General features: G+C 37.0%; 2 long non-coding RNA genes across 3 annotated transcripts; one reads left to right on the forward strand and one right to left on the reverse strand.

Annotated features, from left to right (window-relative positions):
- Nucleotides 1–31995: 31995 nt before the first annotated feature.
- On the reverse strand, nt 31996–40126 carry LOC140650364 (uncharacterized). Its single transcript, XR_012041956.1, has 3 exons — nt 40108–40126; nt 39356–39421; nt 31996–32104 (listed from the first exon to the last, which is right to left on the reverse strand). It is a non-coding gene; the product is annotated as an uncharacterized lncRNA (long non-coding RNA).
- Nucleotides 39767–55088, forward strand: LOC140650349 (uncharacterized). 2 transcript variants are annotated; one of them, XR_012041939.1, is made up of 6 exons: nt 39767–40213; nt 40833–41234; nt 43194–43283; nt 44614–44824; nt 46388–46543; nt 52639–55088. It is a non-coding gene; the product is annotated as an uncharacterized lncRNA (long non-coding RNA). The 2 variants fall into 2 exon arrangements; XR_012041938.1 differs by lacking the exons at nt 44614–44824; nt 52639–55088 and adding an exon at nt 46649–47576.
- Nucleotides 55089–60948: the final 5860 nt, after the last annotated feature.

Here is a 60948-nt window from a genome sequence, read left to right on the forward strand (position 1 = left end):
GTAAAGCTTTGGTGGCTGAAAGAGGGCAAGAATCAAAAGTGGATCCTAACAGGATATCTTTGATGTGAATCTTAACATAACTGCTTTTAGGGAAGTTGCATGAGAGAAAGCAGTCGGTTTATAGTGTGCAAGATAGCTGAACCAGATAACTAACGCATTAGGTTTTGTCCAATTTAAAAATTCCACAGCAGGAACCATCATACTTGTAGCAAGAGGTGAATCGGTACATGCTATCATCATGCTGTAGTTTTTTATGCTTTTCAAATTCTGTCATAGTGTTCAAAGTGCTGAGAAAGAATCTCATGCATAGACTTTGTGACATTATTCCTAAGTACTGAATGTACCTATAGAAATTCAGCCAGAACAGGTAGGCTGCCACTTCTGACATATTTAGCACCATAATATGAACATGAATAGATTATGCTGTAACAAGCCACTTAGGTCCTCATTTGGGACCATAATTAAACATAAGTTTAACTTCAAGCATAAACTTAAGTCCCATTCACAACTGCCTTCCTTTGAAGACACAAATAATCCAGTGAATTTATAAAGCATTGTGACTTTGGCTGAATGTGGGTAGGGATTCTAGTTGGGGACAGGACTTATTTATACCGTACCTAAGCCAGGAACACCATAAACATAAAAAAGACCCCAAATTGACATTAAAAATGTTAATGGCTCCCTTTCATTCCTCTTCTCGTTTTAAAATAACAGCTTAAAATGACATTCAAAGGCTCAACAACTGCAACTATGTGGGAGAGGACACATTCAAATTTATTTCTGCTTTAACCACAGTTTGTGTAACTCCTGTGAAAATAGATGTGGTGTCATGGATTAGTCTTCAGAGTCTTATTAGATGTCGCATTATACGTCTTTGTGTAGTGGAAGATAATGCAGAGCACAGTTTAATATGGTTGCATTTTAATGGTTTTCAGTCCAATTACTTCTCAGTCTGTGGGGAGCACATATAACTGACCTGTGCTCTGGAGCTGAATTTGGAGTGTATATCTCTGCAGCATCTATATTACTTGTCTAGACACATCTTTTAGGATTCGGAATTACAAATGACAGATTGTATACCAGGCCTGACATTTATTTTATAGAATATAGAGATATATTTATAGCATGATGATAACTCTATCTGATACGTGCCTCATCTAAGATCAGAATGAAGCCCAAAACATTCACATGTGGCAGGGTCAAAACCCTTTTATGATTACATTATAGACTAAACGTATATGTGTATACGTGCAAAAGCCTCAGATCTTGGCTTTCCAAACTTCCTTCTATAAATTAAACTCTGGTCCATCCTCGTAAGGAATTCTGAAGATTAAAAAATACTTGAAAAGTACACTTGAAAAGTGCACTACAAATACCTAAGTCACATGAATTATTTGATCAAGGCAATTGAATTATACTCAACAAATTATGCTAAGTTGTTTAGCAAAGCTCAATTCCATAGCTCTACAAACAAGGCAATTGCTTTGAGATTAACATGGAAGATTTGTGGATTAAAAACAAATGTTGATGACAAGTGAGGATTCACGTGGAAGAACTTGAGGATGCTCCTCCCTACAAGAAGAATAAGTTCTTAAATAGTCCTTTGCAATCACCATATGTATCAATTCTTTACTACCATTAAACATTTTTTTTTAAATTACAATACAGATCATGAAACTAGAATTTATTGGAGTTGTAGTCAGTTCTTGTCTCGGCCTCCGGCTTGTCAAGAGTCACTTTATCTTTGACTGTCTGTCGAGACCCTGAGTGTACTCAGGGGCCCTACCGTCCCTGCCCATCTCCAGGGCTCCCCCTGCCCTACCCACAGCCTAGGACCCCACTCCAGCCCCCGGGGCCATCGGTCCCTGCCCCAGTGAAGCTGTAGGACACCATCTCCACCTGCCCTGGCCATCCCAGCGTCAGCCTCTCCCCATTCCCAAGGAGGTGCCTGATGCCCAGGGCCGGGCCTACCCTGACTGCCTGCCCGGCCTGCCCTGCCCTGCCCTGCCCTGGCTGTACCAGACAGGCCCTGGCTGACGGGCCCTGCCCTGCCGCCCCGGGGAGCCCCTGCCACTCCTGGCCCCTGGCCCAGGGAACCACCGGCCCTCCCAGCACCATGATAACATTGATTCTTTATTTTCAAATAACTATAAGACTTTTTTTTTTCAGCTTAGTGGAAGAAGTGCAAAATCAAGAAGAAAGCTTCTGATACTCCTTCCTGCTGTGGTCAAGGTTTTGTGCCTGCGAAAAGGAGTGTCAGCCTGGATTACTTTGTTTGATATGAAACATCCTCCACATCTTTCCCCTGTTCAGTAATTTAACTCTTCAGATTCCTTTTTTTTCTACTGAAAATCATTAATTTCTAATGGACAGACTTTGTTCCAAAATGGAAATCAAAGACTGCTCACTAGAAAATGTGGGAAAAAAATTGCTTATAGCTTCCTAAATAGAAGATTTCATTTTAGAAATGCTCCCCTTTGAACTAATACCTATAATCTTAATTCAGCCATAATTTCATTTAATTCTAATGAAAACACTTTCTTCTTTGGGTTTCAGTGTTGAGTTCAATGACAAAACTTTATTAAATCTCTATTATGTTTAATGCTTCAAAATGCTCTACAAAATGCTATTGCTTTCTCCTGAATCCTCACGAGACCATGGAAAGGTATTTAGCAGATATTGCCTTCATTTTACAAAAGAAGACATAGGTGAATCTGTGCTTCTAAGATTTGTAAGTTTTTAGTTATTTCTAGCTACTTACAGCAACAATTTTTAATAGAACATGAAAAACGTGAGAAAACGGGTACAGTTTTCGAAGAAGGCAGATGAGAACCTAAAGACCCCTAAATCCCTTATATGTGTAAAGACACAATAAACTTTGTCTTTGTGTTTGTCTGTATTTCCTGAAGAAAATTTTACAAATTTTGAAATTATTGACTAGTTGTGACTGTTTTGCATTTAACTGTAATGAACTGCATATCACAGTTGCTGATATAAATATATGGGGGGGAGGGGGGAAAGCCTACCTTTCCTCCAGCTCAGTGATTATCAGGCATGAAGATAATAATTTTAAGCATCTTTAAGAGAAAATAAAATGTACTATCATCACTGCTTTTTTGTTTGTTTTTTTATTCTTTCTCTTTGAAAGTAACTACAACTCCACCTATTCAATATTAATATTAAAAATTGTGATAGACATTTCAAGATCCTGCAGGATTTTCATTTCACATCAGGCTATTTTTATACAATGATTTTCAGAATAATTTCCATATTGTCAAATTAACTAAACACAGTAGTTGCTGTATCCACCCTAAGATGAAATGCACACGTTTTGTACAGCAAATATGTACAAAAGTTTGGTACAGGAAGTAATATATCCATGCTGAATTGAAAGCTTAAGGGAAATTCTAAAGAGGTAGAATGCAACTAACATTGAAAATTGGCAAAGACATTACACAGTTTAACACAAGCTGTTCTTCTCTAATATCATAGTGACAGTTTCGAAGAAATGACATTTTGTGAGTAATAAAATTACAAATACATCATTAAAATTAGAGACAGATTGCTAAATGGATTAGACTGCAAGTATCTTGGTTTTTTCTTTCTTCTTCCACATGCATATTTCATCTTGCTGAAAAATTATATGCCAATGTTGTTCATATTTGCCAGATCTTAAAATGAGTTTTAAAATTCATTCGGTTCTATCATGCAACAGCTCTTTGAGGAGAGGAAATTGAGCACTGACTTCTTGAACAAACCACCTCAAACTCTGTTCTGCAAGCTCTTAGATGTATGAAGTGCCAGGCACATGTAAGACCTTGTACATGTATAAAGTAATTGCAGAACAAGAAAGGGCCTCTCTTTTTAGATGATCTTTCAAAAATAAAATCTTCTTTAAAGCTCAGGTTAGAACATCAAAGGCTGTTTTAAAGCTTGGTCTCAGAGTATGTAAATACCTAATACATTTGGGGGTTTAGGAAAGAAACGAGTCAAACCACACTCACACAGACAAATCGCATATAAGGTACAAGAAAAAATAACAAATAAAACAGACTCTTGTCATAAAAGAGGCTAAAAAGCTAAAACATATTTTTGAAAAAACTAATCACATAGCTATCTAGAAGGACTTCTAAAGTTATACATAGAGGTACACAGAAAGTTTTATAACAGGCTGTCAGAATTCTATAGTATAAAAATACAGTTTTCGTTTGGGTTTTGGGCTTATTAAGATTATTTATAGTAAGAAATAATATTCATTATAGAATAATTTAGGAGTAGTTTCCTTATTATCCTATTTAAATCCTCCAGGAGTCTACCAATTTCAGGGTATATTTCCATACATGATTGGATTACAGACTTGAGCGACTTGTCTAAGTATGCCTATAGTATTGCTATAGTATGCCTATAGCCTGTGCCATTACAATAAACAAGATGTTCTGTTAACAGAGGAAATAAGGAAGTTTGATTTTCTATGGATGTGTCTCCCTTAAATATCTTCCTATGTGGTAACACCAAATCTGCCTCACCAAACAACAGGGAGCAGTAACGTGAGTAGTCCAGGGCCCTGTGTGTGCTGAAACATAATTGTTTTGTAGACTCCTACCCTTCCTTTAAAGTGAATTTGATCAGAGTATTCAAAAGTTGTTAGAGAAGAATGGACCAGCAGATACCTGAACAGTGGGGGTTTGACCACGAGCCAGCGATGCACCAACGGCCTCCTGTGCTGCAGGGCCACAAACATGTTTAAGGTCTTAGAGCATCTGACATATGAGGAGAAGCTGGGGGAGCTGGGACTGTTCAGCCTGGGGAAGATAAGGGTCAGGGAGTATCTTATCGGTGAGTATAAATACCTCATGGGAGGGTGTAAAGAAGCAGACTCTTTTCAGTGGTATCCAGTGACAGGACAAGAGGCAATAGGAGCAAACTGAAATACAGGAAATTACATTTGAAGATAAGAACGCCCCCTCCACTTTTTACTGTGTCAGTGCTTGAACACTGGAACATGTTGCCCAGAGATGTTGTGAGTCTCCATTCTTGGAGATATTTAAAAGTCACTTGGACCGGGTCCTGGCCAGCCAGCTGTAGGTGACCATGCTTTGAGAGGGGGAGCTGGACAAGATGACCTCCAAAGGTCCCTTCCAACCTCAACCGTTCTGTGCTTCTGTGATCCTGTTTCCTTAGGAAACTCATCTAAAAACATATATATAAAATCTTCAAAATATCTGTGCAGATGATTCTTGTTCATTCATTCTCATGCAATAAGTAATTTTGCTTACTGGAGGCTACTCACATATCCTGCAAAAGCCACCATTTGTAGAATATACAGAGACAGCATTTGAATGGAAAAAACTTGTCAGAAACCTCTAGATTTGTCAGAAGTGCCGTACGTTTATCTGTCAGTGATTTGTTAACCAAAATCCTCTTTTATGATAACATTAAAATATCTTTTACTAGAGAAACTAATGGGCATCTTATCAGGCAACCTTCTTTACAGTGTTCCAGTGCAAACAAGCAGGGACTCATTTTAGAATTATTGAGCAAAAGAGAAAGGAACCAATTTTTTTTTTTTTTTTTTTGACTCATTCTCTGGTAAACCTTACTTTAGACTGTGGAATTTATATATTCTAATGATAATGGCAGCCTGTAAACTTAAGTCTCTTTGAAATTGTTTCTATCTTTGATGAGTTTGCAAGCTATTAAAAAGAAAGTGAAGATTCTATCAAATTGACCATCAGGAAATATGTACCTCTTACACAAACCAAGGTTATTTAGTTGCTAGGTAGATTCCACTTTTTGTTAATGGACTGTAGAAATAAATAATTGACAGACTTGGCCAAGGCACAGTGTTTGTAATCTTCTTCAGGATTGCATAGGTCTTGGATCTAGCTGTACAACACTGTCTTTATGCCAAGGCACAAGTGAGAGAAACTGCACTGAAAAGGTTATAGGTCCTGATCATGGAAAACACTGAATGCCTCTGGTGAAGGACTAAGGGCCCTTGGCTTCAGCTAAAGCAAAGAACTATGCAGGATGAGGACCTCACTCTGTAAAATAATCTTCTGATTAAGCATGCCCTATTTTCTTCTCTTCTGAAATGAGTGTGTGCACATTAACATCTGTAAATGTCAGACAAGTGATCTGCTGTATTGAGCGGTTTCAGTTTAAATCTGTCTAATGCATGCCTTGTCTTAGTAAAGATACAGATGCTTTCTGTGGTCCTATAAAAATGTGCATTTTAATGATGAATGGGAGAGTTTATAGTTCCAATTACTCTTGTCTCCTTTGAAGCAGGAAAACTGGCAACCCCTTATCTAGACTTTAGCAGGTTGAGATAAACCTTGATAGCAAAAAGTATCTGGATTGTCAGAGCTTTTAGCCACAGTAAACTACTCAAACTAAAAGCAGCTGTTAGTCAAAAAAGAACAATACCCATTCATTTGTAAGATGTTCTGTAGTGGCTGGGATACTATTTAATGAGTTTTTTCTTCAGATGAGACTATTATAAAAAATCTAAGTTACACACACAGACACTCACATGCACAAACATGTGCACACAGTGATATAAAATACAGTGTTTGAAGAAATCTTGTTTGGCTAACACACAGTAGTCATTTGGAAGAAATGATCCATGGAGATCACTGTGTTCAGAAAGATATAGTTTCGTTCCAACAATATAGCAGTGAGATTACACTCATTGTTATGAAAATGTTATTGTTGTCTCTACAGATCTATTATTCCCATGTGATGTCTGGAACAGTAAAATTATCCTCACTGAGAAGTACTATTCTGTCTGCTTCTTTTTTGTTCTTAAATATAGTGAAATTACGTGGACAGTGCAGACTTCTATCATGTCTCCTGAATCATTACCAATGTATTTCATAGTATTACATAAGACAATGATTCTGACTCCCTCTGGGTTTTGTACTATGTTTCTGCCAAGTTTCTATAAGGTTTTCTGGTGTAAATTTAAGTCTGTGTTTTAGTTAATACGGCAAACAGGGAAAGATACTAATTAAATTTGTAGTGTATCTTCAGTGTGCTCACTGTTCAGCAGTTTTAAAATTCTGCATGGACCTGTTTGGTCAAGAATTAAGCCTCCTGTATTTATTAAATATCTCCCCCAGGTCTCTGAAAATGTCTATATTATGCACACTGTCTCTCTAGTTTCCCAAACCAGTCTCCTGGAAATATGAATAAGCAAATCTACAAGACCAAAGCTTTAGCTGAGAAACAGTGGCAACAGTCCACCTGATTTCTGAGGGGTAAAAATTGACACCAGTTAAAATCCTCCCTTCTGACTCCAAGAGTCTCAGTTCTGCTTGATTTTCCTGTGGTTTCTGTGCAAAACCAAGTTCTGTACTCAAATCTCTATCAACTTGGCTTGGATTACAGCACATTTTCCCTTGAAAATCTGTTTGGATACTCATGAAACTCAGCCCCTATACTCAGACCCTTATACTTCCTACAGCCTACCCTGATACTTGACTTTGCAATGACAAGGTAATGTCAGTACTCTTTTCAGGGATTTCTGTATTAGTTCACTATTGGCTGCAAGACAGGGGTGAGGATCTAGTGGGAAAGATTAGGCTGGCAAAGGAGAGCTTTATGAAGGTTTGGGTTATTGTAAGGTAGTCTCCCTGCAATTTATCCATACGCATCTGCCAGAGGGTCACCATAACTATGCAGTAGTGAAGAAGCACAGTTTTCCTTCTGATTCATTTCTGTGAAAGCATCAATGCCCAGATGAAGTTTGAATCTCTGCATTAAACTCTGAAACTGAATCCTAAAGAAATAATTTCTTCTAACAGAGAGAGAGAGAGGAATTTGCAGCCCATGGAAAGCTGAGGCTTAGCCTTACCCTTTTCCTGAGACTTTAAGATAAAATCAGACTTGCCTAATTGGTTTCCAGACAAATTTTCCTATTTTCATACACATATTGTTATTCTTGCCATGGCTTATGCTGGGACCTGGCAGGTTGATCCACAGTTGTGAACTTCCCTTGCAGACAAGGACCTTGAGCCTCTCATGAACCAAAGACTTGAGTTCCTGCTTTCAGGATTTCCTGTTTATAATATATAATGCAGTGGTGTCTAGTCTATTCAGTTTAGGCACTGGCTCATTTCCAGTTTGAAGTGCCTGGCCCCAGAAAGGGGAACAAAGAATATTTGAGCTTCTTTAATGTAGCATCCCTTAGACAGTTTTGAAAAGAAATAAGCACTTCTGAGATCTGCAGATGGAGTTTCAGGCTACTGAAATCAAATGTCTGCTCTGTGGCCTCTATATGCAACTTAGGTACCACGAGAGAATAATCCAGTCTAAGGTACATGTCTATCCTTTTCCATTGAGAATACAGTGAAATAACAGGAAATGTTTGTCTCCTCCATTCACTTGGGATGCACCCTACTAATTTTCTGTGTGCAGAAGTGGAAATCTCCAAATCTGAAAAATGAATAAGACTTCATATCTGCAGGACTGTAGGCTCTGTCCGGATATAATCCAATAGCCCAACAGAGTGTTTCCTCCCCTGAGGCCATGGTCTGCTGACCTGAATCACTATACAGCCACTGACCCGGACCAGTCAATGAGCATATGAAAATTACCCAATCTACACGCAGGTATCTGTCCACTGTCAAAGCTGGCTGCAATTATGACAACGTAAAACTTACAGGGTTTCTCCAGAACATTTAGACAGATTTTTAGTGTGGTTGTCCATAAACTGGATTGCAGCAGGGCTTTAGCTGGTATTTAAAAGACTGCCGTCTCATCAGAAGCAGTACTTGTGATCAACCTGAGGTGAACTTTAAGGCTGTGAAGGGAGGGAGTTCACAAATACAAGATTAGGCTGTCCTAGAAAATAGATCTGCTGTTTTGGATGTGTTACGCTCTAGATATCTAAGTCCCAACTGATATGAGATTTATGGCATTAGGATTTCATCTGCTTTTGTTTGTCCTGTATTTCCAGCACTACATAGCATTATGGTGTTTATATGGGAGAGGGAACAGAACTGCTTCTTCTATCTTTCCTCATCAGAAACTTGCTGTTGGTTGATATGACAATTCTTGTTAAGTGTGAATGATGAATACAGGTACATTGAATCATACTATTGAGCAAAATAGAGCTTTTTGTATTTTATAGTTTCCATAACTCAACCAAATTATTTATTCCACCCTGTGCCACAGTTCTCCATTTGCCAATGAAGTAAGACATCTTTATATATCAAGATTGCCGAGAGAGTGAATCCAAATTTTAAAAATACGGGTAAAAAGTGTAAGTGGTAGAAAAAGAGGTAAAAGACAGACAAACTTGTTACTTTTAACATAAATATGGATTAAAATACTGTATTATAAGACTTTATTTTCAATGTTTGTATTACTATAATGCCAGATATTCTGATCCTGCCAGAGCCAATCAGATTTGATGAGAACATTAACTTAGTTTGGAGCCAGAAAATAGGTGTAAACATCAGACCTCATTAGATTTTCCTGAACTGTATTGAAATGGAGGTTTATTTCATGCCATGTATAATTAGACAGTTATTGTAATTATTCCAATTTATTTCACATCAAGACTTTTGCATTGCATCCTTTTAAGACAAGAACTGAAATCTCCTATGCCCCAAGGCAGATCAAAACAGAATTTGTCATGTCCTATCCATCTAGAGGATAGTCAACATTTGTATCTGTCCTCCAATAACAGCCAACTCCTAATGCTTCAAAGGATGACAGGATTTCAGCAGAACAGAGAATGCTTGTTGATGACATCTGTACATGAGAAAGGAAGAATCTGTGCTTTTTAAAGGGTCATTTAAAACAACAATAATTCATTAATTTCTAAACTACTTTGTAGACTGAGTCCATCTTGAAGTGTCTTTCAGATATGTCCTTATGAAAAATGATTCAGCAGAACTGACTACCTGGATTGAATGATTTGGGCATAAATTGTTTCATTAAGGTTGAAAGGTTTTTCTATCTGCCATCCTTGCATGCACAGCCTGCTTTCTAGAAGGATTTTTGACAGGTTTAAGCTGACTGGGTTTGTGTATTTAATGCAGTTGTACACAGCAGGGTACAGCATCTACCGACAGCATCAGAACTCTGAGGCCAGTGGATCAAAAAGAGTAATAAAAATATTGTTTTCCTAATAAAGTCAAGTAAGCTGAGGGAAGACATATATGTTGAGAAAGGAGATGTCATTTTTTCATTTATGCTGCTTTCTACCGCAAATTCTTGTGTTTGCTCTTTATTTGGCTCTCTTTAGGGAATTCTAGACCAAAATCTACTTCTTTCCAGGTTTCGGCTGTTGTGGTCTGTCTGTACCAACCTTGAAGGCAATTTGTACCTAAGCCTCCTAAGACCCTTTTCTCCTTCAGTCATTCAAAACACTTAACCCTGCAGTTATTGGAGAAACCTTTTATATTTTGAGGTCACCAGATGTTATGTTTCCTGTTGTCTTTGTCTGAGATATCTTGAAGGATTTTTTTCCAACAGCTCATATTGTTCTGACATTTGAAATCACATTCAACTTGAGTAGGTGGTTTCTTAAAAAAAATTGTCACAGTTCTGCACTACCTGGATTATTGTTTTATTATCATAGTCCAAATGCTAAAATGGGATATACATGATTACCTCCTCTCAATTAATAAGAGCATACCATATATTCTTCTTCAAGCCTGTACTATTTACTACTTTTTACTTCATTTAGTACCAAAACTGATTGTACAATAAATATGCTATATGTCTTGCTGATACATATTTTGGGGTAGAGGATCCTCAGTGATGTGCTGGTCTTCACATAATCAGTATATCAAGATTATCCATAAAATACTGTAGAATCATTTCAGACAAGGAGGAACACAGGATTTTTGAGAATATAAGGATTAGAGAAAAGGAACAAGTATAAGGTTAGTAATACCTGACCAGATTTATATTGTTACTTTCTATGGCCATTCACTATGATAATGTGATACTAATAGTTTGTCATTAGATAAACTGATCAGCGGTCTTGAGGTTTTAAATGCTACATAAAAGGAAGTATCCTTTCTGAGATTAATCTATGCAATGAGATGCTGAGATCACATTTTAGCTCTTAAAGTCTTAAACAAAGAGCTTTTAAGCTCATAAGCAAAGTCAGGGTGAGCTTCGTGGTCTATTGTTAATAAAACTGTTCTGTTGAAGTATCCTATCAAAATACTCTAACAAAATATTTGCTTTTGTTGGGAGATATGTCTTCTCAAGGAATATCCTTCTGAAATCATGGTAGAACTAGCATGATCAGAAAGGGCAGAAGATGAGATCCCAAAGCTATTTCTGCACTGCTCTGATTCTGAGAACACAGCTCCACTGAAATTTAGACACCATGAACTAACTTCAGTGGTTCAGGGAAAGGTTGTCTAGCACAGACGTAACAGAGTGGATGCAACTGCAGCTAAACATTGTTTCATGCTTTGTATTGTCATAGAAAAACGTGGAAAAGCAAGACTAGATCAAAAGTGAATGTACTACAAGTAGAAAGAGGAATACACATATGACGTAGTGTTACAAGGATTTTGGAATGTGGTACAGACTATACTGATCAGCTAGAGCATCCTCTCTCTTACCAGTAGAGTAGGACAGTTGTTAACACACTGATAGGCACTGTGGGGCCACGTGTGCTCTCCAGAATATTGTTTCCCCTGTTGTGCTGACTCTGGTCCACCAACACAACAAAGAAAAAACTCATTCCTGCCTTATCTCTGGGTCTTGCCATTTCCTTAACTTTCTCTTCTTGCAGTTTGATAATGAGGCACAACCTGCCTTCAGAGCACGTCTTGCTCACGCAAACTTTATGACCAATACATCTCACAACCTCCACCACCAATTATGATATCCAAGCAACACTTTATCAAAGAAAGCATGAGGCAGAGAGAAGAATTTTGAGTAATAGATAAGAAAATAAAAGAGCAGGGCACAACTAATCACAGATTTCGTAAGCATAAGATCTGCAGGAGTATGGAGCAGCAGGCTAAGTGGAAGCTTCACCTTCAAGGGAGAATACATCACTTCAAATGGTATTGTACTGTGGGAATGAGGGGAGCATATGAACAAATAGGTTTTGTTCTGATAATTCATAATGTTTTTAATCCATAACAAAACTTGAGGACAATAATGGCAGTAGTCTTTGATTACAGCCCTGTTGATTGTATCAAACAGTAAGCCAAAAGCATTGTCCTTTTCATTATATGCTTGCCTAGCCCTTTGCCTTTGATTAAGTACAGTTAGAAAGACAGCTGTACTGGGTTGAGTGGCTAAACATGTCTTCAGAAATTAGAAACAAAGTAATGCAAACCAGGACCGGTAAAATCATCACAGTAGTTTATCTTTTGTACAAACAAATTCTTACTGCTTTGTCCCAGTGTTCCTCCCTGAGTATCAGAGCATGATATGAACTTTATTCAATGAAGATACACAGTGACTCCATGAGAAAAACTAATGACCCACTGAGCCATTTGTCATTAACTCTGGATACCAAAGACACAAGGGCTCATTTGGAAGAAAAATTCTGATTCCAAGGTCTTTATTTTAAATCCATTCTTTTTTGTGGAATGTCTCATAATGTGGACTTAAAAAAAATAAGGGCAAAGAAACCTTTGTATATTTTCATCCCTTCTCCTTTTTTGACACTGTAAGTCTTCTCACAGAGCTGCTACAAAGTGAGATAGCATTGCATTCAATGGCAACTGAGGTAAAGAGAACATCTGCCCAAAAAACTTACTTTCTATCCACAAATCTGTCCAATTTTTTTAAACAGTACTAATGTAACATTGTCATTTCCATTACAGTAGCTTGCTTATGTCATGCAAATTCTGATTAGACTTACATTACATTTTAGACATGTATTCATACTTGTTTCCAGAGCCTTCAGAGTAAAATAGCCTCACCTGCTTCTTGGCTTTTTTATTGCATTTTGTGAAAATTAGACCAGCTCAACTAAAAGTTGGAAGAAGAGAGAAAGTCTGTGTTCTCTCTCTCTTTCTTTTTGCCCTCTCTGCAAAGAGCTTACTACTTAGCGCATTTACTACTTCTTAGTCCTAGTAGTGTGAAGGAAGTGAGTTCAAGCCATATCATGTGACAGTGGAATAAAAGCTGAATGCTCCATCATCTGCATGATCAAATACGAAAAGTTTGTGTAGAAGAAGGGCAGCACTTCATCCTCCTTTACCTCCATGAAGATTTGCATATAATCTGAAATTGGTGGTCAGCAGATGTCAGAGGTTGGAAAACTCCAGTTTTGTGAGTCCAAAAGGAGTAAAGTATGAGATAACCACTAAGCTAATTTACAATATTTTACTCAAAATGAGCACATGCCTTAGAGTGGAATTCTAAGTACTACACAAGGAAAATTCAGAAGCTGAAAGACTTTTAAGAGCTTATGTAGGGATCTTGGAAAGGTACTAGTTTAGACTAGACCCCTATATTTAAGCTAGTTAAAGCTAAGTGAGATGAACTCAAACCGCTAACAATTTTAAGTGGGAGTTGAACTTACAAGCTAGTCTGTTTTGTGAGTCAGGCCAAAGTGCCTGTTATGACTAAGGAAGTTATTTGAGACTTTCTAGGGGCTAGATCACTGGAGACTTACTCAAATGGCTGAGTCCTCACATTCTCATCTAGCTGATGTCAAAGGCACTTCTGAGAAAGGTCAAAAAATTGACTGACTCTTTTCAGCTTATCAGTTCCACACCACTTTCATATTATCATAGTAGTATAAGAGAAGGATTCTTCATTAGTTAAATGGGCTGTCTTGGATTAAAGGTTAGTTGTGGAAGGGAGGTCCATCATCAGATAATTTGTTTGTCTGCCTGGCAGGCTATTATTTTGCTGTGGAAAAACCTTAAGCCCACAGTATAATGGCATTACTGTCTGGTATTCGTAATTCTAGCCGCACAGTCCTCTTTCTTCAAAATTCATCTGCTCATTATTTGCTGAAGCCAACTTTATTTCTTCTGCAAGATGCAACAATAAGTAAACAACATATGTTGTTGATTCAAAGAATTAACAAAAGAGTGATTTTTTTCATGCTCAGAAATCCTGTCTGTTGAGTGTGTGTAATATACGTTCTGCTTTTGCTAATTTCTCCTGCTTCTAAGTGTTTGCATTCAGAAGCTGAAAAGGACTTAGATGTTAATTATACATGTGCTTTGAGTCATGAATTTGTCCTTCTAAATATATCTTATATACACTCACACAAATTCCTTTTTTTCTTAATCTATCAGTCATTGTACAAACAGTACAAGTACAAACATTTGTCTTGATCTTTAGGAAACTGTTGTATATGGCTGGGTAAGTCAAAGTTCCTAAATTCTGCACTGGAGCATGATTTCATCCCTGGATTAGTGACACTATGTTTAGTATATATGACTTATATGTGCTCTAACAGCAGCCAGCAGCTTGAGCCTGCTCTTGCTGTCATTGGTTTTAGTGGTGCAGAGTCGTTACTCAAATGTCATCACATTTACCTTGCAAGGATTCCAGGCATACTATAAATGCGACAGTGGAAACAAACTTTTGCGTTATGCCCAAACCCATACTGAAGATCCTACCATTAAAATCAATAAAGAACATTTAGCTAAAAGACATCAGTGGAAAAAAACATTTGATTTTTTTTTGATGGCCCTTTTCAGTCAGCAAAAGTAAAGGTATAACTTTATTGTAAGCTCAGTCCTTTCTATTAATCTTAAGCACCCACCCACTTTGCAGGAAAGCCTCTGACTCACACTTTTACTGATATTCGCCAACTCTTACTTTGTCTACATCGTTCTTTGACTTAGAAGAACATTTATGCCAGTGTAGTGCTGGTGTATGTGTTCCTCTAAATCTCAACTCACAGGAGTATTTATGAACAGACTTATGATTAAATATCAGCAAATGTCATTTGTATGTTAAATAGTCATCCAGACAGGAGATGGAGCCATGTAAGACTTAGCTGGCCAATGAAAAAGTGTGAGTAATGTGTAATGAGTCACATAAATATTCAGACTGCGAAGTTGGCAAAAAATCAGAGTCTAAGAATCACCTAATCAAAAGTAGAAAAGAACTAAAAATTGAAGAATCATAAAAAATCTCATTTAGTAAAATTAACCTATACCCTGGCTTTTCCCAAGCACTTCGCTAAAATCTCTCAGTTATCTGAATGTCAAACTTCTGTTCTCAATGCCCACTGTTGTGCTTATTACCGGTAAAATATTCTCATGCCTTTACAGAGCCATGAGAATTGTTTGTTGTCTTCTTCTAGCACTAGAAATCCTTCTATGGCAAAACATATCTTTCCAGATACATTTTAGAACATTGGGCATGTAAGACATACTGCATACATTCAAACTTGTGTAATACAACATACGATTCATGATATTTAGTTCTCTGTGTCTATGTGAATGAGGTAGAAGGAGGAGAAGGTGTTATATTTATTCTTCAAAGTACTGATGGGGACACATAACTATATTCAGTACCCCTAAACTATGACAATGGATTGTGCAAATGATTAGAATAGAAAAAATTATACTGACTCTTTATTTAGGTCCTAAATTCCTTATCAGGCACTGATATTCATTCTATATAGGACCTGTAAAATAAAAACAAAGATATATATCAGTAATTATAGAAAGGTTTCATGGAGTTGTAGTAAAACTTCCAGGAAAAAAAAAAAAACAAAACCCACAAGCAAAGACATTGAGATAAATACCACAGCAAATTTATTTTGCAGTTTTTCTATTATTTTTAACTGATATTCACTTGTAGGAACATTTTAAAATGTAAATTTACAGTTTAGAATTGTTTTAGGGTAAATATAAACATGTAATCCTCAAAGCATATTTTTAGTCTATAAATTAATAACAAATGCTTGATTCTAATGGTCCTAGCCGACAGAAAATCAGATACTGGGGATATTATCTCATACGTCCAATTTAATCAGCTATTCCACACTTTCACAATATGTTTACACATGATGTACACACAAAATATTATTCATTTAAATTACACAATCATCAGGTAGAAAGTAAGTTATTTTTTGTTATATATATTCTCTGTGGACACTGTGCATTTAAACTATGCATACCTACTTGCATAGAATTCTGTCAATTGTTTGTACTATAATGTAGTCTGCATTTCATTGTCTCCATCTACTCAATTATTTCTAATCTTTTTTGACATCTTGTCCATGAAGACCTGTCTGAAAACAGGCATCTGCTTCTGATTAGAATCAGTTGTGATTTACACATATCAACTTCTAATCTTGCTTTAGTCACTGGACCTTCGTGTGGTCACTAGTCCCTACTGGCTGAATGATTTCTAATTTGATTATCCTGCATTAGTCACCATCTACCAGATGTAGACATGAAAAATTTCCCAGTAGGTTTATAAAGTCATTTATGACAGGAAGCAATTTTTCAGTGCATTCATCACTTCTGTCTCCATCACGCCATTTCTTTCAACAAAGAGTTTTTGAAATATAATACCAAAAAAGGTGAAATCATACAGCTCCATCTATAATTGTAATGATGATGCCTCAAAGTTTTTGATATAGCCTAAGCTCAGCTGGGTTGTTAACTGAAAACTTAGTCTTTTCTTTTCTAAATCATTGATACTAACTTCTGTATACTTCTGGGTTTACTTGTAATTATCAGTGATCATTATATTTGTGAATACATTAAATTTCAGTGGTTATTCACAAAGTCATCAATTATTTATTCTTAGTTGTATGTGATTAGTTGCCAGTCATGCTGTGCTAACCACATTATATTAGCACTATATGAGTTGCCTCCTGTAAGGGAACACCTTTATTAGAGCAGCTGATATAGTTTGAATAAACAGGGTTTCCAGCACAGAAGCCTTTCTTCAGGTCTGAAATGGCGCAATCCACAAAGCCAGAAAGAGGTTGCTCCAAGGTTTACTAAACATGTTAACAATAAGATTTTGGAAGAGAAAAGATGGTTAGTAACTGTGAAACAAAGATGAGGGAGGAGGTATTTGCAGAACTAAGTTAGCTATATAATATGGGAGAGAAAAAAGAGAGGTGGGTGATTACTGTCTGTGGGACACGAAAGACAAACAAATATTATGTGTCATGATATTTATGTGAAATATCCATTTTCCAAATAGTTATGAGAAGTAAAATCAAACATAATATAAAATTTGGTAAATATAGGAAATCATGGGATGCAAAGAAAGCTGAAATATGTGGAAGAAAAAATGTCTTTATGTTCAGTCTTCAGCAGGTTTTAGTCAGCATATCATTTAAAGACTTTTGGAGCATTATGGCCCTTAGACTACAGGGAATTTTTTAATTTTTATTTTTTAATATGGGCCAGAATCACAGATTATAAGAATATAAAATCATGTGGTTTCTCTTTTGGAGTCATCTTAAATGCTTTGTTGAGGGAGTGATAATGTTCAAGGGGAAAGTCACTCTGGGCAGAGGAGCCATCACATGGTCTACCTACTCATGGTTCAATAAGATCTACAATTTATTTTGGAGCTGATCTCTACATGGAAATAAATAAAGCATCATCTTAATTAGTGGTTCGTTATTGCTCATGACTTTAGTATCTTGATTTCCAATTTTATATTTGAATCTACTCTGGCTTGATGGAATTCTATAATTATGTCTCGTGCTTAAAGCAAACTCAGCTGAATATTTTCTTTTTTCATCCTCACAAGTGAAAAATCCATGTAAAAATGCTGTGGATACCACCACTGCCTCCAATGCCAAACAAGTGTGAGAATCTTAGTAGTTTCCCAGCAAGATGAAACCAGGGTCCATAGCACCAAATGACTTACCCTGAGTGAAACCTCTCCTGCAGAAATTAATCTGTGCCTACCTAGCAAGAGGCAGAGGGACTGTTAACATCCCACAACCTTGAGGTATCCCCTATTGGAATGTATACTGAAGACCATGAGAAAGGATGTAGGTAATTTAGTATGAATAATCAAGAAGAAACTATTTTTAATCAATAGCTGAACTGAAACCTTGAGAATTCAGCCTATCCCTGAAGCATTAGCTATACAAATACTTGTACCTTATATGACTTCTATACTTTACCTGACCTATGTAGCTGATTTTCCTACTTTGTACCGAATGGCTACATAAATGGGTTGCATAAAACATCTTAAAGCAAGGAACCAAATGAATTCCTAAAGCACATGTGGTTTGCACAAATTCTGCTTAAAAAGTTAAATTTTTTATTCATCAAATCTTGATCCAAAAAGGATCAGTGAGTGCATGTGCATGCTTTTAAAATGCAGTAAACATGTTTTAAAAATTAAGTAAACATTTACCTTTTAAGTTTAAACACAAAATATCTAGACAGAAGTGTTAGCAATAAATGTATGTGGCAAAAATATAAACTAGTAAAACCGTTACCAAATGGATCTTTTAAAGAAATTTAAAGTCAACATCATAATAGAAATGGACACTTTTATTATCATCCAACTATTCACAGGTATAGCCTTGCAATTAGGACAGTGAGTATTGAAGCAGCACTGTATAACCATTAAATATACAATAGTCATTTTGCCTTGTCTGACTTTGTTTAAACTCAGTTTCACCAGAAATTATTTTAGTTATTTAGTTTTATAGTGAAATACAACTATGTATGGGATGATTTTTTTTCTTTTTGTCTTTTTTCTAAAGAAGACCACAAATAGAATTGCTATTACTTCTGTTACTATATAGTGTTTGTTTTAACTGGAATGGGAGTTTTACATATGGATTAGGATCCCTCCAACAATCCATTCCTATTTCTTTGCAATAAAGTGTGTGGATAATGATTGTCCCATTCATAGAAGAACTCCCTAAAAGCTGTTCAACTACCCCAGCTGAGAAAAGAATATTTGTTGACCTACTAAGGCCTATACGATTTACTCATGACTGGGTCTTGGATTGAATGCAATGAATATTTTAGAAAAATATTAATCTTGACTTTTCATCCAAGAAGGACAAGATGTACCTTACAGCCAGGACATTTCAAATATCAGCCTTGAAACCCTGTCAGCCATTCAAGACTTCTTTTTCTCACATCAGGAAAGTTAGTTCACCTGTTTTTTCTGGAATACTTTATTCCCCAGTGTGTATCTAAGGAATTACACCAAAGCAGGCTGACCTGAAAGCAATCATTGTGTAGATTTTCTTGAATGTCTGAGTCAAGAGAAAATTAGGTTTTATGAAATTGAGAATGGAGTATGATTAAGGGGGAGTGAAAGAAAGATAGGGGAGGTAGAAGCAGTAATAGCATTCTTTCTGTGAGTTTTCTTCCTGGTAGACATGAAACTTTGCCCAAAGAAAATTTGTTAATATATACACTTTTGAAAAATCTTTTCCTTTTGTTGAAACAATGCAGTACTAAGGAAAAAAAAATCCATCAAAAAATTCCTAAGGACTTCAACATTGCTTGTTGTGGGGATGGAGTCAGTCTGAGGGGACTAAACTGAATGCTAAGCACGTAGCATACCTCCTTGGTCTGCCTAACTAAAGGATGGAGAAAGCTAATAACTTGTAACACCAGAGTATTCTATTATTTTTTCTTCCCTATTTCCAGTATTTCCTTTACTCCCCAAACCTATTTTTTATTATTTTTAATTGGATAAATAGAGGTCTCTGAGAAATCTGTTTAGCTATGGCAAAGGAAATTAATTATATTTTGCTGGACCTTGTGGCAAGCTTCAGTTCTTTACGTTTTTTATATCCAGTGACAGGGAATACCCCAAGCAGTATGAGGTCCAGCATTCAGTTGGTATGTTTGGCCTTGAATTCCACAGCTTATTTTGATATAAGGTAATTAAGCATTGCCTAAGGCAAGGAGATGTGTACATCTTTTTCTTTCAGGGGTACATTGGTAAAAGCATGAGATGGTCTGCTCTTGGAAAGCTTTTCTGTTTATTCTCATAGTCAGCGCTAGCTCATATTTCTGTTTGTTTCTCTATGGGCCACTTTGAGTAAAGTAGATATGTATTTACTCCGTGATCTACAGCTAAGGCATATTTCCTTAGTTGAGAGCTGGCTGAATCTGAGCTGAAATCTGACATGTGGTTTATTTTAATGGGAAATTTCTTTTGTTTCATCATGGTATTTCTCATCTCAAAGTAACTGCAAGTTGTACTCATGTATATCATCTCCCTTGTGTGGGATTTCCCATGTGATGGGAAAAAAATAGCAGAGTGTTATGAAATTTTAGTACTGAAAGGGAACACCTTTTCTCAATCTCCAACTGTTTGAAACACAAAGTAAAGCATCCCAGCAACAAGGCAGGCAAGCTATTATCAAAGCATACCTTTTTTTTACTTTGACATAGTAGAGGCAGAATGTCTCTCACAGAAGCTCCCTAGCAAAAAAAAAGAAAAAGGTATGCCAGCATTTTCAAACATAGGTCATTTTAATCTGTTTTGAAGCACCTAAAGAATCTTGCCCAGTTTGGGCTTAAATTTTTATCTAGAAAACCTCAGTAAAGACTTATTGTACAGAACCTAAGAAAATCAGGACACTTTTCTGTAAATAAATGTTTTTTCACCAAAGTTTGAAATTATAGCAATGCATGAAGTAATTCAAGATATTACCTGACTTATGGGTGACAGATTTTGGGAGCTGGCTTCTGGGGCCTAAGAGAGACTCTTGTAGGCCCTGGAACCTAGACATATGTAAATTGGTCAATTGGTGTGAATACTCAAAGTCTGTAAGAGTGACTTAATGACTTAGTGAGTTTTTTCAGATGCAGCTAGACTTGCCTATGAAATGAGTATGAAAGCACATTCTACAAAAGCTGATGCCTCTCTTACATTCTTTGGCAGCAATACCATGACATAAGTATAGGTCTCTTAGTGAAAAAAATTAACATTTTCTAAAACACTGATCAGTCATTCGCCAGCCCCCTGATGAATTGGAGTTGGAATTAGAAGAGTCCTCCTGAAAATGCTACCAATGAGCTAGAAGATATAATGCATAGGAAATCTCTATTTGGCTGCTCCCTTTTATCCATATATGGAGAAAAGCATATGCGATGTGCCTGGACCAAACAGGAAAAGATGGGGCTGATGACATACCTAATATATTGAAACCAACAGAGGAAACATGGTAATCTATTCTCTAGCAGGGCCATGGTTTTATATTACTTGGTAACATTGTAGCTTAATTAAACCACATTATTGCATTTTGTCTCTTTTTCCAGAATGGTCAAGTAAAGTGTGTTTGGTATCCTTTGAAAGCATTTAGTTTCCGTATTTAAAGCAATGCTGCTGATCCGGATATTGTGCTTATCTCCCCTGTTCTTTAAATGAACACAATATCTTTAGGTTAATGTCTTCTATCTTATTCTTATGTGTTTAGTACTATTTGCTGGTTTCGATTTCTGAGCTGGTCGTATTGAATTGTTTTTGTGGAATGAGTTGTATACAGACACTATATAATATCTGGAATAGAATACAGTGCATATGATGAAAAAAGTGTTGAACACTACAGTTTCTGCTTAGCTTGTTGGGTCTTCTCCACAAAATATGAAAAAAATCTTCATTGTACTTTCCATTAAATTCCTTGTAAAAGCTGACTATTTTTCCCTTCAATAGCATTCCTCTGCAGTCCAATGACAAGGAAAGGGCTTAACGGATGAATAATTTTCAGTGTTTTATTCATATTATTCAAAGACAGGAGGGTGGAAAAGGTGGGCTAAAAATAAAATTAAAGGCTGAAATTTTCACGAGTGGAAATGTGTTACACATTCAAAAAATACTACATCTTGACGTGGTTGGCCAGTTCAAGTTTTAACAATCATCAGAAATTGCTTCAACTTCTTTTATAACTTAGTGTTCATAGTTTCCTTCTCTGTTTCTAGATATCTTCTCGCCTTTCTTCTCACCCATTTCTTTTCTTCTTTTTCTTTTTGTTTTCCTTTTTTATTTTAATAAAGCCAAAGGAATCCAAAACTACTCTACCATCCAGATCTGTCCTACCCAACTGTTACCATGGAACTAAGATGCCTAATTTAAAAACTTAGGTGGTCAGGGGAAAGGGACACGTACTTCCAGAGGGAGAAGTGTCATCCTGGTTGGACCGATGTGACCTAAAATGAATGTCTGTTTCTCTTCATGGGTATAATCCAGGGGTTGAAGGTCAATGAGGATGTGCATGTGCAACATAGAGGCCCAAATAAATTAAGTCTGATGAAGGTAGTCACTAAAGGTTGAAGACAGGGGTAATGTACCTCAGGAATTGTGCTCAGGGTAATGGGAACTCTCTGGAAACTGTGACAAAAGTTAAGAATATAAAAACATCTGGTTTTAGTCAGATTTAAAACTCATCTGTGCCAACATCATATTGCCGGTAGTGGTCAGCAAATGCTTTGTAACTGCACAGCCATGCAGCTTCCAGCCATCTCTGGTTGGGGCTTTCTCAAATTGAAGATTGCATCACATCATCAGTTTTATTAGTTTTTGATGGATCTTCCAATCCTTAATCTGTTTAGCATGTTTTTGAATCCATTTACACTTCTGGCAATGGAAGTAATCTGTGGCAGTGAGTTCCACAATATAATGAGGTGTTGTGTGAAAAAGTACTCCTTTTACTTCCTTCAAACCTACCGCCTGATAATTCTACTTGGTGCTTTCTCATCCTCGTGTTATAAAATACAGTGAATGATTATTCCCCAGTCACCTTCTCCAGCCCATTAATGATTTTACAATGTATCAAATCGCTCTCTGTTCATTCTTTTTCTGAGAAGAGTTCTAGTCTATTTAAAATCTTCTCGTACGGAAAGCATTCCTTACTTCTCATCATCCTTGTCACGCTCTCTATACCTTTACAAGTTTACTATATTTATTTGGTGAGGTGTACTTTACATAGGATGGAAGGCCTGTGATTGCCATGGATTTCTACAGTGGTACAAGGTTTCTTATTCTGTCTTTACTGGCATCCTATTTTCCTCTGATTGCTGATTATCATTGAACTGGTGATTCTAGAGAAATAACAATGATCCAAAGAACCCTTTCCTCATTAAGAGCAGTTTATTTAAAGTCCATCATGACATATGAGTAACTAGACTTTCTTTTAACTATTTTATATTTATCAACACTTGACCTTTTATCTAATCATCCAGTATCATATGATGTCTTAAACTCTCTAAAGTCAGTTTCTGGCATGACTACCTTGAAAAGATGCACATCAACAAAGTTTTTGTGTTCCTCTTCATCTCAGGCCATTTATGTTTAGCCACATGCATTGAAGTGCAGATCTTCATGGCTTACCACTAGTAACTTTTCACATTATTTTTTCTCATTATTTGTTTCCCAAATTTTAACTGACCCTTGATATGTGAGGGGATCTTTCCTGTTAGACTAAGAACTTTGATGAGGAACTTTTTGGAAGTTCTTTGAAAATCCAGGTATAGTATATTATGTAGCTCACCCATAATCCTTGTTTTGCTCAAACAGTCTGTAGCGAAGCACGATTTCTCCCAGCAAAACTCATGTTGAATATTCCCTATTACATCATATTTATTCATGTGGTTTGCTATGCAGTTCAGTTGCTTGGTCCAGGCAACTGAAGAGGCTTACTAATGTGTAGTTTCCTGGATTTGTCCTGACAGATTCTTTGAAAACACACCATTTCATTCAGCACCTTCAGTCTTTCAGTATCCAAGCTGATTTGAGCAATTCGGACAATCTCAAATATAGTCTGATTTTGAACTTTCAAGGGAAAACTATTTTGCTTTCTTCATGTTATCAATGGTAAAAAACTTATCAGAACTCTAAAACTTTTCTAGGCACACTTCAGTTTGAGTTATTTCCTTGGATTTTTCTGCCATAAGGAAAGGCTCAGTGTCAGAGCTTACCTATGTTCCTCTATAGTGAACACCAATGCAAATAATTCACTTAGTATTTCTGCTATGACTGCATCTTGTTGGAGAAATTCTTTTATACCTTTTATATCATCTATCAACCCTGAAGACAAACTGGCACGCTTCCTGCTTTTGATATGCTTAAAGAAGTTTTATTCGTAGTTTTTATCCCTCATGCAATTATTCAACAAAGTGATTTTTGGCCTATATTATTCTAGACTTGCCAGAGTTTATGCTTAATTCCACTTCTCTTGCTTGAAAGCATTTTCCACTTGTTGAAGAATGCCCTTCTGTTTCTAATACCCTGTGTTATTCTTCTGTGATGACTTTCTGGGGATCTTTTAAGGTCTCTTTGGGTAGGTGGTACTTGTTTACTCTGAGTCTTTGTTATAGTGTTTTAAAACAATTTCCTTGCCACCTGTAAGCAGTTTGCAGCGTGTGCGGGAGGCAGACATCTGTTAATAACATATGTGAGGAAAAGAGAGATTTTGTATTACAGATGCTCATATGTTTCACCATATTTGAGATTAGGATTCACAGCTTGGAAAACTCCTTAAACTATCCCTTTCAAAACAAATCAAGACAAATATTAATGGCTGGACTCAGTGATCTTAAGGGTCTTTTCTAACCTAAATGATTCTATGATTCTATTATTAAAAGAGTCATTAACAAAGCAATAGCTGAAGCATTGTTTCAGGTCATCTGAAATGTTAGTTCAGTGTTTCTGCTACTACTGAAAGGGTCAACATCTTGTCTTCTATTTTTCAGGGAAATCTTCAACAATTTATTGAATGCAAAGAAAGGAATATGATTTCCCACTCTGAGCATCAGCAAGGGATTGCAAATTTTACTTCCTTCTCCAGGGCTGTTTATGCTTGTTATACAAGGAAGAATCATGTAAAACACAGAAATAATAACGGGAATAGAGACTCTTAGGTGAACAGTGTGCTCATAGACTGGGAGAAGTAAGTTTCTTTGCTCCAACTCCAGACAGAGGCTATTTTAAAAGCTCTACCAGGAGGAGCAGGCAACATCTTAACAGTTAGGTAGTTGGGGCCCTCTTTTTGAAAACGGAAAATGTCTAGTCAAGTTCACTTTTAAGGATCTTTGTATCCAAGTTTCTTGCCTCTGAGTGTATGATCTGGCACTGAGATAGACATGAAGAAAAGAACATAACTCCTTCTTCTCTGACAGCTGTCCTTCTGAATAAATGCCCATGGCATTTGTGTTTGCAGGAGAAGTCAGCACTTCTAAGTAGAATTACGTGTTTTCTGAGCCCAAGAAATGACATTTTCAGGATACAAGCTTTTATAACAGTTATGAGAAATGTTTGACATAATGTCTTTTATATCAATTTGCACTTAAAGTTGTAAATCAAAAACATGTAATGAATATTTGACATGTAGGATGGGGGACAGTTCTTCAGTTTGTAGGAATATTTCCAGTGCAGTGAAGAACATAACCTGGTTCTGAGTAGCTCATCTTACTTTTATTAAATAAAATTAAATGTACTTTTACCATGAAGAAGACTGCTACAACCCGCTTTTCCTGTCCTGTGACTTCAGACTAACATTTATCAACATATTAATCATTTTCCCTAAATGTCTTCTTCAGGATGAACCTAAATGAGGTCAAATCCTGCTTTATGCAAAAGCTGCTTTTGACTCAGAGGCATTCTTTGAACTAGAAAAGTGAACAGTATTTAGACACGTGGTAGACAGGAAATATATTTCTTCTTTGTCAAGAAATGACATAAGTTTTTCTATATACTAATAATCCTTTGCATTTTATTAGGGGAAAAACATTAAACATAAGAAACATAGTTGGGGGGGGGGCAATTGCTTTGTAATTAAAACAGGATGATTTCACCTACTTAACTGTCATGAGCCAAAAAATAAGCATGTTTCAATTTCTATTTTGTATGGCACATCATGATTTCAGTATGGATTGGCTTAAAAAGTCTGAAGCAGTAAAGTCCTAAAATTAGTATGGATAGATGGAATGGAAAGATATTAACTTTAATGATCTCTTGTTCCCTACGTGGTCCTATGCCTTCAGGAAGAACAATGAGTTCTACAAATTTCAGCTGCTTTTTAAGATCCTTTCCACTCTACTATTTTGCAACCAGGAATCTAGATCTTCCTGTAAAAAATATTAAACAGAGAATTAACATAAAAGGTTTAATTCTCAAAAATGTTTAGAGTTGCTGAAGTCCAATGCTCAATGAGTCAAAAATTTTCTTTTCTTTGGTTCACTTGAATTTCAGGTAAGAGTTAGGGGTTGATTCAACTTAGCACTGCACTGTCTAAAATTTAGGTACCATAAACATGGGGGTGGCATTCACAATGTGAAGTTAGATTTCTGCTCTGTATCCTGTATACTCTGTTGGAGATAGGGTCTGAAACTGGCTCAACAGCACTAAGACAGTTAATAAGAAATGCCAAAGACAGCAGTTTCTTTGAGAATCTTGCACCAAAGTCTTTTGGTGTACATCTCAAGGCTGCAGTTAAGAATGCCTGTGAAACTACAGTTTAGTGCTTGAAACCCTCTTCTGGGCTTAGGTGCAAATTTTTTTTGTTTTCTTAAACGTAGTTCTTAGTGGAGTGATTTTCTCCATTTCACATAATACTCTCTGGGTAAGACCATTCCCACCAGTCTTTCTATGCCCAATCAGTAAAAGACAGTACTGTAATGAAAGCCTAGAGGAGATCCCACATGCTGGTAACCTCCCCTTCATACACTGGAGCTGGGTTTGAAAATAAAGATATTGGAATCAGACAAAGCAAGAGGAAGCTTTGCTCTGTAATTAATGGTTAGGGAGAGGAATGACTGGAGTCTTGTTGGTGCAAACTGTTTTAGAGGGAGCTGCCGGATCTCTTCCCAGGATTTCTTAGAAACATGCTAACCACCTAGCTCTGGAGAGGGACCTAGGATGTGAATCTCAAGCAGAGGGACATAAAAGTCCTGTGGCTATGGGATCTTTGCTCAGTACACAAGCTGTCAGAATTATTGTTCAGAGGCATCTGGATCCATCCATTGGCTATTTTTATTAAGTCTGCGTCAGCCTGCTAAATGTGCAATGCAGACTGATTGGATCTTCTCTGAAGCTCCTGATCTTATTCTCCTGTCTCACTTAGGATTGTTGCTGGAGCAGAACCCCTGATCCAGAGCACCTCTGAACAAGTCTTTCTTTAATGGAAGGGTGAAAAAGAAGAGTGAAGAAAGAACATATTTTGCACAAGTTGCCAGGGAGTCTGCCATCCAACACTTCTACATCTGGAGAGGTCTCTCTAGATCTCTTTGGAAAAAATGAAGAACTGATGCACAGGGCTCAGTTGTCTTCACTGTCTAGTGTCATTTCCAGTACTATGGGGATCCTGCTTGATCCATAGCTTCTGTTCCAGGGGACATCTGTCCCATAGGTCCTGTAGCATTGCATTTTCTATAGTGTTATAAGGCGCTAGCAATGAATCCCACTGCATAGGCATCCTTGTTAATTGTTGATTTCCTTCCAACAATCCCACATAACATATCTAGAAGTACACCTTGTTCCACGTTTGAAAGATGTAGATGTTACTTCACTAAAAAATTGTCTTTGTATTCAGAACCCTGAGTTTTTGTTTCCCTGATTCTAAAAGACAGATAAATTTTAACCCCTTTGGTTTGTGCTGCCTCAAGGCCAAAATCATTTTAGAAAATCGCCAATGCCACAATTCTATGAATGGCAATTCAGGCTATGAACCATCAAAACACATTTGCTGCTGTTATGATGCGTGGAAGCTGTTCACAAACTAATCTGGATTCACACTTTGAGAGGCACCCACTGATCTTTTTCTATTTGAGCTCCGGTCACCTGCACATTCAGGCAGGACAGCTGACTTTCCATTGTTGTGCATTGCTATCTGCATCAGAGAAGGAGATTGCTGAAGGAACAGTTTATAGGGTAAATGCCTTTCTTATGCCAAACAGTTAATGCATTAAGCTGTTGACTTATGCTTTGAAGGCTGTATGTTTATTTTTCAATATACCTTTTAAGTCATTGTGCTCTTTTGTTTGCTTGTACCTTTAATCTTCTGTTCTTTGAGCCTGTTACATAATTGTGGATTTAATTTACCAATTGTGTTGTCTGGCCTTAAAGTTTTACCACACAAGAAAAGGAACACTGTGAAGAGTCAGAGTACTGAAATAAAGCAATTTTCCCTGAAATCCCCTGTACATAGAGTATGATTAATTTCACAGCTGTGAATCAGACCTGGCCTTGCTTAGTATACACAGTCTATAAACAATGCACGTCCATATTTATACTTAATGAAACAAAGAAAGTAGCACAGAGTTTACTTGGCTAAGAACAAGTATTGCATCAGTCTAATATCTGAAAGTCCCCAGAGACAGGATGAGTCTCCCAGCTTTGCAAGATGATAATTTGATGCTTTAATAGTTTTTCTATATTCGTGTTATAATACCAGGCAGATGTTTAATTCACATGTAGTTCATAGTACTGAAAGCATGTGTCTTTGTAACATTAACTATCACCAGGATGCAATAGATACATTAGCTTTTAGTCAGGAAGCTTTGGTTTCAAACAGTGTGCTATTTCACAAAATAATGTATAGAATAAGAACACAAGTTTTTTAAAGTTATCTCAATCCATTCTCTTTATTTTACTGAGAGAGGTGGTGAGAATGGGAGTACACTTGTGGCATACATTTTTATAAAGATTCAGAAATGGAAAAAAAAGGACTTCAGGAAATTTATGTTTCAGAAGAAAGTTTTCACAAAGAGTTCTGAATAAAAATAAATCTTAGCAGTCTAAAATGATGGAAAAGATCTATGAGCTGTAGTATGTAAACTGTGAAATCTTGACACCTGTTCCCACCTTAGTTACTTAAAACTATATTTAAATTGCTAACAGGTCCTAATAGAGAGAATAATGGTCATTAGTTCATGAGTGAATTAGAATCAGACTTCAAAAATTGCTTTAATGCCAATTTGAGGTTCTAGGTAAAAATTACAGACACAAATTTAATTATAGCAACTACAGCTCTATTGCTTTTTAACTTTGGTTATTGCCGCATGCTGGATATTTTGATTTTCCATCCCCAAATGTTGCAGGTGCCACATGCTCTGCTGCTGTGCTTTCACAGAGCTGCCTCGATGCCTACACAGAGAAACTTGACACCTATCCTAAGTTTAAATCCTACTGGGGTTTGGAAAATAAGATCCAACTCATAGCCTGAGGCATCTAAATGTAAGTGTCTACATCTGAGATAAGCATCTCGACTCCCATTACAGTCACTGGCATTTATTAACCTAACACAAGCTTCTAGTGTAATTTGGGATGGCTGCCCTAGGGTATCCCAAATGCACAGATGGATGAGACACATCAGACATGGGACCCATGGAAACACTGTGCCCTTCTGGACCATTGACTGGAGTTAAGGTAGGACACCTGAAAGCATCTTAAATGGCACTAAACACCCCAATATAAGGACAACTGAACTGAGTCCTTACAGAGTGTAGTCAGTGACACCTAGGAGTTATTCAGCTGAGTATCCTAAAGCGAGTATCTTCAAAGTAAACACTTATTTGGGGCAAGAGTCAGTTGACTAAGCATGGACATCTAATGTTGTAACTTGGTCAGTTGCACGGAGCTGGCAGATAGGATGCAGCACTTCTGGGACATCCATATCCTTCTGGCAGCTGGAGGCAAGGTGGGCTACCCCAGAGTATATCCAATGGCACTGCTTCCCTATGCCTAGCATGGGTCTCATCTCAGATAGCTCTCCAGATTTCGTTGACTAGATCTTTATTTACCTCATTCACATGTTAACATTTAAATCTAGGTGTCTCTGTGAGATGGATTTCAGCCTCTGGTTTCCTCTGCTTGTCTGCTCCAGTGACTGTCCTGTATCACATGTCTTAATAACATGTCTCTTGTACATTAAAACAACACCCTTTTCATCGACTGTTTTTTTTTAGGGAACAGATATTTTAAAGTATTGAGTGAAACATATATCATATAATGTTTCTCTGCCATCAACCCTAAAATTAATCAAAAGGACATTAGTAAGCTGACAGAAATAGAAGTGGCTAGTCCATATTAATCCAGTGGGCCGGTGACAGAGCCAGGAAGAGCACCTGAGTCTCCAGAATCCCCAGCAAGTCCTGATGGATGCACTAAGTCACCTTGTAAGGGCTTCAGTCATTTTATGTGTCTTCAATTCCTGTGTTACCTAAGGTAATTCTGGAAATCGCATTCAGTGTGTTCAGCATGAAATTTCATCTTTCTGTTTTCAAAAATTATCTAATTTCTTCCTTTTTCCCCATTCCAAGTTAATTTATGTACTACCTTTATAGATTAGTATCTGGTTAACATAGAAATTTGTGGATTTAATGAATCCCATAACTATTACTTGCTTGGATTATCACAGAAAAAAAAAAAAAGAGATTAAACTGAAAATTACTGTTTGTCTCCTTGGGATACTTAAGCTATCAGTTTAGAATATCTTCAGTTGTTCATGATAAGTTTGAACTTTTGTTCAGAGGAAAAAAAAATGATTCACTGACTGAGTCAGAGCTCCCTTTCCTTTCTCCCTCTTCCTCTCTCCCTCCCCATTACTCTCCTCCTCTCATGCACCCCTGGCCCTCTTAAATTATTTATTTTCTTTTGAAAGTTGAAAATAAATGATTGATAGCAGCAAGCTACTTGGCTGTTGTGCCTTGGTCCTCTTTTCTTGGTAACTGAATCAATCCTGTTTTCAGCTGTTGTGAGGAAGTCTGAGACATGCATGTGTTGATGAGTGCTGTCTGGACCAGTCACTCTGCATCTGTGAATTATACTCCTGGAAAAGCACAGCCAGCCTGAGGCTAGGTTGTTTCTATCTGGCAAAGAAAGGGCAACTCCAGTTCTGGCATACCCTAGCCATGGAGTACCTGGCTTTGCAAACTAATGTGATTTTAATACAAGTGGGTTTTTTTATGACAATGTTGTATGTAAAAACACGTGGGAATCTGCTGGCCTCATTTGAGGGTGTGCCTTATAGCTTTTCTACAAGGCCTGAAGGGAAAATTCCTACCTCTAGGCAAGTATTTAAAGCTTTATGCACATTGGATTGCACCTTGCTCTTTGAATGGCTTCAGTGTTTTTATAGTTATCTAACATTCACAAAGGAGAGAGAATTTGATCCTAAGCAAATGTGTGTGTGTGCAAGACCGAGAGAGAGAGGCTGGAATCATATTTCTGAAACTGGAGCCTTAAATGATCATGTTTTTAGCATTCCTATCTACAGTGGAAATCCTTTCCCCACAGTCAATCCAAAGCCTATGCAAGTCAATGGGTTTTGGATCTCTGTCATCTGCAGCTATGGCAGACAAACAAAACAAACTGCTATCAACTGTAATATGACCTAAGTATTTGCAGCCCCTTAGCAAAAAAAGTCTGGCTTTGGGTCATTTCAAGGAGCTTACTGAAGTGTTTGTTTCGACTGTGTTCTGTTTCTAAGCAGTTTCATATAAAGGAAGCAGGAGAACATATAAGTTCACATTCAGTTGTTCTGAGCGTCTCATGCAGGAGCAGGTTTGAACACAGTTTTGAAACTTTTTTTTTCCCTGCTCTTCTGATATTAATAGGTTAGTTTAGCTGCACTTTGAGGGCAGAAAATCACTAGATGTCCAAAAAAAAAAGTAAATCATGCTTAAAAACATCCAAAGGAAATATTACATGTTGAGCTGGCACGAGCTGTTGTTGCTTCCTCGAAACACCAGTTAGGAGCTGGCTTGATGTGTTTTATTTTGTCCAAGTGCTTAAGGTCTGTGGCAACAAGGCCCTGAATATATCATTAATCTTGTTTATGAAAATGTAGATATTCTGAGAATGAAATAATAAAACTTAAGACTTGGAGAAAACAGCTCAACAGCTTCAGTTTGTTCTCTTTCCTCTGCAAATTCCTGGTGTACCTCTTCACTTTTAACTGAGAGGGGCTAGGTAGTCATTTGTTTTTGGAAGTTCTTGGTAGCTGAATGAGAGGAAAAAATAGAGGATACGAACATCACTACTTTGTCCCTGGTTGTCATAAAGCGCCTAATAAGTTTGCTAGGATATATAAACTAAGTGAGTTTTTATTAATTTTCTGATTGTAGTATCAGAGAGAACAGCTCTGTATAAATTACATGGGAAATTTTCTTTCTCATGAGTTGCACTGCCATTGGATCCTTTTGGTGAAAATTGCAATCAGGGCTGATGTCTTATGTACCTAGAGAAACAATACAAAAAGTGGAACATTAAAAAATGAATTAACAATAAGGGGACTTATATGAGTCACTAAAAAGAATAGGACTGAAACCTTTGGCAAATCTAGCTGTGGTGGTTTAAGATAGATAGTTTTTACCTTACCACTTTGCTGGACAATCTGAAAAAGGGTGACAGAAGAAATGTGTGTTTGAACCTCTGAAGCTAGAAGTGGTGGAGTTGCACCAATTAATCTGTACTGAGGCATAAACACATTTGCTTCTATTACCCCAGTCCCATTGCATAACTTCTGGCAGAAAAACAAAGCAGGAAGATGAGGGGTTTATGCCTTAAACTGATGCAGCTGTTTGGTCTGGTGCATGGAAGTCAGTGCCTAAATAAGATGTTCAGCTAGGAGACTCAATTAATGCTAGAGGGAAGAGCTTCTAACAGTGAAGATCAGTTCAGTTGTCATGTTACAAAGATGCCGCTATCTTCCTCTGCCTTTAGAAGTGTTCTCACTTGCTCCAGTCTTTTTGTTTATCTTGGTTTCTAAGGTTACAGCTGCTTTTGTATTTGTCACTCACTCAGTGAATCTCAGGAAGATCAAGCCTGTTGCCACAGAACTAAGCCAAACTTATGATCCTATTGCTGTTGGCAGGAAAAAATCTTACCAAATTGTTGGCAACTTGCAAGAATTCAGCACTGACTCAAGTGAGTTCTGGATTTTCTTTCTACTCAATCATTTAAGTACATTTCTGATTAGCATCTTCACTGGAAAGAGTCAGATTTGGAATCCGCATTCATTCCATGGATGTAGCTTCCAAAATATTTTATTTTTACAAAAGACATTCCACAAGCATGATCAAGTAGAGCATGCTCCTATTCCACTACAATGTACTTCAATAAAGGAAACTTTTTATAAGTTTATGCAGAACTGACAGTAGAAGTAGATAGAAGTCCTTTTAATGAGCCAAGGTTCTACAAGCCCTGACTCACTTCATTAATGTTTACTTTCTTAAAACATGGGGTTCCAAGATAGGTTTAAAATTACAGTTTATAATTAAAAACCTATCCAGAACAATCAAAGCTAGACTATGCCATTGATGCCATTGATGCTTAATCCAAAACAAAGATGTGAATTTTTCACTGAGAGAAAAGGGAAAGCTTACCTCCCATTCATGCCCCAAAAGTCTTCCTTTGCTTAATACAGTGAACTTCTGCCTTATTCTGTTTAATTGCATTCCACAGAAATTGCATTTATAGATATTAACATTCAAAGTATCTGGCATGCATGTGAAAACCTTTAAAATATTATATTAAAGGAAAATCATGTTTCAGATCTCAAGGAAAGCATGCAAATTATCTAAGTGTGCTTATTTATGCTTTTTTCAGGTGCTAGTGTCATTACAAATAGCAGCATATTCGGTTCCAAAATTGATGTAAAAAGGTATGAACTGACAACCTGAAAGAATGTTTTCTCTATGGGGAAAGAAAGCTTTTCACAATAAATATTTTCTGTTTTCCTGAAAAATCTACATGTAACTGATCCTAAATTTGTTGAAGGAACATCTGAATGGTGATTCTTTTTCCCCCAAACCCTTTTCTCTGTAACTGGTGAAATATGAATGACAAGAGCTTTCTCAGAGAAAAAAGCCCTGTCTGCCTTATGTCAGAGACATACATCATGGCCTTTCAAGAAATGATCCAGGGACTCTCCTAGGACAAGACCCTGGGAATGTTCCTAGGCAAGCATCCCGCCTGGCATGCTTTAAGTCAGTCACGGGACAATATCATACCAACAATTACGAGCAAGTACAGCTGGGCTTGCCCTGGAGTACAGATGTTGGCCAGGAGAGTGCTACTGAAGAGAAATCAGATATAGAAGTGAAAATTTGGTCATTAGTTTTGACTCAGGGGCTATTCTGCAGTGTGTCTAACTCTAATGAAGTGGTAATACACAATGAAAGTCTTAAAATACCCTGATCATTTTCTGCTAACACATCTCAAACATAACCCAGGGAGACATTCCCTATACAAGAGACACTTCAGACTTTATGACCAGTCAGATTTTGACTTGTCTTTGAGAATGTTCAGAAAAGGTTGTCAATTAGCTAGTGCTCATTGTAATGAAGTATATCTTCATCTACTGACAGCAGAATTGGAACAAATCATTTAGAAATCGAGATGAATTAATTATTTTTCTGGTTTACTGATTTAATTCAAAGTAACTTCAGATTGTTCATTTTAGTGTATAGACTGCGTCTATCGTTATAATATTTCATGTGTACATGGAAAACCACATCAGTAACTCCCCACTGTTATTATTATCATAAAAACAGTTCAGGACATAAGCTGATCAATGAACATCAGTTAAAGCTAAACTGAATGGAAATGAGGCCTTCTGTCCATTCTCATTAAACATTTAGATAAGGATAAATCTGGATTGACTTAAAATAAAAACTTTTTTTTTATTTTAAGGAAAATATATTGAGATTTATTAGTATTAATCAAAACTCAGTAACTACTAAGGTAATAATTAAAGTTGTCATGTGGAAAACAGATAGAAAAACCTTAGAATTAGGACTTGGGTGATTTTCCAAATCAGTCCTGATTAACTTTCATAGCATTTCCGATGCAAAAGATTAAAATTAGTACTAGAATTTTGAAAAGTACATTTCTCTTGGACTGAACTTCTGAAACATTTTTCAAAACAAAGCTTTAGAGGAATATGAAACAAGAGACAGATACAACTGTGTCTGCACTGCTCATATTTTACTGTAATACCTATGAACAATATTTGAAAAACAAACCAAAACAAAACAGGTTTTATTTTTTATTTACAGCCAAAATATGTATTCATGAGTATTATCCAGTTTTTCACTCAATCATAAGAGTTTTCACTACAGATGAAGATATTGGAAATGGTGACAGATAAATGGTGTAGGGAGTAATTTATCTCTTCAACTTGTATCAGAGATACAGGCTGGGGGATGAAGAGATTGAGAGCAGCCCTGCCAAGAGGGACTTAGCGGTACTGATGGATGAAAAGCTGGACATGAGCTGACAATGTGTGCTTGCAGACCAGAAAGCCAACCATATCCTGGGCTGCATCACAAGAAGTGTGGCCAGCAGGTCAGGGAGGTGATTCTGTCCCTCTACTCCACTCTGGTGAGACCCCACCTGCAGTACTGTGTCCAGTAGACGAGGGCCACAAAAATGATCAGAGGGATGGAACACCTCTCCTGTGAGGAAAGGCTGAGAGAGTTGGGGTTATTCAGCCTGGAGAAGAGAAAGCTCTGGGGAGACATTATTGTGGTCTTTCAGTACTTAAAGGGGGCTTATAAGAAAGATGGGGACAAACCTTTTAGCAGGGTCTGTTGCACTAGGACAAGGGGTAATGGTTTTAAATTAAAAGAGGGTAGATTTAGACTAGATAGAAGGAAGAAATTTTTTACAATGAGGGTAGTGAGACTCTGGCACAGGTTGCCCAAAGAGGTGGCAGATGCCCCATCCCTGGAAACATTCAAGGTCAGGCTGGACGGGGCTCTGAGCAACCTGTTCTAGTTGAAGATGTCCCTGCTCATTGCAGGGGGGTTGGACTAGATGGCCTTTAAAGGTCCCTTCCAACCCAAACTATTCTATGATTCTATGATTCTAGGATTAATTCTATGATTCTATGTATTATGGCTTAAAGATAATTGCTGTAGTCAATTATTAGTTACCCACTGTTTTTGAAGCATTATGGAAACCGAGAGGAGATAGGAGTTTTCAGTAAGGATGGAAAAATAGAAGCACAAACATGATAGAATGACAGAATAGTTGAACTTGGAAGACACCTCTGAAGTTCATCTTGTCCAATCTCCCTGCTCAAGCAGGGCCACCTAAAGGTGGTTGCCTAGGGCCAAATCCAGGCGGCTTTTGAGTATCTCCAAGGAGGGAAACTACACAACCTCCTTGGGCAACCTGTGCCAGTGCTCAGTCACCCTCCCAGTAAAAAAGTGATTGCTGGTGTTCAGACGACACTGCCTGTGTTTCAGTTTGTGCCCATTGTGCCCAATTACATTAGTCAAAAAAGCATGCATACACAGGCATGTTCATTAACAGTCAACAGAGTGACTAGAGCTTTAATACTTAGAATAAAGTTATTCTTTCAGGGAACTAATTCTTCCTTCCTCAATGTCCTGAATCCTGAAATACAGTTATTGATGACTAAGCCATGCAAAGCATGCAGAATAGGGTATTATTTAATATTCAAAACCACCTCCTTTTACCTGGTAAAACAGAAGTTCACATCAATCTAGTTACAAAACTCCAGTTTTGGAGTAACAGACAGTAGTGCTTTCTCTAGAGTAAATAAAACTTTGGGAGAGAGACTATTCCTTTGGATTTTATTATTGTGACTGAAAATAAACCTGCTGGAACAAATCTAACAAGATTAAAAGGAAAAGAGAGAGATGCAAATAGTGTTATCACCTGTTCATTTTCTGTTCCACAGACAGTGTTTTACTTGGATACTAGAAAGTCCAATATTTTCTGTTTCTATGTATAAATGATTAGATTTTTGTTTCTACAGGAGAATTTTTTGATTCATAAGGTTAAAGTTCATTTAACATTTAAAAGACAAATGAGGTCAGCATTAGTACTGCAAACGTTTTTCATTATAAAAATTTAGTCACAGGCTGGTTCAGAAGTTGAAAATACCATAAGGAGAGCACAAGACACTAATCTCCTTCATGACAGTGACAATTCCCAGAGCTGTTTAATACCAGTAAATGCTCTCACGTATTTGAAAAAGAGCAGTATTTCATAAGGATAGAATCCAAAATACCACAGTTATTGAAATTTTAAAAGCATTTTGTTGGGTTTGTTCTTCTAAATCAGTTGGTAATCTTATATTCTGTGTCCAAAATAGATTTCAGATTGATTTTGGCAGGTGTTTATTGATGTTGAAAATCAGCAGAACTAGGACAATAAGAGGAGGAGCTGTGGCTGAGGAACCACCCTAGAAAGTTGCCAAAATGTCATCTCTTTGGAACAGATTTGAAATTTGCCTCCTTTCTTCAGCATGATTCTTTGAAGCCCAGATGTCTTTTGCTGTTTCTAAAACAGTGTTATAAGCTGCTGTTTATTCTATATGTTTTCAATCCAGCTACTCACGCTTCTTACGTCATCTCTCACATATTCATTTTATTCTGGAAAACTTCTGCCAGCTAAGATCTTATTTTACTTCAGCTTCTTTCTATCTTCAGAATAAATGAGAATTTTTTCCAGTTTCTGTAATATTTCAGTTTTTAGATCTACAGCATTTATGCCTTGATTCACTATTTTCTTGATTTTTATTCAAGGATAAAATTATTACTTTTTCAGCACATTCTTAACTTTAAATGTGGGATTTCTTTAGGTTTGAGTTCATTGTTGCTTTGATAAAATAAATTTCAGCTAATAAATAATTCTGGGACCAAAGCAAGAATTAATACTACTGTTTTCATCTGCTCACCTGTTTTTGTACTTTACTGCTACTGAGGCTAACACAAATTTCACCAAAAAGAACACTGGCAATAATAATGTGAACATGTTTGAGTTTTTTATGCTCACTAGTATTTCAAAAAATATATTAATAGAAGATAGCCTTTGGCTATTCCCACCACAAAACACTCCCTAACTAAAACCTTTGATGAATATTCAGCTTTGAGCCTGGAAATGACATAAAACAGCTATGCTGACTCTAGACTACCTGGAATTTTCTCCACTGTGAAAGAATCTTAGTTGTCATGCTGGGTTGTGCAACACAGTAACCTGCTATATTCATTATCAATGCTTGAAATATCTCTTCCCATATAAACATTACTGATAAATTTTATTTTCAGTCTCAGCAGTTCTGGTGGATTTTAATTAGACTACTGTTAAAAAAAGTCCTTTGATTTCTGCATTTAACATGTTCTCTTTCCAAGCCACATTCTGAAATTGATTTTTCCATAAGGCATACTAAGCCAATATGATTATTTTATTTTAAAATAAATAAACAAAAATAAATCATAAGCTGTCATTCTCATATATCTGGGAAGGTTAAAATTGCTACCATCATAGTAGCAATCAATGGTGTATTTCAATGAGATCTTGCTCATTTTCTTTTCTTAAAAAATGAGCAAAACACAAAACAAGCAAACAAAATCACACCCCAAAATACCCAGACAAGTAGGATCATGCTTCTTCAGCCTGTTTGACAGTCTTGAGAAGCCCAAAGTCTATCCCATGCCTCTAGAATTGAGAGACACTGGAAATGTCTCTTGCCTTCTGCACACTAGTGATATTTCTGAATAATGTGAATGTAAACCAGTTTTTTTCTATGCAAGCAGGCAAGTTAGCATTGAACTTCAGAGTTATTCAGTAGAACAACAGTGTGATACAACTACAAGTGTGTGTACAAGGAAGATAAAATTCATAAAATATGACCTTTCATAAATTTTGTGTTGTCTATGTTGTAGACTGTAAAGCTGAAATGACACAACCAATAGAAGACTATGTGTTAATATGACAAGTAAAAAGCAGATCCTATGGTATGCTACATGGCAGCTAAAGATAAACAAACAATGCAAGCTAATATTACTGTGCCTACTCTTGTGTTTCATCATGCCTGTTCATCTAGCTTCTTGAGAAAAATTAGGTCTGGTCACATAAATTTCAAGTAGCTTGAATCTATATAGGTGGAGTGCAGTGGAACTGAGGATCTGGAAACCACCCGTGCCAAGATGAGAGTCAAAATACATGCCTTTTGCATAACACCTCTCTTCACAGCTGCTTTTCAAAACATGGCCTGGTTATATCTCCTTGTGTTAGCTGCGCTAAGAGCCAGGGGTACTGGATCTGTTTGAACAAGTGCCCTGGCCTCTCTTTTTAGGTATGAAGCCAACCTTCTGTAGTAGCCAATGTAGATTTGGCATGGAGAATTTTTGTAGGGTGCAAAAACCAAGTAAGCTATGCAAACCCTTATTATAAGCTCTTTCTGTTTTATTTGCACAATACAAATGGTCTTTGTAATTTGTTAAATGAAATATTTTATGCACACCTTCAGCTAACTCTTCCACTGCCATGAATGCAGAATATTTATCTAGGCAGCCAGAGTGTTTATATAATAATACTAAATGCATTAATGCCTTACATTAAGTAGCACCCGATCCAGTGGACCAGAACCATAGTGTGCCAGGGGTCCAAGGGTATAAAATAGTCTCTGAGCTACAGAATACAGTCTAGGATAAGAAAAAAAGCTACTGACCCATGGTAAATCACAGGGACACACTATAACAAAGTTGTTCAGCATGGCAGTCAGCAGGCAAATTTTCTATAGCAAGGAAGGAGAAGTATGATAAATAATAGGAACAGGATGAGCCTTTTATAGTTGTTCAGAGTGAATGCACTTTCATCTACCCTGAAGAGGGTAAGCAAAGGACAATTTCTTCATTTACAATAGGCATCTGGAAGCTCCATACTAGCTCCTCATTCTTTTTCTGTTCTTGACTTCCTGTTCTGAGAGGTGTTAAGGTAAAATAATTTCAGTGAAAGGCTGCATTTCAAGAATGAGTGCAAATCAGTACAACACTAACTTTTACCATCAGTCTCTTAATTGACTCTTACTTGATACACTGCCACCTTTAAATCACATATGCCCTATCTCGTCCCACTCAGTGGGTTGCGAGAGGGGTGAATCATTTCAATTCCCCAACGGTTTGTGTACTGACAAAAGCCGATCTCTGCTCGACAGAGCCGCGTGGTCGGTAGAGTCACGACAATGACTCAGAGAAACAGTCTGGCCAGCAACTTGATTAACTGGTGAATTCCACAAACGGACAAACTTAATGAACTGGCAAGCTCAAGGAACGAACAGAGGCGATTTGGCAATGGAGCTATTTTCCGGGCAACCCGTCACAATTTATCCCAAACTTGCATATATTGGAAGAGTAGAGGGAGAGAGAAGCGAGAAAAGGAAAGGAACAGAGAGGAGGAAAGAGAAAGGAAAAGTATCACCACCCTTGGATCCCGCGATGACGATGACAGACGTGGCAATCCTCCAGTGGTGGGCGCGCACATGGTTCCCTGGAGGGCGTGTCTTTTATAAGCTAATCCCCGCCTCCAGGTACGCCCCTTCAGCACTTACATGGTTCTTGTTCTAGAAAGATCTCCATCTTCTGCACAGGCGCTGGGGCAGGGGAGTGGTCGCGAGGGGTCTCTTGGGCGGTCACAAGCCCCTTCCTCAGATCAGCTCTGTGTGACCTCTGGCCGTACATGGTAAGGTCCGGCAGAGCCCGGAACCCTGCGGCCTCCGATGCGCTCTCCACATCCCGCACAACGCGCTCTCCACGTCCCGCACGTCCCGCTCCTGCTCTCCCCCACCCCGTGCTTGTCGACCTGCCATTGCCATGCAAATAGCATCTCGCCTCGCCACAATGTTTGAGGCAGTAACTCTTTCAGTCTCTCACATGGCCTTTGTTAGACAACGATATTTAACTATGCTTGGGTGTTTAACTTCATTCATTTTTCCTCTCTGAGCTAACTAAATTCAGTGTCTTTTTTTTTATTAATTTAATTGAAATCAACTAATGTTTTGTTAGCTTTTGCCTAAGAACTATAGATAGTCAGTGCTGACAACTTTAGTGTAATGCATATTCATATGTAAATAAAATCAGACCTTTCAAAAAATGACACAAACTTGGTTCAGTCAAAGTAATTTGTCCTATTTTTATTTTATGGCCTAGGCATGTCAGTATTGCTTCCTGAAATGTATACCGCTTCAGTAGCTGTCTATATAGTTCTTGCAAGAGATCCATATCCTGAAGAAACTCTTGAAATAGATCATAAAACATGCAGAAAAAAATGTTCTACATAATCAACAGAACTGCACATTTTGTCCTAATTTCTCATTGAGAATGCCTGGATGGAGACCCCCATGGGAAAATTGCTAAACTGATGTGATGTCAGCCTTCTCCAGAAAAGACTTCTGGACTTCAAGACTTCTGCGCCGTGCACGTTATGCAGCCTAGGCATGCCTTTTTTCCACCATTTTCCCTGAGAAAAGACAAAGATAAACAGAAGTCCATCTAAATCCTTGTGGAAAACAGTGAGGGGGGTATCCCTGGAAAGATGATGTAGCTTGTGAGGTCTGTCAAACTGAATTTGAGTGCCATTGGTTGAAATATCATTTGAGCAGATGGATTATTGAATAGGAATGCCATTTAAATGCAAGCATTAGGGCATTCACTCAGCATGGAACACAATAACACACATATGTTGCAAGAGAGAAAGTGTGCTTTGAGAATGGATTTTTGGCTAATTATATATGTGAATGACTGAAAATGTCAATTACTTTAATTATTCTATTGTAAAATAAACATTTTTCATTTACTTTTTCTATTCTGTTAAGATACTGCAATTGCAATGTAGTGACAATTGGGCAAACCTCTGTGTCTGGACACAACTCTTTGATCTCAGTAGGACTTCTGTAAGTACATGAGACTGTCCTACAGAAGACATTGTATGATCAAGACCTCGGAAATCCTGCTAACATTCCTAGCTGGTATTAGTCTTCTCATAACCTTAAAAGAGAGGAAAATGCCACTAACCCAGGAGATTTTTCTTTTTTGGTGTCATATGTTCCTATTCTTCTCTTGACCTAGTCAATCCAAGGCTGAGTTGTGAAGCTCACAGTGCTCTTGTGAAATTGCTTTGGCTAACAGCAGGAGGATGGTTCATACATCTAAGTCTAAAGATATGCTCTTGAAATGTTATTGAAAGCAATCTCAAATAACCACATTTGATTTTTTTCTATGAAATCCCATAGGAAAAGAGACCGTAAAATGAAGAGACTTACATTTTCTTGTATGTGTCACTGCCTTCAGAGACTAATTTGTCTTCACTATACTAGCTTGAACAGATACTTAATTATTTGAGATTGTTTGTCATCTTCCTTGCTCACAGGTCTAAATTTTCAGCATGTAAAAGATCACGCATCTTTATAAAATAATTCAGTGATTGCAGAAGCATCCTGATTGTCTATAACACTATAGAATTCTAGTTCTGTCAATGAAGTCTGTATAAATTGCACACATTTTCTTCCAAATTATTTAATTTTTTTAAGTGTAGTAGGAACAAAAGAAAACTTTTTAATAATTTAGTCCCATTGCTATATGGAGGCTTTTTTTGTACTAATGCAGAAAAGGCAAGTACATTTACTATGTGTTTCTGTGCTGGATTTAAAAAGCAGCAAGCTCCTTTGCATTCAACTATATCAGGTTGAGAACTTTTTTGTTAATAGTCTTATTTTTTAAGATGAGAAATCCTTGACAAATGCATAGTAGTTTGCGTTGGAAAACAGTAACTTAGGTGCACAACAGAATTTTAGTCTGAACGAAAGAAAGGAACTTACATCCTAAGACAAATAGTGCCGACACTGGGAACTCACCGAGAATAAAGGTGATATAAATTTATGTTAAACTTGGAACACTTGATCCTCAACCTTTGAGTCTTACAGTGAATTACAGTCACAAAACAGAAACAGTATGAAGTATATGGCCCATATATATTGGAATAACATTCCTCTTCTTGTGAGCCAAGAACTTTATTTATCATTATATAGTTCAAGGAAAATAACACACCAGATCTGCCCAATTGAGGCTGACTAGTCATACCTAAGCAAGGGCACCTTCATATATTTTTGTGTTATCACATTTGTATAAGGACAGATTTTCTTCTACTAACATGTAATTCCAAACAGTAGAGCATACAAATAGGAAACAGATTTTCTTCTGTATTCATAAATCCTAAGACTCAAGGGTTGTAGAGTAAAATGATTTATAGTTCTGAACACTATCAAAAATAAATGTTACATTATAAAAATGGTTTGAAAGCATAAAAATGAAAATTTAACAGGATTCACAGTCCTTCTAAAGTTTGGAACTAGATCACTAGATAGGCTTTGTTTACGTGATCTGTCCTCATATGATTAATATTAGCTCACAGTATGTTATTTTCAAGACTACTTTTTAAAAAGGAATAAGGAAAAAAATCATGTTGCTCATTTAACTATTTTGTTTTTCATTTTTCTCTGCTGCATTCTTTAGCTAAACCAAATACATTCTTTTTAGTGGATCCAGATAGTGAATGATTTATAAAACCCTGAACCAGCTCTGGATTATGAAACCGACCCTAAAGTAAGACTACAAAATTATCTGTAAACAATGTTTATTCCAAAAAGATGGTTTCTTTGTTAAACTCTTCCTATTTCTTTCTATTGATTTTAAAGAAGTATTTTGCTTTAAGATATATTGTGCAATAAAAGTCCTGTGGAGAGGGGAAGAGGATTAGACAATAGGAGTGGCAAGTCTTCAGAAAGAATTTACTCCAACAATTTCCACAGCCCCTTTTCATATATGAAATTTACCTTGTAGCTAAACTGTTAACATTTAAGTGAATTTGATATTAATAAAAGCATGTTCTCCATCCAAAACTATATACTAACATGCATTTTCACTACAAACTCCTTAAAATTTAAATTGAGGAGAGATTCTTTGGAAAATCACAGCCTAGAAAAACAAATTTTAAATACAATTTCAGTGCTCAAACTTGGGAGACTTTCAGTTGATTTCATTGGGGTTGAAACTGAGTCATAAGACATTTAATGCTACCTCTAAATGGATTGTCAAAAACTTGAAGTACCACAGAATGATTATTTATATCAGAAGCTCCTCACGGTGGCAAATACAAAATAACCCAAAGTAGCATGTGGAATGCAATGCTGTTAGAGACTGCAAAAAGGCAGACATGGAGAAGAAAACACATGCAGGGAAATATTTAATTGAATTTTAGATGATTAGGTGTCTGGTTTTGAGCTAAACAAGCCTTATTTATATTCAATGGAGTAGAATAGGCAATTGTGAGGTGTATAACCTATTTATTTCACGAATCGCATGCTTGGGGTGCCTAATGCTTTTCACTAATCGTAAAGGGAGCTTTTGTTGACTACGTAATATATATTCACCTTCATGGAAGTATGAGCATCACACAAGTGTGTCTTGCCATGTGTCCCCTGAGGCAAAGTTGAGGATGCTTTCCCTCCTGGATCTCACTAGGCACAGGAAGGGAATGAAAGAATGCTTTACAGCTGCTCAGAGGAGAGGGGAAAATTGTAAATATTTTCAGAAAAGCTGTATAAATTATAATATGGCTTTGCCATTGTAGTTTGTATGGGTTCTTATAACACATTAATTGCTCTGGTAACTGTGAACATTTCAGTCATGTTTTAACTAACACAATTAAAATGTTCAGTTCTGTTTTTTCCTCTAATGATCTACCTGGGGAAAGCAGCTATACAGGGGAATTTTTTAGACTGTTAGTAACATACACCTCCCCTGAGAGTATGTGAAGGGGGATGGGCAACTGAGAGGGGTTTAGAGTTTGTCCTGACTGAGACCTGAAGTATTTGCTTTTTCAGTGTATTCCCCTTTTTAAAGCAATGGGTAACTAACTTTCAAGTTATCATAGCAGGTCCAGGTTATGAGCAATTTTGGTGCTGGTCTGTCTGCACAGCTGACTTACCACAGCTGTGATACCACACTGTGATAACCGACCACAAAAACTGAGCAGGAATGCTGCTTGTAGAGCCAATGCCCTGGAAAGATCGCATCCAACCTCCCCTCCCGGCTGTGAGTCATGGCGGAGGAAAAAAAAGAATCCTGCAGATCTCCAGTTAAAGGTGTTCTCTGTTCTGTCTGATGTTTTCTGGGAACTCTGCAAATGCATCCATCCATCAGCAATGTGTCACGTACACAGCCTGTGCCCTTTTAGCTTCCAATCTTCCACTAGTATGAACTGTTGCTTCTGCTTCCCCTGCCACTTCTGTAAAGTCTCTGTTCCTCAGCTTTCCATACTATTGGTTCAGCCAGTTCACCTTTGGGAATTTCCTATGGAAATTAGTATAAATATGTATCAATTACTTTCTTTAATTCCAGTTTCTGTCTCCTCTGTCATTGCCTTTTGTACCTGCATGTCAGCCAGGAAGGGCATAACTGATCAGGGAGAAAGGAGACTAATGGTCACCCAATGCATTGTAAAGGCAGTAGGGAAAGCCTTTGCCAGTTAAGGCTTCAAGAACTTACTGTCAAGCAGGCTGCAAGAGCTTAGAAACTCTTTTGGCAAAGGAAGCACTGGTTATCCTGGGATGAGATTCCAAAATCTGTGTCTGAGGGAACTTCTCCCTTGAGGCAGCAAGATTCTGGACTCATGCATCACATTTTGTCACCAAGCTTTTAGCAAGTTCACTGTTGTTCTCAGTTGTACGACATTGACAAAAACACCAAATTCACAGAAAAGTTGCATAGTCCAAGGCATGAGCTTGCTTTGGTAATACTATATTTTGATTTTTCTTAAATAAAAGTTCTTTACAATTCCCAATTTTTTTGCAAAAATGAAGAAAAGTATCAGAAATATCAGAAAATATCAGAAAATATCAGAAATATCAGAAAAATATGAAAGATATTTCCTGTAAAGAGTCCTATTCTTTAATAAGCTGAACCACTCATTAATACACAGAAGTGTTCACAGAATTATATACTTGAGTCTCATGGTGATGACCAATTACAAAAACAAAAATGAAACAGCAGTTCAGAAGAGCAACTTGCATACAAAAGCATAGCAACAGACTGAAGAAAGTTTGAAGAAGGGGATTATTGTTTCTGCATATAAATCCTATTTCTTTTATGCACTTTTAGCATTTCCAGATGGCAAGTTGCTGTTACAGAGACAAAAGCAATAACCACCACCCCCACCCCCCCAACATATGAACCTCCTAAAGCATGCACTGGCACAATCACAACACAAATCAAAACTATAAATAATGAAGATCTATTTTTTTTGTCTAGGTAAGTACTTCCTGCGTCATCCTTTTGGGATTGCTGCACAGAAACATGTTTAACCACATAGTAAATGGCCAATGGAGTAATGTCACTAGCCATGACTACACTGGACAACTTTTTTTCTTTTTCTCTTCATTAGTATTCTAATAAACCCCAAAACCTTAGTGCTTTTTCATTATTATTTTTCCAAATACCAAAAATCTCACAGTTTCATTACTAAGTCATATAGATATCAACATAATTTAATCAATATTCCTTTTGAAATGAATCACAATATGAAAAGCTGATGTATAGACTATTTATACTCTGCATTGGGCATAATGACAACATCATTCTAGAAAAATCCAAATGATGTTAAGCCTTAACTTGTATTGTTTTGTTTTTTCCCTTTCTTTCACACACAGATTTCAAAGGAAAACAAGGGAAAGAACGGGAAATAATCTGAGAAGATAAAAGAGGGGAGAATATGGGAAAATGTTTAAAAAGTGACAAAGCAGGAAAAGATGAAGAAAAAAACAGCATGAAGAAATGGAAGTGAGAGGTGTAGAAAGACAAGAAAGGTGACTATGAGGCTGAGATGGAGACACACATTTAATATTTTTAGTAGGGCATTTCCAGAATAATGTCATGTACCTGTAGGAATTTATCTTTTTTCTTTTTATTAGGGAACATAATTCCATGGTGGATGGACTTCCATGCTTGTGCTCCAGTCTTCAGACTTTTGGCACTTTTTGGATCTTCCTTTCTATAATATTAGTCTCCAATAAGTCATTATATGTTTTGCTGAGCTAAAGTTTTTTTTCATATTTATCCAGCTTCCATTTAGAACCCATCAGGCTTAAAATTGTATGGTTATCTTGTAATACAATTTTATTTTATAGGAAAAAAAAATAATTCTTGCATAAATTCTGGCTAGGACAAAAGGATGTAGGAACAGTCCCAAAGCATATGGGTTAAATTAGCGCCTGCTGAGTTGCAGTGCCAGCATTTGCCTGATTTAATGACATGATTTTAAATAATTGGAGGGGGGTCTTAAGCATCCTCCATGTGATTTTCTGACGGATTAATTTTAAACAGAGGCCCAGGGAACATTTGGGATCACTAGTGTGAATGTGTTTCTGTTGGTTAAGAGTGAATAATTGGCCTAGTTTCTTGTCCTATTTCTTCTTCAGGAAAACATAATTAATTCAAATGTGCTGGCCAGTGATATGCATAGCACTGCTGCAAATCGTAATAATAAGGCTAACCTCTGGAGGAACAAAAGCAGGTCAGATGGTCAGGAGTGGGACAGGCAACAAGACTGAATCAATAGGAAACAGCTCGATCAAGTTCAATCTATCACTTCCTAGGCCAGGAACATTTAAAAATATGAAGAGTTATTTACAATTAAACACTAAGACCAAAGTAAAAGAATATTAAAGGTGACATTTTAGATCCCGATCATGCTTCTGGAGTTCAAGAGTGAAAATAAAATGAGAAAGTCTGGTTTTCCCAGTGCCTGAGGAGTTCTTCCTAATAAATGAATGAAACATAATCTCAATGTTATTTTCGATAATTACTTCAAAACCACTCTTTTCAACATATTATTTTGTCTTCAATGAGCATCTCTTTTGTTTCATGATGTAAGATGTTATCTGATTTTAAAGGGGTGCTTTTCAAACTGTTAAGACTAATAAAATACTGCAATTATATGATCTTCTCTTTTATTTAACTTAGTGCGCAGGCATGCAGATGCAGATGTAAATCTGTAGTTTCAGTTATATAACAGAGATCAGAATCCCACCCAAAAATTGTTTTATGAAAATGTTGTAAAGGAATGCATCTGTATACATTAAACATGGAGAGTAATTTAGGAAGTGAAAGTGAATCAGAACTAATATATTCTGTTGCATTTGGGTAAATACTGCCTATTATAACACACAAACAGAATAGTGGATCTGTACTACATTATGCTATACCTATACTACTTTGGTTTTAGGATATGGAAATCTTGGACTATGAAAATGAACACGTTCATTGCAAATCCAAAACTGATCATGGGATATGATCTACAATGTAATCACAATGACTATAGCTTTTCTTGGAAGATAGCTCACTTCAAAGTCTTTTTTCATATATTTCTTCAAGTTAAACGCAATAGCCCCCAACTTGGTTGGAGTTAACCAGCCTATTATTTATTCAATTTCTTGAATAAGTTTTCTAACATATAGTGACTTCCTGTATGGCTTAGCTAAACAACAAGAAGCACCCAGAATGTTTTAAAAAATAAATTGTACAGACTTTTCCTAATTTAAATCCACCCTCTTAATAGTCTTTGAAGACCACTGAAAATTTAAAACACAGCAAGGTGTGTCCCATATTGCTCTGCATCTGCACGGTGATGCCATGTTTTAAATGAAAGTAGGGCTTACTAGAATCTAGAAATCAGAACTAGAGGGGCAGAAGACTGGATGGTTACTGAGTGAAGTATTCAGCTCATGAGCTGAAAAGAGTTTTGAACCTTGAGAAGAACATTTGGAATTTATAATTTCTACTTTACAAAAATTTTACGTTTTCTGAAAAAGATTAGGTTTCCTGACTGAAAGGTCTGCATGGTTTGTTCAGTAAAGAATGCCAGCTTTTTGCTTTTAGATGTATTTACAGACTGTGAGAAATTTCTCCTTTCTCTTACTTTTAAATTTTTTTCCCTGTACTTGTGTCTGACTAGTCAAATGAAGTAATACAAGAAATGAAAACAAATGCAAATTTCCCATTTTCCAAGTGAAATCACTTTAATTTCAGAAATATTTTTTCACAGAAACTTTCAGGAAAATGAAAAGTTTTCAGTGCAAATGGAACAATCTTCCTTCACTCAAAAGTGTTTTGGCAAAACAAGTCCGACCAGTTGTAATCAGTAATAGTGACGTCAGTATGACTTCTTGCATCAATATCATTTACCAGAGAATGATAAATCAGAGAATGATAACCCAGAGAATGTAAATCAGCCTATTAAGGCCAAATGTTGTTTTTATTTACACTTGCTTCCACCTTGAAAAAAGTCAATCGAGTCTTTTGTGTTTTGAAAAAAAAAAAAAAAAATTCTTAGCAATAATTCTACAAGCTTTAAAGCCAGAGAAGACTTCTTCAGTCAGTTGGTCTGTGTTTTTTCTTTAACACAGCCCAAACTAGGAAGGTAGGGAACTGATAGCCGTCCAGACTCTGACCTCAACTGTCTGACCTGATTTCAAAAGAGTTGAACACTCAGATTTTAAGCTGAAGTTAGCAGGCCTTGCAGCTGTGTGGTTTACTTGCCAATCAGCTTGTTGGCCTGAAAATAAGAAAATAGCATTAAACTGGCTAAGGACTGGAGAAGACAATCATTGATTATTAACAGTAATAAAGGGGTATTACTTTTATAATAGCTTGACCTACTTTATTTTAAGAAAGAATATGCAATACAGCTATTTATTTTGGAATATACCATCATGAAGCTTAAGCTGAAGTTTCATTTTATTTAAGATAGTAGTATTCATATTACTATACCTAGGATAATGTTATATAGATTTAAAAGGAAAATACTGTCCAATCTCTGTGTCACAGGGGGGTTGTGACAAAGTCAAAACATGCCTTTTCATTTTACTGAGCTGTTTCATGATACATCTTTCCAAGAGCCTCATCATCTGCCAATGAACCCCAAGTTCATTATCTATAAACTGTGTTATAAAATTAATTATTAAAGTACTGCTTAACATTCTTAGAATACTAGAACTGGTGAAGTAATAAAAAAATATATTCCCAAAGGTGGGATTCAGAACAACTTGTTTGAGAATCAAAATTTTAAAGTATCTACTCCTTTCACAGTACAGTGGCAGTGCACATATGACACCTTAAGTTACCTTGGATGGTGCCTAAAAGCCCATCATAAATTCATGAAACTGGTAGACTCATAATAAACTTAATGGAGACGTAAATGACTGTTTAGTCAGTAAGCTTCACTCTCTTGACTTTAATATATGCTGGCTGAGACTGTCCTACAGCCCCCTGGACTTTTAACTTCCAAAGACTGGAGTCCAAAAAAGCAAGAGCAATTTCTGGAGTCAATAATGTTCCTCTTTTATCTTTAATATTTAAAATAGATGAATTTAGACAAAAATATTGAATTATTAAAAATTCAATAAGAATTATGATGCTTTTCATGCACCTTTTTCTTCATGTTCTTTGTTCTCCTCTAGTCCTCAATGAGCACAATTAAATGAGCTTAAAATAGCTGCCCATGTGCAGAACAGCCCTTCACTAACTTCTTATTAGTGTAAATGAAGAAATGAAATTGTTTCCATTAGCATCAGCCATATGCCTGCTCTCCACTTTGTCACTACTATCAGATGGGAAGGTTTCTGGAAGTGTTGGGCCATGGGAGGGTGAAGCCATGCTATGCCTAATCTTCCTCTGACTTCAACTTTCTTCTAAAGTCTAAAGGCCAGTTTGTGCACATCCTTTGCATTCCTAATTAGTCCCAGGACCAGATCTCAGATGTACTTGATGATTTTTTTTCTCATTCTGGAAATGCAACTTGAGGAATTCAATAGTGGCAAACACACATTTTAAGAATAAAAAGCCCTTTCGAGTGGGTTCTAAATTAAAACCCAGAGCAGGAATGAAATGAATATTCAAGCAGTACAGTAAACAATGGAAGACAGATTTATTTCAGGTAGTTTTTAGATTAGTTCAGATAATAACAAAATATGAAAAGTATAGTGAGTAATTGCAGATAAAGCCACGTGATTCATGTTTTGAGCTATAAGATATTTCCAGACCCCTTCACACACACAGGCTACATGGTAACGAAATATCCCTTTTCCATGCTTTAGCTTGTATCTAGGTAGTGTACTGTAAAACTAAATCTGTGCAGATTTTAGACCAGGGTAAAAGAAAATGATCTTGCAATTGCAAAAGGTTTTACTGGATTGTTTAATGATTGCATAGGTCACAAGAGGCTGTTTGAAAACTATTAAACAGGAAAAATAGCTTGCTTTATTACTTGGAAAAACTTATGTGCTTACTGCTAAATTTCACTCTTAAACAGGGGAAGGAGTAAATAAGTACTGCCAAGATCTGAAACAGTATTTAGCAGTTAGTATAGGCTAAATATGCTTTTCCTTGCATGAACTGGCATACAATGCTACAGTCAGTGTTCAAATGATCAAAACAGGCCTTTTCCTATTTTGATGGTTCCTTGAGTCTTGTGTTCTGCTTTCTTTTTGGCTCTGTACAGAACACCTCAATAGAACTTTTAGTAACTGCACATCTGATTTATCTACTCATTTATTTATTTAGTCATAATATCTTTCATTTAGGTACCAACAGATTAGAGTTTCCTTGAACTATGAAGGCCTTGCTGCTCTTCGCCAGAGGGCTTTGGAAGTCTGAGGCAGTGACAGCAACAGAATGTATTTTACCACTGCAAAAGTACATGTTATTTCAAAGGATGTAGACAATAAACTTCCTCTTTCTTTTCAGAAATTTCCTGTGTTGTGTCACCTCACAATCAGCTGGAATGTCAGGCAAACATCAACATTGCATTTTGCATTAAGTATTCTTGTGAAAATTGGAAAAATAGCAAGAAAAACACATGGCTTATCTGCGTAAGACACAGAGACTATATTTACTTCCAATTCGCTGAGAGTCAATCACAGCAGATGGAGTCCATAATTCACTAGATCTGGGGTTTCCATTAACTTGGAGTGACAGTCTCAAGGCAAATCCCCATATTTCTTTAATTGTTTAGTTAGCTTCACTAGCAAAGCAACTTACAATGGAGAATTTCCCTTCTGAGCTCTGCTGTTTGCTCCTCCAGGTCATCGCCATTACTCAGTAAGGGTAGATCCAGCTTTCCATGGTCTTTCTGAAGGGAAAACATACCTCATTATTCATCTGGTTCTTACTGAATCCTTCTCCTCAGTCCTCATACCTGTGATGTGCCTCGGGTGAAAAGCATCTGTGGAAAGGGCTACGCTTCAAGTGATCCTTGGTTATGTGTTTGCTCTTTCTTTACTTGCATTTTTGTTTCTTTGTTTGTTTGTGTTTTGGTTTGGGTTTTTTTGTTACCTTGGTCCCAATTTTATAAGCAAGTGTCTATCCTTACTTTTTGCTGAAGGACCATAGTCTATTCTTTTCCCTTATTTTTTCTTATAACAACAATGATACTTCTGTGATTGGGGTTCTCCTTTCTTCAGCCACTGAATTTATTTACAGATATTAGTTCTGAGTGCAGGCAGATCATTTTCTTCCATCTTAGATGAACTGATAACTCTATATTAGTTTTAATTATTATTTTCCAGGTAGAGAGTGTCTCAAAAGTTGTATTACCATGCTAACTGGTATGTTTATAAGACAGACCAATCTCCTGCTATTGATAGCTTTCTGAATGTCTTTTTTAAGCATATGGTGTTGACCTTCCCAAAACAGTTCCTCTCGGAGAACTCCTAGTTACCTTCTTATGCAGGGGTGGAGGTGGAACAGGCTACAGTAATGTTCTCACCAAGGATTTAATTCTTTGTGAGTTTTATGACTAAAAAATTACTCTGTCTACTAATGAAATTAATGTTTCAGTCATATTTCCTGATTTGTGGTGACACTTGCTCATAAACAAATAAAGTCTGTACTGCTTATCTTTCAGTCGTGAGAACAACTTGTGACTCCACTTGGGATGCTGTTCGAGGTGATGAGAGAACTGCTGGAAATACTCCATATACTGGAAAACGTTTGTCTGAATGGAGGATGGGCATGCTGAGCTCCTTTAACCTCTTCAGCAATTTCACGATTTCTCTTGGGAGTGAGAAAGCACTTTCCTTTCAAAGGATTCCTTGGCACTGACTGCACATACATTCATCTTGCCTCTGGCGTCCAAAGCCCACAACAATCAATTAAGCAGCATATCTGTGAACTGTCCTTCTTTAAATAATTCTGTCATAATCTCACCCTTTGATTTTCTTGAAGGTCTGCCTAACTAATAATGTATTTTGGATAAGTACTGGTATTAATAGGTGAGCGATTTTATTCTGTGTTTTGAACCTCTCATGGAAATTGATTTCTTCTTATCTAGATTTAAGCTCAAACCAAACTGATATCTTAAAATGGTCCTAGACCATTATGTACCAACTAACACGGTGAGCACATGCCTTATTGGAAACATCTTTGACTAGTCTGTCTCTGCAAAGCATACTAAGAGTAGGTCTCTACTGGCAAATAAAACAGGATTATCCACTTGCCATCTATTAAAAAAATGGCAAATAAAGTGGGATTCTTCTCTGGCCCTAAGGCCAAATGTCTTGTCATAGTTATGACATCTGAGTTATGACTAAACTCTTTCCCCTAAACCTTCAAAACTGCATGGCTGCACCCAAACAGCCCTTAGCTTGTGGTATTCCCCAAAGTGCCCCTGAACATTGGGAAAGCTCTGTCTGGTGTGGGCAAAAAACATACCAGGGCTGTGTATTAAACAGTACACATGTCGTGGTTTAAGCCCAGATGGCAACTGAGCACCACACAGATGCTTGCTCCCTCGCCCAACTGGTGGGATGCGGGAGAGAATCAGAAGAGTAAAAGTGGAAAAAAATATGTGCGTTGAGATAAGAACAGTTTAACAATTGAAATAAAATAGATTAAAATAGTATTAATAATAATAATAATGACAAAAGTATATACAAAGCAACTGATGCACGACACAGTTGCTCACCACCTGCCAACCGATGCCCAGCCAGTTCCTGAGCAGCGGCCCCCCAGCCAGCTTTTCCCCAGTTTCTATACTGAGCATGACGCCATATGGTATGGAATGTCCCTTTGGCCAGTTTGGGTCAGCTGTCCTGGCTGTGCCCCCTCCCAGCTTCTTGCGTATCTCCAGCCTTCTCAGTCAGTAGAGCATGAGAAGCTGAAAAGTCCTTGACTTAGTGTAAGCACTACGTAGCAACAACTAAAACATCAGCATGTTATCAACATTATTCTCATACTAGATCCAAAGCACAGCACTATACCAGCTACTAGGAAGAAATTTAACTCTATCCCAGCTGAAACCAGGACAACATGTCTATTGGCCAGTGATCTAGCCTGTGCTCTGGATCTGTTTTATTTGCCTCTATACTGATGGAGCCTAATTATCTGCAAGGTGCTAAATTGGAGCACTGAGCTATTTTGTAAATGTGGGAGGAACACAAAAAACAGACAATGTTCTTTAACCCCTTTGTCACAGATGGGAAACACAGGAAAAGAATCTGATTCCAATTACATTCATAAGAAACAAAAATTCACTCTTGGGCAGGAAACTCACAGCCCATTTCCAGCTTTAAGCAAAATGTCATGGCCAACTTATAAACTGCTTAAAAATGGCTTTATGTAATGAAAGTGCTGACAGACCTTTAATTATATCCGTGAGTGTGACTATATAGCAGAATAATTTTGAATTCTTATTTGATTCTTGAGGTCTGAAGCAATTTTAATTCACTGTGAAGTGAAATCTACCAGAGTACCAGTGTGAGGCACTTTATTTTAATATTAAACATATGGAATTACAAACTGATCATTTCCTAAATGTCTATAACTTCTGCACTGACTCCAAATTAATCCATTAAATTAAATCTATTAGCATTAATACCAAATGTATTCCTATAACCATGGAAGAGGGGGAATAATATATTATTAATCTTACTGATTTTTGCATAACCTGTTCTACATACTAATTATCATTATGGCAGCAGCAAAATCCATTTAACATTGCCTAATGCTTGAAGGCATGGGGCCTTTTGTCTTCCTATTATAATTTTGTCAGACTTCAACAATTTGTTGCAAACTTGCCCCTGCCAAGCATCTGCCTAGGTCTGAAGGGTTTTCCCTTTCTTCTTTGCTTTCTGTCTCTTTTTATAATTTAACTGTTACAAGTAACTCAGTTAAAGAAAATGGAACTTTATAAAGCTGTGATGAATTAGGGACTTATGTATATGGTTAAGCCTGAGCCCAGCAAAGAACTATATGTTTATCTAATGTTATGCCATGTAAATAGTCCAGCTGATTCTGATGATACACATTTATGCCGTGTAAAATAAAGCGTGTCTATATCTGTCTTTGTAGAAGAAAAGGCCTTATAGTATGTATTAGCAGTGTAATAATTTCAGTTTAATAAAACAGAAGTGCAAACAAAAGAAGTGTGATCTTTCACATAGGATCTGGCTGATAAAATTTAGATGCAAGGAGGAAAGTACTCTGAAATGTATTTCAAATATATAATAATATTTAGGCCTCCTCAAAGTCCAGTATAAATCCTATTGAAAAGAATGTGCTAGCTCTATATGCCTGAAAAATATGAATATAATTAAATTATCACCAAAGAGTCAGTCTAAACATTTAAATTGTGATCCTGAAATTTTTGCAAGGACTCAGATTTAGCACACACTGATGATCTATGTATCTGATGGAAGGATCCTATCACAAACAAAGGGGTCATTTGCAAACTTTGGAAATAATTCGAGGATATAAATTGTACTACCCTGCAGCTGAAAGATATACATGCTCAAAGTGCTTGTCAAAATGGTTGTGCAAAGTTTTCCTATTGTGGAAAATAACGCTTAGTACGAAAAAAAAGCAACAAAACCCATTCCCCTCCCCCCAAAAATCCCTTTGATATTTCATACCAGATCCTCTTGGTTAACTTGGCCAAACAACCTTTTCTCTTAAAGTCTGTTAGTAAAGCAGAAAATTCATTTTCCCCTATGTAGATACATTTCCATGTACCATCTATTCACAGATGAGCTGTATCTGTTGATAGCAATATAAGGTTTTTAGTTAGTACTAATGTCTTTAATGCCACTTCAAACAGGAAAACTAAGTTTGCATCTTGGCTGAAATTGCAAACACTGCTAAGGCCAAGTGGGGTGCTCTCAATGGTGTTAGTGAACATAGGTTCACTTATTACACCTTTACATAAAATTAAGCGGTGACAGTAGATGACTTACAGCTCCAGAAACCCCAAAGGCTTTTGTGTTGGTGGGAAAGCAAGATGAAAGGATAGCTCACAAATTAAGCATAATATTCTTGTATACCATCTATAAGAACATTAAATTCGTTCAATCACCTTCTTTGACTTAAAACTCTTTGGGTCAAGTCACTAATTCATCTTCTGTTAGGCTCTTCCCAAGGCATTTGTCCAGGAATAACACACTATACTCCCATCTAGTTCCCAAAAATACCTTAGGTATAAAGGGATTATTTCCACACATGCACTCTCCCAAGCTGTAAAAGAAGACAGTTCTCAACAACTGAGGCAAGCATTGCAAATAGCTTTATAAAAGCCAAACATCAGGAATCAATAAAATTATTTATATGTTTTTACAATACCCCAACTCTAATTGCCTGCTAGTGAACATGTAAATTGCTGATATATTTTTACAGATTATTAATGCTGGGTATGTACTTGTATATATAATTAGGAACAAAACATCCATTAGTTCCATGCAGCATATTTCTATGTGGGGATTGCTTTGATTTAAACTAGCTAAATGGATCTGGACACAGTGCAATTGTTGGAGAATTTAGGGCACTTTGGGGTCCTTTTTGATGAGGCGTGCAGGCTGAGAGGTTACAGTGTTAAGGTCGAGCTGCCAAAACTCTGGCAACATTAGTCTCGTTTGAATAGTGTGTCACAGAAAGAACTATGCTCAGCCTTGGGCTGAGGCTGAGCAGGCTCCACGGCTGTCACGCAGAATCTCTCCCCAGAGAGACCCACAGGCTCGTGCTGCGCGGGGAGGTGCTGTTTACCACTGTCAGGGCAGGAGATGTGATGTGTCCGGAGAAATACGTAAAAGTACACCTGGGAGCAAAACAGGGAGGAGATAAACAACTGTTCTCCTTTCAGGACTGCCTAGAAGTTGTAAAGGCTTATTTATTTATTTATTCAGCCATCTATTTTTGTTGGGTTTCTTCTATGTTTTGCGTTGTCCTGTCTCCCAATATGTATAATCATGATGATAATCATAAATTTACTTGCTTTTCCACAGCTACTGCCACTGTTATTGTGAAAGAGATTTGCGCTAACGAACAGGCTACCAGTGCTTACACAAACATGTTTAATGCTTTTGACAATAGCTGCTGTTTGGGAGAGTCATATTTGGATATCAGGAGTGGCCAGCTTCAGTAAGCTAAAGTCCACTACTTCTGGAGGCAATTTCGGAAACCCTCTTGCCTTTTATAAAAAGCCAGATACAGACTCTATCTATTCTTAAAAATCTGTACAGCTTAATTTGATAGCGTGAACTGAATGCAAAAAACTTTAATTTTTTCTTTAATCTTTCCACTGTGTATCTAATTATAATGATAAATGGTGGTCTAAAAATCTGTGAAACTGAGATTATTCAAAGTTGCAGATTGAAGTTATGTTGAAGATTAGTTAAATTAGACCTTTTTTATCCTGCCCCATAATTAATTAAAAATCTGGCTTATAAAAAATATACAGTTGTTTACTCTGTCAAGTACATAAAGATTTTAATTGCAATGAACAGTGAAACAGTATCTTAGTATCCTCTCACACCTAGAGCAGTAGATCTGAGTAGTGATATTAAACCTGGTCCCATCAGACACAAAGCTGCCTTTGCTATCATCACTATCAACATTCTGGTAAATAAGATTATTTATATGTTCCCCCTTGGAGTAGGATTAAATACAAAAAAATTCTGATGTCACCTAATACGCAGAAAATAGTACTAAAACTACAGAAGTAACATTAGTATGCTGTAAGATTGCAATTAGACCTGGTGAGTATGAATATGATCTCCAAGTTCTATATTTCCATGTTTTTATAAGGAACAGAACCAAATTTATAGCTGTAGTGACAGCAAAATAATGAGTGCCACTGAAAATTTTTCTCACATATAAAGATGCATTATATGACATTTGATACTTAAATTTATAATTGCAAAATTCTGCAAACCATTATTGTTTTGTTCAAGTGAAGGACTGTGTGTGTGAAAACCACAGCTGCAGTAATATAAGATTATGTTGTAGACTGAAAAAAATATTGTGCAGAATATGTGGCTGTATCTTCTTTTCCATTCCCTGAGCATACAGAGGAGATAATTTCATATCTGTGCCTATAGACATAGGTAGATCGCTGTTATTGACTAAGAAGGAGATCGCACATGTGCATACATGTAAAGGGCAGATTATACAGGTACACCATGAATATAAAATAAACTAAATATTAAATTTCAAACTAAAATAGAAGTAAGTATTCTAAAAATTTTACTTGTATTCCACAGCAATGTAATAATGTTCTAAGACACAAAACAAAATGCAGTGTAGGGAATACATTGCAAAATGCAATCAAGTGTTTCATAGAATCACATATTCTTTCTTTAGTGCTTCAGTGTATCGGCTCTTATGCCAAACTACTGCATAAAAGACATTGTAAATACATTTTGCACAGTGTGTCATGAACAATACAATTTCATCACTGTAAATCATAATTGATTAAAACTCTATGAATGACCCAGATTCAGAGCTGGCACAAACTGAAGTACCTTCACTGAACTCAGTGGAGTTAAGCAGATTAACTAATGTCAGTATCTGCCCCTATGACTGAAAGCTGTGAAAAACAGCCTATTGTAATATAAAACTGTTGCTTATGAGAAACTCTCTATGAAGAATAGCAGGATGCCAGTTTAGCTGAATAGGGAATCCCAGAGGAAATATGAAAAGAAAATGTAGACAGAGCAGAAGCAGGGAGGGTCTGCCCAGAAGCAATGTAGAAGGATCACACAGACACACAGGGATGGAACTAGGAAGACCAAACCTTGATTTGCCTTGGTTTTGAACTGATGAAGGATGTTAAAGGCAAAATAATGGCTTATCATCATCTGCAAAGAGAAGACCATGTCATCTATGGCTAGATGAGGCAGGTGACTTGCTTTCAAGGGACACAGTCACAGAAAAAGACAATGTAATGCTCATCTTCAGGAAGGACAAGAAGGAGAGTCCGGGAAACTTGGCTCTTCAGTCTTAACTTGGTCCCTGGGAAAACTGTGGTGCAAATCCTTATGAAGACCAGTTTCAGGCACTTGCAAGACAGGAAGGTGAGTTGCCCAGCAGGGCTTAATCTGGTGATTGTGCCTGATGACAATTGTTTTTTATGATGAAGTGACTTGCTAAGCAGTGGGTGTCAGTTACTTTGACTCTAACAAGGCTTTCATCATAGTATCCTGCAGAATCCTTGAAGCCAAAGTGGGGAGATACGGACTGGACAGGTGGACTACAAGGTGTATGGAAAACTAGATGAACTGCTGGGCCCAAAGAGTGGTGGTCAATTGTTTGGCTTCTAACTGGTGACCTTTCTCAGGGGTCAATACTGAGGAAAATGCTGTTTAAAACCTTCATCAATCATCCAGATGACAGGGTGGAAAACATACTCATCAACTCTGCAGATGACATCAAATTGCAGGAGTAGTCATTATGTTGAAAGACAGAGCTGCTGCTCAAAGGGACCTTAGTGAGCTGGAGGAATGAGTCAAAAGGAGCCTCATCAGTTTCAGCAAAGACAAATGCAAAGTCCTGCATCTGGGATGGATCAGTGGAGACTATGAATTGAGTAGCTATATACCAGCTTTGCTGAAAACGATGTAGGTTGTTGGATGACAAATTTGCACTGTCCTTGTGTCAATAAAGGCTAAGTGCATGCTGGACTGCATCAGGACAAGCATAACCAGAGGAAGATATTAGTCCTTTCTGCTCAGAACTCATGAGGTTTCATCTGGAATATTGTGTTCTATTTTGGGTCACCGAGTAAGAGAAAGATTGACAAGCTGGAGAGAGTCCAGTGGAAGGCCACTAAGACGTTTAGGGGACAGCCACATAGTGGGAGACTGAGACATCTGGGTTTGTTCAGTCTGAGGAGGAGGATTAACAGGAGACCTATTTGCAGTCTTCATGCCTAAAGGGTTTTTATAGAGAAGTAGAAGCCACAGTCTTCTCAGAGGTGCACAGCAAGAAGACAAAAAGAGCTGTGACAGGTTGCAACAACAGGAATGCTGAGTTATAGGGAATAAAGAATATGCTATACACCTAGTTAAGAAAGGAAACAAGCTGCTCAGAGAGGCTGTGGAATCTCCATCCTTGGAGATCTTCAAAATCAAACTCTACCCAATCAACCTGATCTAACACAGAAATTAGCCCTACTCTGAGCAAGGACCTGAACTAGATGAGAGACAGAGGTCTATTCCAGCCTAAATTTTTTGTGATTTTCTATGATTTGGTGTTGCTGATATACAAATACTCTTTTTTTTTTTTTTTTAAATAATTTAAATAATTATAATAAAGGCTTATAAATGAAAGCATCACTCTACAGGACTAGACACAAATACCAATTTATTTGATGCACAAGAAATTAAGCTATACTTTGTGCTTAAATAGTGAAGACTCTTCTTACTTTTGATTACTTTTAGTTTAATTCCATAAAAGAAAATCTGGTTTACCATATACTGAGTTTTGAAGTGATATTTTCTACTGCTGCAACTCACTCTTTTTTAACAGTTCCATGTAATATAAATCAATAATACCTTTATATAAAATGTCCATTCACATTCTGTATCTATTTTTTTCTTATCTTTTAAAGCAAATATTTTTGTTCAGTGTTTCTGTCTTGGTGCTCATGTGTCTTGAATCTAGCTTAGTTCCAACAAGACCTGTATATAAGGTGTGTTGGTAATTAGTGGCTCCACATGGAGGCTCTGATACTTCTGTCCTGGAAGTGCCAAGGTGCTGCCAATAGTTAAGGCAGGAAGCAGTTTTTAGCTCATATAAATGCTTAACCTGCCATTACATCTCCTTCCTTTTCTGTCCCATCTCCCCTTTGCCTAAAGTGAGCAATGAGACAATAAAGATGAAATGATTTAACAATTTTACTGCCAGAAAAAGAAGCTCATGTCCATTTCCAGCCCCTCCGCTCCTCTCT

This window comes from Ciconia boyciana, chromosome 1 (assembly GCF_034638445.1).
Source record: "Ciconia boyciana chromosome 1, ASM3463844v1, whole genome shotgun sequence".
NCBI lineage: Eukaryota > Metazoa > Chordata > Aves > Ciconiiformes > Ciconiidae > Ciconia > Ciconia boyciana.